This window comes from Thalia democratica, chromosome 4 (genome assembly GCF_965202585.1).
Source record: "Thalia democratica chromosome 4, ktThaDemo2.hap1.1, whole genome shotgun sequence".
Lineage (NCBI taxonomy): Eukaryota > Metazoa > Chordata > Thaliacea > Salpida > Salpidae > Thalia > Thalia democratica.
This window is the reverse complement of record NC_139168.1, coordinates 43067132-43139220: the sequence shown is the minus strand read 5'-3', so window position 1 is coordinate 43139220 and position 72089 is coordinate 43067132. Positions and strand designations below refer to the sequence as shown.

At 25.3% G+C, this 72089-nt stretch overlaps 2 protein-coding genes across 4 annotated transcripts; one reads left to right on the top strand and one right to left on the bottom strand.

Annotated features, from left to right (window-relative positions):
* Positions 1-2311: 2311 nt before the first annotated feature.
* Positions 2312-25770, bottom strand: LOC145835048 (mitochondrial enolase superfamily member 1-like). 3 transcript variants are annotated; one of them, XM_082942583.1, is made up of 14 exons: positions 25649-25770; positions 21033-21141; positions 20052-20167; positions 19318-19404; positions 16731-16798; positions 16179-16249; positions 15848-15930; positions 15712-15746; positions 15566-15653; positions 12833-12967; positions 7833-8004; positions 6998-7097; positions 4536-4617; positions 2312-2635 (listed from the first exon to the last, which is right to left on the bottom strand). In XM_082942583.1, the coding sequence occupies exons 1-14, from the start codon at positions 25739-25741 to the stop codon at positions 2525-2527; spliced, it is 1350 nt and encodes a 449-aa protein (XP_082798709.1). In that variant the 5' UTR covers positions 25742-25770; the 3' UTR covers positions 2312-2524. The 3 variants fall into 3 exon arrangements, with proteins under 3 accessions (XP_082798709.1, XP_082798710.1, XP_082798712.1); XM_082942584.1 differs by lacking the exon at positions 2312-2635 and adding an exon at positions 3029-3328; XM_082942586.1 differs by lacking the exon at positions 2312-2635 and adding an exon at positions 3220-3320.
* Positions 25771-42627: 16857 nt separating this feature from the next.
* On the top strand, positions 42628-66929 carry LOC145834593 (GATOR2 complex protein WDR24-like). Its single transcript, XM_082942062.1, has 15 exons — positions 42628-42859; positions 43196-43408; positions 44166-44309; positions 44431-44565; positions 50653-50847; positions 52488-52716; positions 53542-53687; positions 55653-55932; positions 56150-56415; positions 57232-57413; positions 58242-58329; positions 62116-62432; positions 64732-64903; positions 65135-65265; positions 66591-66929. The coding sequence occupies exons 1-15, from the start codon at positions 42674-42676 to the stop codon at positions 66748-66750; spliced, it is 2844 nt and encodes a 947-aa protein (XP_082798188.1). The 5' UTR covers positions 42628-42673; the 3' UTR covers positions 66751-66929.
* The last annotated feature ends 5160 nt before the right edge of the window (positions 66930-72089 follow it).

Genomic DNA, 72089 nt, shown 5'->3' with positions numbered 1-72089 from the left:
CCTCTTGGATACCTTTTAACGTCTTGTCAATGACTATCAGAATATTCATCATAATAAACTTTATCGCGGGCCGGATTCTATCCTTGTTGTCCACCCTATTCCAGTGGCGGTGTGTAGTATTTTTGTCAGTGGTGCCAAAAAATACTCATTTGATAACTTGAATCTTATTTACTTATATTAATTAAAAAAAGCATTTATTAATCTTTATTTTATTTTCCTTTTTTTACTTATCGTACTTTAAATTTTAATCTTTTCTTCACAAAACTCTTATATTTGTTAACTTGTTTGTAAACATAACATTTCTAAACTTGTATTTTAATAACATTTTGATTAGCTAATCATAGAAATCTACAAAATTGTAGTCTAACAAACTTTTAGGGGCCACACCTTTATAGAAAAATTAAATTAGAAAAATATGAAAAGATCTAAATCTTTAACAAATGATGATAACAATATTTATACTATATATTTATATAATTACTTAAAATATCTATACTTTTGTAAGTTTTAAAACTTTTTAAAATAATATCAGAAAAAGTAATTTATACTTTTAAATAAGAAAAGTTTATGTAGGTCTAATTTACATGGGTGCACGAAAACTCAAATTCTAAAAAAAAGTTAAAGGACACAACTTAAAAAGTAGTACATACTTGAAAAAAAATGTATGTAGGTCTTATTAATATCTGCAAGCCATATTTTTCATTTTGTAAAATATTAAATATTTTTTTTCGATATTGCTAAAATTAGTTTTATGAATACTTATTTTTATTATTTTATTAATATCTTAAAAATATTTGATATTTTACTAAATAAAAAATGGCTTGATATTTATAAAACCAACATACATATTTTTTTTTCAAGTATATAATGCTTTTTAAGTTGTGGCCCTTTAAATTCCTTTTTAGAATTTGAATTGTCTGAATTAAAATTGTCATTTAATCAATTTACATGATTATGATATTATAATTTTCAATAGAGAAAATTATCATTAACTAATTTAAACTATTTGAAACTACATATGATGAAAATTAATTGCTTGACTTTTGCATTACATTTAAAATTTAAGAAGAGAACTCTTTCCTGAATGTGTTTCATGATAAGGTTGATTTAAGTTTTGAAATTAATTAAAATAAGTCAAATTTCAATATGTTTTTTGATCTTCATAATTGTGTATTCTTATGCTTTAACACTAATGAAATATATTAAATTTTTCTAGTTTTTATTAAAGATTTTTTTACTAATTTGTTTGAACTTTTCACATAATAACCAATATAAGTAATGTTTACAGTTGTTTTGTTTTCTGTTTAAACTAGCTTGAGTTTACATTATTACATAGGTACTTAAACTTGTTCTGTTATAGGGTATTTTTAAAAGAGCATTCTAAATTTATGCTCAAATTGTATATTGGCGTTATTCATTTCTACTGAAACGCACAAAATTTTACAGAAAATGCGCTGATTTTTGAGCAAAATGGTTATACACTAATTTAAATTCTTATGCGAAGGCAACTTCAAAAACAAGGGTAAGACGTTAAAATAGTTTTTATTCTTTGTTTTTTTAGGTGGCGCAACTGCTACAATACCCCTCCCAACGTGTCGCCCCTGCCCTATCCTATTAAAAGTTTTGAAAGCAATAAAACATAAACTATTTATTCAGCTTTATTTAACTACTAGTTAAACATAATCATAGTTGAGGGATGTGCAATGTACAGCCCGCAGAGCAGACACAAGTAGCGTGCGCCCTATTTTTAGCTTTGAAAATACTTGTGCAAAAATACTTTTTTTACTTATGCTCTGAGAGTCTAGTTGTTTATTTGGCAATTAATTGTTGTTAAAATTACTTAAAAATTAGTTTTTTTTTTTTCAAACAACCATACGAATATAAAAACGAACTAGTAAACACAAAATATTTCTATCAAATTTGTAGAATAAATAGTATTTTAGTATTATAATTTTACTATAAATACATATTTTGATGTGTAAATATTTTAAAGTATCTATAGTAGTTAAACAGCAGTAGTTAATCCTAATATGTTAAATTAAGTAACTTTTATTTTTTCTGGTTTAGTATGTTTTAAGATTTTTAGTTATCGTGTAAGACAAGATTACTTCATTAGATCTAAAAATAGACAAAATTAGATATCTCAAATAAGTTATTGATTGTATAAACACTTTACAAGCCAAATATGTTGAAAGAGACGAGAAATAAAAACAAATTATACTTTTTTATTTCTAAAAATAAAATACCTTTCTAAAACTAATTAGAATAGTTTGAAAATCACAGTAAACAGTTAACATTGATTGTATGAAAATTATTGCTTATAAAGGCGTTATAGATGCATATTAATAAATAACATGAAAAGAATGATAATATATACTGTATAAAATAATCATGTACGATAATGAAAATATGCTGTTTAAATTTTATAACTAAAAATAGATATTTTTTATAAAATTTAAAAGCAAATGATTTACTTAAACTTAATTGGATAAATGATGAGGATACATAAAATAAAAACTTAAAATTATAATATGTTTACTTTCCCCGATTTAGCTAGTTGCTGCCAAACCTTACCTTCAGGATATATGTGATCAGTTACCGATTCTTTTATTATTTCAGTGCTGTACCCAGGATTCTACAAAAAATAAAACTTAAATCTATGTTTTTTTTTAATAAAAATTTTAAAAATTTTAACACTTTAAATACAAATTTATATATTTTTAAACATTCATCTAGTTAAAGATAGCATACATGCATTCATTAAAAACAATTTTTAAATGATCAAACTATATTTATTGACATATAAAAAATTATTCTATTGATAAGATTTTATGTATTACTTGGCTCTTAAAATCGCGATATTGTTTAAAATATTAATGGACTGGACACTAAGACTAGTTGTCGCATTGGTGAAACTTCAGACACTTTCTTTCGACTATATAGAAAAACTAGATATCCGAAGCTATATATCCGCACAATGTTGGCTGTGCATCCTGCCACTGTTTAAACAGTAACCGACTGTGCTGCAGCGAAACCTGACAAACGCGCATGAGAACATGACTAACAATGCTTCCACCAACAATGCTTCCGTCGTTTTCACAAAATTAAATGGCAACAAAATGTTAGCACAAAATAAATACTGGGTCTCACCACTATGTAGAACATTCCAAGTCAGCACAGGTTTGAATGGCTTAGTCACGTTCTGAGTTTGTGTGAAGAGTACATTCATAAGACTTTGCTATTCAGAACTTTTTTGTATACAAACGTAATGTTGGTCGCCAACGACTGCGTTACAAAGACTATCTACAACCAAACGCGAACTGAAAAGCTTAAATGTAGTCAAATGTAATTGTAGTTAATGAACTTGAAGGCTAACTGATGATCGCACTTATTAATATTCTCTTGTTGAAAATGCGTGAGGGAACTAAAAATAAAACTCTTAAGGAGACTTAAGAGGCCTAAGGAGTAACAGTACACTTATTTCCTTATATTTTTAATAGTAATTATTGCTATTAATAAAATATTTATTTTTATTTATTAAAAGTGTTTTATTATTTTTCACTTTTATTATTAGAAGTATTTTTATCTTAGTTATCATTTTTGCCATGTTTACTGTGTTGCTTTGTGTACTGTTTTGTTGGAAACGGAAGATTCCAACCACAAGCGGGCAACTAGTATTATTTACAATCATTTAAGTTTTAATTTTATAGTTGTTGATGTTTTTCGAAACTAATTATATAAACAAAACAAACTATCATTAAAAATATTATTATTTTAAGAATAAAACTTTGTTTTTTTTTAATTCTGCTAATTTACTATGATTAAGCAAAAAATTATAGATTTCTTAGACTATCTGTGGATTTTTAAATACAATACTATCATTTATAGTTTTTTTTAATCAATCTAATTTACAAATTTTTTTTTTTAATAATTGGTAGTATACTTTTTTGTGTATAAGATCAATTATTAAATACAACTTACTAAAACTTTTATAGAAACAAGTAGAACATTTCAATAACTTTTACTTAGTTTTTAGATAAAAACTTACGTAATTCAAAGTAATTATTACATTAATCATTTGAATTCAAAAAAAAAATGAATGAGGTTAAAATGAATTATGAATAAAAACAAATTAGTTTAAGTTACACGCAGTAACTAATTAAGAGTTTTATAGTAACTCCTTTTGATTATTTTCTTATATTTTTAATTTAATACTTCTGATAAAAATCATTTTCGTACAAGGTTACTACTAGTAGTATCAAAAATGACATGTCTTTGCTAAAAAAAATTATTAGATTAACTATACGCTAGAAAAAAGTAATCATGTTGTTTAATTATTTTATACTTGTACGATACGGATTATTGTTTAATAACTTTTATAGCGGTTTATAAGTAGTTTATTATAAAGATATTGTTTTTACTTTTATTATAGTCAAGTATATATACAAATTTGTTTGTGAGCATTTTATATACTTAATTTATAGTAAGCATAATTGATAAAAAATATGAACTTTAAACCTTCAGAAATAACTTACTTGTGGGGCTACATAACACGCATTTCTAATAACGCACGGCTCTGTAAAATGCTCATGTAAGTGATCCACAAATTCACATACCCTGAAAAACAATTTACATTAGTGTTAATCGTAACTATATTTCGAAAAAATGTTCTTATAAGTTTATGATAGTACATACTTTTGCATAATAAAATGATGTACATATAAATATAGTAACCTGCCAAATGAGTAGGCACTTTGAACACAGCGCAAAGTGCGTCCCCAACCGGCAGTGCGTATCTAGAGAATTTTGGTACTATATTACCTACATTAAGGCCATAGGGGGTCCAACATTTATTTTTACAAAAATTAACTTAGGCTTTTATATGAAAGCTTTGAGTACAAACTACAAGCTAGTTTTTATAGAATTCAAAAATATCATTTAACTTTTGAGATACTTAATTTTTTGTAAAAATTTTCCTATATAAACGTATGGACCGCAATTTTTTTGGGGTAAATTTTCTCGGAAATTTTAAAGTTCACTAAAAATCTATCTCCTCCTTCATTTTTCAAGCAATCTTCTTTAAGTTTTCAGGAAACGTTCCTTATGATAAAAAGAAAAAAACGTTACTTTAGAATTTTAGTAATTTAAAAAAATAAAAATTTTATCACAAAAATTAAAAAAAAAGTGTTTTTTTTTCAATAAAAATTTTTTAAATCTTTTTTTAAATTCCAAAGTAACGTTTTTGGTTATTGTATAAGATTAGATTGTGAAAGTTCGAAGAAGATTGCTTGAAAAATGTAGGAGGAGATAGATTTTAAATAAAATGGTCTTTTTTTGCTGTTTTAGTTTTCCTTTCCCATAAGGAACCTATCATGCGGCCCGACTTTGACTGGTCATATCTCAAAAAAAATTCGAATTTTTTAAAACGATAAAAAGCATCTTGAAGCCTAGAAAAAACTCTATAAAATAAGATCAACTTGTAAAAAACATGTATAAAAAGAATAGCATGTAATAATAGTTACTACATAAGATTATATTTTATAAAATTAACTCTAAAAACGTTTTAAAATATTTCAACTTAGATTTTTTTCAAAAGGAGTTTTTTAAACAGGTGGTTGTTTAATTATTTGCTTAGTTGAAACAGTACTGGTCAATTAAAAATACAAACTTTTAAACACATTTTTTTTCCTATTTATATTTATAGATCACGAACTGAGCTTTAAGTACATAACATTAAAAATTTGCATAGTATCAAATAGTTATAAATAGCCATTTTTTGAATATTTTTATTTCATTTGTGTTTAGGCTGTAAACCAACAAACTAATATATAAAAAAATAAAAAAAAATAATGCTTTAATAAAATACTTCAATTAGTTTTGAATAAAAAATGTAGTATGTAAAAACATTTTCAATAAAATTAAAATCTTTTAAATATAATTAAATAAGTAAGTGTTCATTAAATAGTGAATGGTGCAAACTTGTTTGCAAACGGAACAATTAGCAGCAGCTAGCAGAAATTCAACAAATAATATTTTGGCAGGTTAAGCTTAAACACAGCAAAAATATTTTTACTTTAAATTTAATAAACAATAAAAAGCAGATAAAACAACAACGAAATCAATTATCTTATTAGTTTTATAATTACGTATTTCTAAAAGTTTGTAACTTTATAACTTTATACATTTATAATGTTTACATTTATAAAGTAATATTCTTCAATCTCAAATCATTAAAAAATAAAGTATTCTGTAATTTAAGCGCAGTAAAAAAGTGTCATCATTCAAAATTAGGAACAAATATTCTGAAAAAAAAATTTTTTCAATTAGTTAATATTACTAATAAGTAAGTAATTTTTAATAGTCACAATTATTGATTGCAAGTCTGCTTTATTTTATTTATATTTAACTTTTCTAGAAACTTTTTTTTTCCTCAGTTGTTACCACTGATTTATTGTATGTATCTGTAAATCAGTTTCTTAATAATATAACTACTTAATGATAGGTAAAAATAAATTAAACCCTAGTTGGTGTCTTTTAATATTGTTACTTCATTAAATAATTAAAATAAATATACTGATAAAATTTATATTAAAAATTACATTTTGTTGGTTTTTTTTTTGCCCGGGCCAAATAGTAAATGATTACAATAATCATTAACAAAAGCTAACGCCTACGTCATAAAAAACTATGGATTAACTTATGTATGAAAACAAATAATTTTAGGTTAAACATTCAGCTTTCCCTTTTCATGATTTAAATAACAACATCTAGTTTCTTTCAGCAAACTATAACTTGCTTCATCGACTTTCAGGATGTGTTATTACACTTAAAAAAAACTTAATAACTTTAATTGTTGCTAACAAAAGAGAACCTACAAAATAAAAATCATTACTTAGTTAATTCTAAAGTATATTCTTTTTACAAAAACTCATGCACAGATAAAATAAGGCATTAAAAAAATCTACAATTAAAAGTATAATGAACTAAATAATTTTACCTGTCTTGATGGGTTGCACTTACGCATAGATAATCGAACATAATGATGTGTTGAACCATTTCACATAAACCAACACCCCCTGCGTGAGGACAAACTGCAACTGTTTAAAAAACTAAACATAATTTTGTTTTATAACGTATGTATGAAAACTTTATAATTGTAACTAATTTTGTGGCCAAAAAAAATCTTAACTTATTAAAGTTCTTTAAATGATTAATTAAGTTTAGGTAATGAAACAAACTATTCATTTTTAAATTAAAAAATTACAATGCGTTTAGTTTGTATGTTTTATTTTAAGCTTTTTTTAGTATTAAAAGTAGACAACTAAAATTTCATTGATATTTTTCAAACAAAAATTAAAAAAGCACAACTTGTGTCTTTTTCTATACTAACTTTACTTCTGATATTCCTAATAACATTAAATTCTTTTTTTTAGTTTTTTAACTGTCTATAAGTTAAAATCAGTTGTCAAAAAGCAAGTATTGCAGAAATAATGAAGTTATATACTTTAATACCCATATTTTTAACTTCTAAATCTAAATATTTAATCTGATTTCAGACCTTAGATTAAGTATTTTCAAGTTAAATCAACTACAAAGGCAAATGTATTGAAAGCAATGTATTGAATGAACAAAAAACATGTTTTGAATTTTAATTTTTCTCGAAAGTGTGTATATATTTTTTATTTTATAACTGTTTTCATACTAAAAATTATTAAACTTCCAAAGATTAGAATACCACATCACAAACTTGGTATGTTGCGTCAGCTTTACCAAACTTTTTGAAAATATATTTTACTACGTGAATTCTAAATAAATATAAAAGCTGGATATACCATTGAATTTTTTCGCAAGAAGCAAAATTGCAATATTTTCGTTAATTGAACCGACTCTCGCTGAATCAATTTGAAGAAACTTGATAGCTTTAGCTTGAAGAAGTTGTTTAAAAATCACTCTATTAGCAGCACACTCTCCTGTTGCTACCCCAATGTCAAACTCATTCATTGCCTATGAAAAACCGTTCAAACTAAAAAATAAAAAAAAATTATAGTTTAATTTTACTTAAATTTTCTATAGACATTACACTATATAGTTAGACAAAAATTAAACAAATCAACTAGATAAATCAAACAAAAAGTATATAGGATAAATCCTTTACAACCTGAAATATTTAGAACACAATTATATTCTAAAACGTTTGAATGGCTAATAAGATTTTTATTAAGTTATGGTATACATAAAATCATGAAAAATTACATAAACATTTGACCCTGATAATAGCTTAGTGAATTGAAAATATTGAATTAAATTATTAACATCTCAGACTAATGCAGGGACGGCAACTTTTCATAAGTAAGTTTTTTTAGAAAAATCTGGTTGCGTGGCGGACTGTATAGAAAAAAGTTTTTTGAGGGTCGCAGTTAAAATAGTTGAAGTGCGTAATTTAAAAAATATCTTAATAAAATAACCAATACTATAGTACTAGTAGTTTCTTATTGTCAAACTAAGAGCTAAATTGTAAGTTTCAACCAGCTTTTTAATTCTTTTTGTAAAGAATGTTTTTAGCTAAAAATACATCATTGGCCAGGATTTATAGTTTACGGGCTGCAATTGGCCCGTAAGCCGCAGTTTGCTGACCCCTTGGCTAATGTAATGTGACAGCATTAAATAAAAAAACATAATGTAACTTTGACATTAGTAAAGTTTACTGCTTTAAAATGCTAACCTTTAACCATTTATCAAATTACTATTTATTAGAATACTTTTATTTAGCTACAACTTAAAACTCGGATACGATTACATACCAGCAGATTCAATTAAAATTTTTCATTAACGTAAAATCTCGAACTAGAACTAATTAGTTTCAACCAGGCACGTAGCTTGGTACATTTGTGCGAATCTACAGAAACGTAAACATTTGTGCAAAAAAACTCGCTTTTCTTTCGATTATTCAGCTTTTAAGACCTTGTTTATTTAGCTTTAAGTATTCGTTTATACTTACTTTTGCACTCCTGATAGATAAATTTTACATTAACTGTACTCTCTAGCACTATTAGTGTCATAAAGATTGAACAAATTGAATACATCTAAATTGTATACAAATAGGTTAGTTTAGCTTTATGTTGTTAAATAGCAAACTATTGTAAAAAAATTCATTTGAAAGCTGTAGATTTGGTTTAAATGATGTGAGAAAATAAAAAAAGTAAGTGTGAGAGAGGATCTTGCACTATTGAAATGGTTGTGGTGCGTCAAAAAGAACTTAACATTTTTTGAAATTTAGAAATTTTTTGAAAGAATTTAACAATATTAATTATTTAGTGTTACAAAAGAGCAAATACAGATAGAAGATATATAACAAGATGAATTTTAAAGTAGATGAACCTCAAAATAAACTAACATGAAGAATTAACTTTTGTTTGAAATCAAATTGACTCTCTGAGTTGAATGTTTTAAGATTAAATCTCTGTGGCTGACAAATATACGAAAATGAAAAACTTTTGAAACAGTGATGACAATATCATTTCCTGAAGTTTTATCAAGAAGATTAGAATCTATTAAATCAGAAAAAATAACACAATAAGACAAATAGCTGGCAACAAGAAGACAAACTGAAAAACTCAATAGTATAATATTTTTTCAAGTATAACATAAACAAATTATAGTTTATTTTTTATATTTTAGAACTTAATTTTTTAATTAAAACTTGTTTTAAAGATTTTATAAATGCTTAGGTTAGTTAAAGTTTTTTTTCAAGATTAATATAAACAAATTATAGTTTTTTCTTGTATTTTAGATCTTAATTTTTTAATTAAAACTTGTTTTAAAGATTTTATAAATGCTTACCTTTGTTAAAGTTATTATTGCATTTTTTAGCAAAGTTGAAATATTTAAATTGTACATTGTTGCCACACAAAAAATTCAACAAAAAATCCTGGAATTGCTGTTGGTCATTGGGTAGAGCTGTTGTTAATACCTATTTTACTTGTATTTTTATATAATTTGTTTACAATGAGTTTGTTTTCTATGCATAGTGTTTTATTATATAAAGATTTTTTCAGAGTTTTTGGTTTTATTCCTAACTTTCTAGGTTTTTCATTACCTCTTTTTTTTCATTTTTATAAAAACAAGTTTTAAGTAGTTTACAAAATCACAAAAAATTAAATTAGTACATTTGTTTTTTCTACTAAGCTTTACATTTTGAAAAATAGTTTTTATGTTTTATTTGTATTACTACTGTAAACTTTGTACACTATGTGTGGATTTTAACAAATTTAGTTGTTTTACAGATTTTTAAAACTAAATTTAAAAGTTAATTTTTTTCAAGGTTAAAATTATGCAAATATAATTTGAAAGTAAAACCACCCACTTGGTACCATTGACACTCAAAGCTTTTAACAAATTCAATCAATCTGAAGTTCAGTTTGTTGCAAAAAGTTCCAGATAAGTAGTTCAAGAAAAAGCTCTTTGAATGATGTTTTTAGACAACTATGTAAAATATAAAGTTTGGTTCAACTTGTTTTTAAATATTACTCTAAATTTTATTTTTTTACAAGCATTGTTGTTTACAATATGAAGATTTATGTATTTTATCTTTTCTTTAAACGTAACAAGAATATGTATTGTATCTGTTGTTTTAAAACAAGTTTTATATATCTTTTATCTAAGATTAAAAAGAATAAGTTAATACTATTTATTTTAACAAATGTATAGTTGTATTTTTAACTGATAACAAGTGTAAAAAAAATAATACATTTATGTTTAAAAATCATTATGTTTGAATTTATTTATATGTTTTACATTGTATCTGAAAAATAACTGTTCAAAATATAGTTTTAATTGTTTGCTAATAAAAGATCCTAGTAAAGTAACTTCACTGGAATATAAATAAAAACAAATTATACAGTAATCTTCCTTTATTCTACCAACATATGTTTCTGTGTGTCAACGAATCAACACACTTCAACTGGGTTGTTAATAGGAAAGATAACTCATCTTTCCTATTAACAACCCAGTTGAAGTGTGTTGATTCGTTGACACACAGAAACATATGTTGGTAGAATAAAGGAAGATTACTGTATAATTTGTTTTATATATCTGAAAAATATTGATGTTTAATATTCAAAGTTTGTGGTTGTTTAGCTAAGTTGTTTTATTTAACAAGTTTTTTTTTGTAAAAAAAAAGTTTGATTCTTTTTTACAGCTTTTATTTAGCAATTTTTTTTAGTAAGAAAATGTTTTACAGCTTAAATCTTTATGCTACCAAAGCTAGTAATAACATTTACAAAAACGTGTACTCTTCCTTTCTTTATGGACAAAATAAAGTAATTGTACATCTGAATTTTATGTAATGTTGTGAACTTTTTTATTTTATATCTCTTTTGTTTTTATTCAACTCCTAAAATTTATGATTTTTATCTAATAAAAGCAACAATTTTTGCAAATGATTTCTGAACTGCGGAAACTGTTTTCAAAGTTATATATTTTAGGCCTCTCAGTAATACTTTTAAAGTTAAATTCTTAATTAGTATTTTTATTTTAAATGAAAGGTTTTATAGGTTCATGAAAGTTTCAACACATAAAGAATTATAGGGGGTCAAAAGAGCAGTACAAATTGCCTTATATTCAGTTATTCATTATACTTCAACATTCAATTTATTTTTAAACTTTTAACAAAACTGCACACTTTCTTATAAAATTAAAGGTAGTTAAAACTACTCTATTCCCGTTGTCCGTTTGCGGGGCCTGGCAGCCACAACGGAACAGATACTGCCTCTGAGTAACTTGAGATCATCTTAAAATACTGTTACTTACAATATGAGGCAATATTAGAATATCAGAATATCAAATATGCATATCAACATAGGGAATATAAATATATGGAATCAATAACAATAACAAATACTAATAATAATATGAACATTTAACAGGATCTAACAATTTTAAACAATTATATATAAATACAGATAACTTAAACTACCACTAATATACTAAATAAATCACTAGTATATTTTAAACAACTAATTTTTACTAAATTTTATTATTAAACAAATTAGAAATGTAAACTTCAATTAAAGATAATAAAGAGAGATAAACAGTATTTACAAGATAGCAGTTCTCTGAAGCCTTAACATGTTACTTTCAATACAGATAATGTCAACTCAAGCCCTATCATTCAAATCTGCCATATAAAAAAGTGTCTTCAAAAAACAACAAAACTTATCCATTGTTACGTAATATCTTTTAATTTTAGCGTTCTTAGAAATAAATAACTTTTTTGTACTTTTTCGAATAAGCCTAACATTACACCGTTATGACGTCATCACACGTTATTCTTGATTTTATTTTTGCAGATTCGTAACTTTTTCGAGCTAGCTACGTCCCTGGTTTCAACCAATATTAAGTTTCTAAGAATCAAAATGACATAAATTTTCATATAACTTCTAAACCTTTACTTTATTTTCAAAAAATGGTTTTGTTGTTGACCGAAATGAGTCTATTGACATAGTTTGCGAGGCAATGAAAAAAATAAAATAAATTTCATTATTTAGTTTTAATTAAGGTTTCTTAATAAATCATTACCAAAAGTATAAAAGCTTAATTTTCAATCCGGAATCGAAACTGATAAGTACAAACTAATAAATTAAATAAAATTAAAATATTTTTCTTTACATTCTAAAAAACCTTACTTAAATAAAAAAGATCACAAAATTTTAAAAAATTAATGGAGTTTTTCGAAGTGAAGAATTGTTTGAATCCTAAAAAAGTTAAGTAAGAAAATAACTTTAAACTTAATTATAATATGCTGTATATTTTTTTTTTTAGATAAACAACTAACTTTTGCAATTTTTGCATGTCCGAGCACATCATCAGGATGAGTCGGCTCCTCAATCCATGTCGGTTTGAACTGGGTAAGTTTTTTCATCCAATCAATAGCAGTATCAACATCCCATCTGCCATTAGCATCCATCATCTGATAAATATACTTTATGCTTTTTCATTTATATTTTGATTTACTATTAAAATTCACTTTTAAAACATTGTTTTAAGTTGTTGTATAACTTTAATCCTTAATTTTTTTCCAAACTGTGGTAAGCGTTTAAAATACGATATTTTTCAAATATTTTCAGAAATACATAAGTTATTGCAGTAATTTTCATGATGCGCACCTGTGCACAGTATTTTGCACGAAAAATCTTTTACTGAAAACTGTTACAGTTTCTATACTTACAACAGTTTAAGTTCAAAATTAAAACGCAACACTAGTACTTAATTCTAGTTTTATAAAATTACGCTTTCTTTCAAGTTCCATTGTGGCTAGTGTAATAGTATTATTATCAAAAAAAAAAATTAGATAAAAGTAATAACTAGAGAAGTTGAAAAATTCACAAATTTATAATCTAAATTAGTTAATTTAGAAGAAATTTTTAATTTCTTTTATAAAGTTATCTTCAACAACCTTTATTTTGAGTATGTTAAAAAACAATATATTTACTCTTAATATTAACTTTTTAAATTTTAGTTGATGCATTTTAAAAGTATTATTCTTACTGCAACCAATACAAAAACACATGGATTACCTTTATTAGAATTAATAGAATGTAATTTTCAAATCTTTTAAACGATTTTAAAATAAACTTTATTTAGTTTTTCAAGATTGCCTTTAATTTTTCTCAAATTTTTTCAGATCAAGTTATGGTTTTTAGCTTTGTGTATTATATAAACAAAAAATTTTTATAAAAAAAAATTAATTGTAGTAACAAAAAAATGCTAATTTAGCTAAAAATAAAAAATTTCAAATAAAATATTTTTTTGACATCAAAAACATTCCGCACTAACAAAAACACCGCACGTTGTTACTGATTTATAAAAGCTACCAAAAATTAAGCTTATTAAGGGCATAGGGGGGTCCACCTTGATTTTTACAAGTTGATCTTATTGTATAGAGTTTTATCTGAGCTATCAGAAATTTTTAACCGCTTGAAAATGTTCAAAGTATTTTTTGAGATATGAGCGATCAAAGTCGGTGACATCATTAGGTTCCTAATAAAAGGCACAAACTAAAAACGCGAAAAAAGACCATTTCATTAAAAATATATCTACTCATTCATTTTTTAAGCAATCTTCTTTAAATTTTTAAAGAAAATGTATTTTCAAATTTTAAAAACATTAAATGCAGCATTTTTTTAATTATGAAAAATAAGATATTTATTAAAAATAAAACCAACTATTTTTTTGTTTTTTTACTCTAAAAATTTTATTTTTTAATAATTTTAAAATTCCAACAGTCTAAGTCTTTTTAAACTATAAAAGGAACGTTTCCTGAAACATTTGAGGTCTCTAGCTCATTAAATGAAAGAGAAGATATTTTTTCAGTGATTTTTAAAATTTCTGAGAAAATTGACCCCAAAAATTTGCAGTCTATACGTTTGTATCGGAAAATTTACATAAAAATTACAATATCTCAAAAATTAAATAAGATTTTTTAATTCTATAAAAACTGGCTTGTAGTTTGTACTTTAAGCTTTAATATAAGATCCAATGTTATTTTTAGTAAAAAAAAGTGTCGAACCCCCCTATGCCCTTAATACAATCGTAATTCTACGCTTTTTGCAGAAACTTATTTTATGAAACTGTTTTCTTAATTTTATAACAAACTTAATGTATTCTTATGTATTTATACTACTAGCACAAACAAAAATATCTTTAATAAGCTCATAACAATTCAAAAACAGTCTACTGTGCATTGAAAAAATATGAAAAAATTCTGCTGTCCACAACTTTAAAAATCCTAGAAACAATTGCGTTATTCTTAACATTTCTTTGTTTCTCTTTTTCTTCTAAACAGTTTTAATCTACATTAATAAACAACCACATTTTTAAAAAGAATAAACTTAATTAGACTTATGCAAACATAAATTTTTTAGTCTAATCGAAATCCACTGTTTTTTTTTTTTTTTTTTTTTCAATTTTTTGTATACTACAATAGACTTTTTGACTTAAGGTAATTATTAAAAAGTCTAAGAATCCCATTAGAAATCTATATAAAATACTCAGGGTTGCCACTTGTTTTTTCAAAAAATTTTCCAGGTTTTCCAAATTTCTTCCATGTTTTTTAAATTACACGTTTTTGGGTCTATTTGTAGTTTAGAGTTTAGTTAAAGGTAAGAAACTGTGTTAAATAGTATAAAAACATTGAAAAGATACTGTAAAGCTACTTTAAATATATTTTTAAATAAAAAAAATTGATGATAACAAAAAATTTTTATTTATATAATAGATTTTTTGAGTCAAATCGAAATTTTACTACTAAATGTGTGAAAATTGTTAAAATTCCAGGTTTTTCCAGGTTTTTTTAGTGATTTTTGTTCGAAGTTCAAGGTTTTTTCAGGTTTTTTTTTCAAAATTTCTCAAATTCCAGGTTTTTTTGCCTAAATTGTCAAATTCCAGGTTTTTCAATGTTTTTCCAGGTTTCCAGGTAAAGTGGCAACCCTGACTACTAATCAAAAATATAAAGTCTATTTGAAAAACACATAAGATTTTAAGTCACACAAACAAAGTTTTAGCAAACCAATTTGTTCTTAAAACCAATTTCATTTCTTATAACAGTAGCACGTCTGATGTCATCTTGTAAATCGGCCCCTACTTTCATTTTGAAACTATAAAAAAGTATGTCATGAATATTAACTTATATTTATCATCAATAATGAAACATACCTAGTCCATCCTTCTTTTAAGGCTTTTCGACATTTCTGAAAATTTTTCAAACTTAATAAAAGTTTAAAAAACTAAGTTATATCCTTCTTCAACTAAAAAAAAATTTAACTATAAAATATTTCAAAAACCACTTTACTTCTACAAGTATTTGATCAGTGTAGCCAAGCCAAGCTGTAGATGTTGTGTATGCTGGATAGCCATTGGATATTAAGTTTTTTTCTATAAAATAGAGATAGTATTTTATAATTTGTATATTACTGCTTACTAATTTATTATACTTGACAAGGTCCTGAATTTTTTTTCCGGCGAAATCTGGTTTTAAATAAAATATTTAATTTGCACTAATATTATAATTTAAATAATCTTTTTACATTCCAGTATATAGAGCAATATTTTTTAGTTAAGACAAATAATCTTATTTTAAAGTTTTAAAATAAAATTTAAATTTCAGTTCTTTTAAAAACTACCTCTTTCATTTTGTGATGGTTTGTTAGCTTTAAGAATGGCAAGCGCTTCGTTTTTCGTTAATGCATCTGAACTGTTTTGTAAATTTATATAATTTTAAAGTTGCTAAACAGTTATAATTTTTGACTGGCAACTAAAAAAAGTTAAAGTCAAACTTTTATGATTTTTTTAGCAAGTTAAGTATCACATAAGTTTAAAAACTGTATAAACTAAAGTCCTCAAAACTAAAGAGCTTAAATATTGGAAATTTATTCAACGATTTTACTCAGTTGAAATTGTTTCACGTAAAAGAGTCTTCACAGCTTTAAAAAAGAAAGTTTTAACAATTTTTATTGTTAAAAAAAGAAAGTTTTAACAATTTTTATTGTTACTTAAATCTTTTAAGCTCATTTTAGGTGAAACTGTTTCAACTGAGTAACAATCGTTGAATAAACTTTTGAAAACTAGGTATTAGAAATATATACTGAGTTCCAGTAAACTATCAAACAGAACAGGGTAATAAAGCGGTTTTTTGAGTAAAATAAGGTAAAACACTTATATTTTTATTTACTTACATGTACGTAAAATCAACAAGATCAACGATTTGTTCTGGCTGCATGTCTGCAAGAAGCTTCCATACGGGCTAGAAATAGCATATATAGTTTTTAGAAAAAAAGGGTCAATTTTATTTATTTCGATCGAAACAATATCTTTTATTAGTAATATATACTACTTTACTATGATTATTGTCAATAAAACTTTATTATTTGTCTATGAAAATGTAGTGACAAATAAATTAAAACAGCTATATAGATTATAAGTTATAAAATATAAATAAAAACAAGATTAAAGTTAAGACTTTTTATGAAAACAACATAGCTTTAAAAAAACTATAAACAGACAAGTTATAATAAAAGTATATAAAATATACCTTTATTTGTGTAAAAATCTATTGCATGCATCTTTACTAAAAAATCTAAAAACTTAAATCAACTACTACTGTGCAAAGAAAGAGTTTCAAAAAGCTAAAAAGTAAAGAAAAAAGAAAACATATGATCTATTTAATGGTAACTTCCTAATTCCAATCTGCACTCATTATCCACTTGATCAATTAGAAAATGATTTTTTCTAATCAATTCAATTCCTATCTGAATTTTTGCCAATAATCATTAATTTCTGTTTAATTAGTTCCTACCCAGTTAAATTCCAACCCATATCTATTCTAAAATCAACCATTTAACATTCGATCACCTCAATCTAAGATAATTAGATTAAATAAACAAGTTTCTGTACATAGTTTTGCTTTGGTGCACATCATTTCAAATTATTATATTTTGAGTTTCTTATTTTTATTTTTAATGCCCTATTTATTATTTTTCAACTTAGTTTTAATTAACCTAGACCTATTTTGTATCAATTTAGATTTTATTTAACAAAAAGAAAATAAATATAATTGTTTGATTTCCTAAGATTTTATCGGTTTTTTTTAACTGCTTATATCTCAAAAGTTTATAAGATATTTTTTGTTCTATAATAAGTATCTTATAATATATTCTCTTGGCTTTCAAATAAGATCCAATGTTAATTTTTATAAAGAAATTGTTGGATCCTCCTTAGCCCTTAACTAGCAGCTATATGATACAGAGAGACTAAAAAAGGTACGGAGTCAGAAATAATTGTAAACAAACAGTATTGGAAGTACAAACAATTTTCTATAAAGTAACCTATTGAACAATTCTTGAATTTATGCACATTTAATAACATATAGTTAATAAAATAGTATTACTAAAAGTAAACTAATGATATTTATTTCAACTTTAATATGTATGAACTACTTATTTTCATCAAAAGTCAGTGTTTAAAACAATTGTGAATTCAAAATAACTATGAAATTTTAATACAAACTTAAATAGCATACCCCGATTCATACTTTAATGCGTTTGTAAAAAATAAATAAATAATAAACTAAATTAATTATTATCACAGTACTTCTAATAAAACGGTTGTAAAAAATCATTTAAAACAGTAAATTTGTCAACCAAACTTAAAAAAAATATTTTCACTTAACTTAAATAAATTATGTAAACATATACAACTTTGAAGCATTTACAAAAAGTTTTGTTTACATAACTTTACAAAACAAAGTATTGATTATAAACTATTGATAAAAACAAGTAAATAACTTTTAAAAATATATTTTAAATCATCAATGGCTAAGAAAAGTAGACTTAAAAGTTACGCAAGTTGAAAAAACATAACTAACTAAAATTGTAATTTAAAAAAATTAATTTGATTCGTTTATGTTGCATTAAAATTTCGAACAAAAATGAGACAGTCAACTTCCCCTTTATTAACATTCTTCAATTTTTTTAATAGTCTTAAGTGGTTTTCTTGGCTTGATAGGTTTTTATTTGTAGTATTAACTATTTTTTAAAAGATTATTTAAGGTTACAGAATTTTTATTTTATACTTCAATATAAGCATTTATTTTTTAAATCTTTAAAGATGTAGTCAGGGTTGCCACTGGATTTTGGAAAATTTTCATCAGGTTTTCAAAATTTCCTCCAGGATTATGAAAGTACACGTTTTTGGGTCTATTTTTAGTAAATTAAATTTAGGGTAAAAAACTATGTTAAATAGTATAACAATTTTGAAAAGATATCGTAAAATTACTTTTAATGTTTTCTTTGATTGAAAAAAAAAATTGATTATAACAAAAACATTTCATCTATATGATAAATTTTTTATGTCAAATCGAAATTTTTCTAGTTCATGTATAAAAATTGTTTAAATTACAAGTTTTTTTAAGTCTTTTTAGTAATAATTGTTCAATATTCCAAGTTTTTTTTTCAAAATTTATCAAATTCCAGGTTTTTCTAGGAGTGGCATTTCTGTATAGTTGTTCACAAAAGTTTTATTTAGGCATATGCATATCAACAAATCTACTTTTTCTGTGCAGAGTTATCACTAAAACTTAGTAGAACAAACTATTATTTAATTTTGCTTAAGAGAAAAAGTAATAGTAAAATATGAGCTGGAATATTAAACTATGTATAAGCAGCAATTTAAAAAAAATACTTATAAAATTATGAAACAAATTTATTATTTAAAAGAATCTACGAAAACTATAGCTATCAATAAAATTAGTCGTTATTAACTTACTTTTTGTTCAATTCTAGCCCACAAGTCCCACAAAGCATTGAAAACACTAGCAGTTGCCATATGGGATGCGCCTTTCTCTGGACCAAGCTTAAATGAAGTAATTTTAAATAACATTGATAAACTTTGAATCTTTTTAAATTTATTAGTGTTTTTCTAAATTGTACACATTAAATAGCAAAAAAACAACTTTGAAAGCATTTTTTTTCTGGTCTTGGTTATTATTTAAAAATAAAGGTATTTGTTAAACAAACAGTAAACTAAGAAAGTATTTATTTTTCTAAATAAACATCTAGTTTATAGCTTAGATTTAAATAAACAAAACTCTTTCCTAATTTAATTTTATAAAAATCAATTAACCTATATGTAACTTAGTAATTTAAACTTAGTAATTTTGTTTATAATAAATTAATCAGAACAAATAACTCCATGGTAGATGTTGAAATTTTCAATCTAAGAATAACAGCAATCTTGTATTTGTAATACTATAAATACAGTATGTAGAATTATTAAGCTTTAGCTCATTTTAGTTTATATGTCTATACTTGTTTTGTTTCAGATATTTAAATTGTTATTAAATTCACTTAACTCTACACGGAGTTAATCTTCACAGTCTACAAAAGTTTACAAATAAATGCTTTCAATTTTTTCTAGTTAAGCAGGAATGGTGATGCTAAATAAACTTTACATCAAGCTAAACTAAAAATAGTTTAAGTTAAACAAAAAACTTGACAAACCCATCGAAGTTGTCCATCTTGTACAACTTCAGTCCAAAACTCTCCAAACTTGTTGAAAATAGATGAAATATTTCTTCCCATAACAATTGGCTTAATTGCCTCTACAGCTTTAACCACTGTAAATAACAAAAAACAAAGGGTAAAAAATAATATGATATGCTTACTTTTTAATATTCTAATATTGGTAGAACTAATAAGTTGTTCTACATTTATTTTAAACAACAGTGCTTAAAACAGGGTTACCAAAGGTTTTTTAATTTTTTTCAAGGCTTTTTAATTTTTTTGTTTATTTTAAGAATATAAATAAATTTAAGTTAAAAAAAGTTTTGAATAGTATACAAATCTTGAAAAGATACTGTAACATGGTTGCCACAGATCAAGCTGAGAAAAATTTCCCGACTTTTCCTGACTTTTGTATTTTTTTTTTTTTTTTTTCTGACTTTTCCTGACCATGTGGCAACCCTGCTGTAATGCTACTATAAATTTTTTTTAATAAATAAAATTTTAAACGAAACAAATAAAATATTTTATATGATAGATTATTCGCACATGATCATTTTTTTTTTCTTTTTATATGTAGAAATTTTTTTAAATTCCAGGTTTTTTCACTTAGTTTTTGCCTAATTTATCAAATTCCAGGTCTTTTCAGGATTCCAGGTTTTTGGCAACCCTGATAAAATAAATACTTTTGTGCATGTAAATTTTCAATCAAGGGTAAGAAAAATTTCAAAGCAGTTGTTCTATAATCTATTTACTACATTACTAAGATAACTCTTATAGACCAGACTAGTTATAAATAAATATTAGTGGAATGTGCAAATTTTAAAGACATAAAAATACCATAATAATAAAATTTTATAACTTCTTAGTTTAAAAGCTCAACTTTATTTGATTTCAAAAAGTGTTTAAAAGTTTACATGCTTAAACTTAAACAACGTAACAACTTTTACGTGCTAAAAATGCTAATATAAAAAATCTTACTTATTTCACTTCCTCTTCCTAACGAAAATGCAATGCCATAACCAACAGAGTTTTTGTCTAGATTAGTTGTAATAGTAGTGTACACAGCAGAGTAATCAGGATCTTTGTGCTAAAATTTAAAGTTTTGTTTTTAAGTATATAATGTTAGTTACGCCTCAATCTTAAGCTTTGATAATTTTTAGTTAAAACCTTTTTAATAAAGTTGTGGTAAATTAAACGAAGAAATTGGACGTAAACTACTTAAATTTTAAAACTTATAAAACATTTAACATTAATTAATACCTAAAGTTCAATAACTTTTTAGTTTAAAGAGCAAAACTTAAATTGAACATTTAACTACATTTATTAGTTTCTACATTTAATCCTTACAATCAACAAAATCGGCGAAAGTCTGCAGAACAAGTCCGGACTTTCGTTTGCCGTGAGACAAGCTCAAATTTAACAAAAGGGTTGATCATGCCAATTCGATCATCAGACCACAAGTTTCGGTAGAAGTTTTTCGGTTGTGACTGACTGATGAGTCCTAATAAGGACGAAACCGGTCTCAGTCTACCGAAACTTGTGGTCTGATGATTGAATTGGCATGATCAACCCTTTTGTTAAATTTGAGCTTGTCTCACGGCAAACGAAAGTCCGGACTTGTTCTGCAGACTTTCGCCGATTTTGTTGATTGTACTAAAACGAGCGTACCAGATGTCTTGCCTAGTGGACAATGTTTTAAACGTTGCACGGCAAAGACAATGCTGACGTCACTAATCATTGCCAGCAAATGGTTGCTTCGTGCGAAAGCATGATAAACCGTTTGTAGATTGACGACTACAAGTTTTTTGGTTGTGACTGACTGATGAGTCCTAATAAGGACGAAACCGGTCTCAGTCTACCGAAACTTGTAGTCTGATGATCGAATTGGCATGTTCAACCCTTTTGTTAATCCTTACAATAAAAATTTAGCTTTTTAGTATGATATTCGTAATAAATAACTTGAAACAATTTTCAAAAATTAATATCTATTAATTAATAATTATTTTGATAACTAGTATAATTTAATTCTATAACATAAAATGTTAACAAAATAAGTTTATGATTTAATATATTTCCTTTTACTAAATTTAAGTATAATAACAGAGTTATAAAAAACGGTATTTTGTTAATATTTAGTTTGTTTATATTAAATGATTTTAGAGAGTATAAAAAGATTGGTCTTTTTTTTTACATAAATAACTCAACTACCATTCAATTATTACTGTATTTTTAATTAAAATAACTTTTAAGTTATAAGCTATCAAAGTTAGAGAGCTCTTTAGGTTTGTAAAAAAGAAAAAAAGGCTGTTTCACTAAAACTTTACTTTATTTCCTACAATTTTTGAAAATAAATTTCACAGTCTAATCTTTATAAAATCTTGTCAGAAATGAATATCTAAATCTTTAATCTTATTTTTAGACTTAGTTCTTTATTTAGCAAGGAACACTTCCTAAAAGTTTGAAGTCTATAGCTACAAAAATAATCAAGTAGGTAGTTTTTTTGTCTTAAAGGTCCTTTTAAAAATTTAAAGAAAGTTAAGTTCAAAAAAAAATCAGTCTATAGCAGGGTTCCAACTAAAATTAAAACAAATAATTTAGGACTTGAAAATAAAATCAAGAGATATGTTTTTTAAGAAACTTTATCTATTTAAAAGACCCTGGTATCGTACGAACATATTTTTAACATTAAGATAAAATTTTTGTTTTAAAATAAAGTCACAGATTACTTTAATTTACTTATACAAAATGGTTTATCAGGTTTGTATAGGATTATTTTGCTAATTGATGTAGTGCATAAAATTTAAAAGTTTTAGTATAACCAAAGACAACAATCACTGGTACAGCTAATCTATTCATATAGGTGTTACAAACGCACTTTTGCTAATTTGACCAGAGGGAAAACCGGAAGTTCAACCAACATTGAAGCTTAAATTTTAGGTCAAATGAAAGCTTTTAACATGCAGGAGCTCAGCTACTTGAGTAAGCTTTCTAAAGATTTGCAAACATTTCCAAAATATGAAAACTGTGTAGCTCAAATGATGAAATCACTAACTGCAATTAAAGATCAAGTGATTTATATTGCAGAAGATCTGACAGTCAATAAAGAAAATTCAATGTTTAATGTGTGGAATCCGAAAGTCAACAGGGAACATCCACAAATCACTGTGAATAATTTAGTAGTAAACTTAGAACATGGAGTAACATCCTATTGTTGTTAAGTCAGACCCAGAACTGAAATAAAAATACTTAATTTAGAAGTGTAATATCTAGTGGTCAATGCGGGAACTGTAATAGAGTACAAGTACCTTCTAAATAATGAAATAAGTGATGAAAGTAGCTTTTAAGAGGAATACAATTGTCCTGTAGGAAGTGGAAAATAAATTGTTTTTTACCTTGCCTTATGTTAGATATTTGTGGTAAATATTCATATGTTGTGAGTTGTTGGATTCACATCAAAATGCGCTTTAGAATTAATGGGCTGGTATAAGAAAAAAAAAACTCTAACAGTACTGATTGAAAATACCTTTGGACATAACAGACTGCAAAGAAGTCTACTCCTAATGACAGGAACTATACAAAGAGAGAAAGCAGATGTGTTCCCTGTATTACAAACTGATACTTGAGATGAAGCACAAACCATGTGATGAACTAATAAAAGCAACACAGAAAACTAAAATGTTGCATAACAGTTACAATAAAAGTATTTTCTACATAGACTGCATTTCCTATGCAAGCACAAAGGTAAACCAAAAAGCAACCTTTTAAATAAAGGATCTACGGCTATTTAAAAAAAGGACTTATTGATAGAAGGTACAAGATAAAACAGACCTAAGAAAGGCATTTGGCATTTAGACTATTATAAGTGTTGCAGCATTAAAAAAAGCTAACAAATTAAAGCATTAACCTGTATTTGGATTTACCAGAAGTGTTGAGGATTCATTAGCGGTTAGAATGGATCAAAAGTTTATTTATAACAAAAAGATGCAGACTTAATTTGCTGCTGGTGACAGCAAAACTTTTAACAAAATAAGACAAAATGAAAGGTATTAGTCATCTAGCCACCAAGGCTATAGACAACTGCGTCCCAAAACTAGAAAGACTTTAGATACTCAAAACCTTTCTGCAGAAACCAAAACTCGTCCCTTTCCAGGAACATAAGCTTATGTCCAATACATTTTATAGCAGAAACAGCAGATATTATGATCAACCTAGCATATATAAAACTGTTTATTACAGTAGAATCCAATGTCGCAATTAATATTTTAAAAACAGGTACAATAATTCTCATGTTTTGCATAGTAGTTATGGAAATATATCAAACCATGAGTTTTATGACTTCCTGCACTATGTTGGTGACCCTTCTAATTGTGCCAGGTAAGTAGAAAAAGAGGATGTTCATGATATAGTGTTTCCAAAAATAAATGATTTGTCACTTGCTTATGGACCATAAATTAATTAGAATAAATAAAAACAAAAAACGGTTTAATTTTCAAAAACTGTCCAGTTTTCAAAATTAAAAGAGGCAGACTACCTTCATTCTAACATTTTAATTTTAAAAGAATAAGGTAAATCTGTCATTGTTAGTATCTTAATCCCAGATAAAAATGAAAGTTCTGTACTATACTTATGTTGTCTGTTGTTGAAGGTTTTTTTTATGGTTCCAACATCTACATTTAAATGTTACGCTAAAAAAGTACTAACAATTTAATACAATTTGAAATAGGAAATACTTTGCAGAATCAAAACAAGAAAAGAAAATTACAAAACTTGTACAGTTTAGAGAAACATGAAGTTAAAAAATGTAAAAGAGAATAGTTGAGCAAGCAATAATCATGTTTACATTATAAAAACATTTATTAAAAACAATTCAAAATCTATAACTTAAAAGACTTGTACATGTTCAGTGAACTTTTTTAAAGTTCAGTAAACACAACTAACAAACATTTTGAAACATCATAATATTTATCTTTGTTAAGTTTTGTAATATTTTGCTCAATAATTTAACTTTTTTTGCTTTGAAGATTGGTGCTATATCATTGAAACAATTGTAAGAAATATCAAAAATATATGTTTTATATAAAAAGTATTTAGTACTGAAACAAAAGTTGAATAGAAACATTATGACAACAGTCAATCCAAAAAATATTAAATATTTATAAGCTTATAACATGCCCACTTATTTAGATGCTTATATAGATTTTTTTTTAAATCAAGTTCAGACATTTCAAATTCCAAAATTAAAAATTCTGATTACTTATTTGAAAAGTACTTTATTTATATAAACTTATGATGATTCTTTATAGTCTATGCTATTAATGGCACATATTGATTGATTTTTTATAGCAATGTCAATATGTTCCATTTTGTATATTCTCTAAAGTTGTGATATTCATAGCACAGAGATACAACTTTCGTTTTACAAATAACAAACTTTAATAGTTGTTTTTATGTATTTCAAGTTGAAAATATGTAAATTCAGTAATGATTTTTTATTTTAGAAAAAAAAAATTAACACTGATAATTTAGGAACCAGAGTTTTTCTCTAATTAAACAACTTTTTTACATAAAAAAATAACACAAGTTCAGTAGCTTACCATAGCATCAGAGCCATGCAACTCTAACGAAGTTGGAAATCTCACATCATGAACTTCAAGATTTTTGACAACTGCTTCAGAAAACTTTACCATTATTAATAAAAATTTTGTATCAAGATATAAAAATCTAAAACAAATAAGTTAGTGTTTTTTTAACTTACTCAACTTTATAACGTTATTCATACCTTTCTACTAACAAATGCTGTACTTAAAAAAATACTACAATTTTACTGTTCAACAAACTCTTGGAACAGGGTTGCCACTTGTTTTTTCAAAAATTTTTCCAGGTTTTCCAAATTTCTTCTAGGTTTTTAAAAGTACACATTTTTAGGCCGAATTTCAGTTTAAAGATAAGTTCAAGGTAAGAAAATGTGTTAAATAATACAAAAACATTGAAAAGCTACTGTAAAGCTACTGTGAATATGTTTTTTATTAAAAAAATTTTTGAAGATGACAAATTTTTTTTATTTATATGATAGATTTTTTGAGTCAAATCGAAATTTTACTACTGAACATGTGAAAATTCCAGTTTTTTCTCAAAATTTCTCAAATTACAGGTTTTTCAAGGTTTTTCCAGGTAAAGTGGCAACCCTGTTAGAAACAAGTAGACCAAGGTTTTACAAGATCACTTTCATTAGCACCCCTAAGCAGAAAATTAGAAATATCCGCCCTATCTTTTAAATGGGAACGGTCACTTTTGCACAAGCGTCACTTTTGCACAAAGATACTTTAGCACGAAGGGTCACTTTTGCACGTGGTAACACTTTTTCATGAGCGTCACTTAAGCACAAGGGGACACTTTTGCACGTTGTCACTTTTGCATGAGGTGACACTTTTGCACAGCAACTATTTTGCAGGAACGTCACTTTAGCACAAGGGGACACTTTTGCTCGGCGTCACTTTTGCACAAGGAGAGACTTTTTCACAGCCATCACTTTAGAACGGCAACATTTTTACACGTCAAAACTTTTGCACAACATTACATTTGCATGGTGACATTCTTGCAAAGCGTCACTTTCACATGGCATTATATTTTCACGGATATATTTATGATCTGCAAAAATTTTAAACCATCAGTTACTTTTGAACAGAATTCATTTTTGCACATTCTAATTTTTATTTTCTCAAATAAAAGTTTAAATAAATCATTATTTTTTATTTTCAAATTAAATAATATTTGCTTTTAAACGCAAGTTGTTTTGAATGAATAAAATGTAGTACCTTTTTAATGGAATTTTAATGTAGAGTTTTTTTAATTTATTCTTTATATAATTTATTTTACAAACTAAGTTTCGGTCAAAGCCCTCGTCAGTGCTTAAATAAAGCTCTTAAATTAAAGTTTTTATTTGAAGTTTTAGGTAGAACAATTTATTAACTTATACTTATAATCTTAATTTAAATTAACTAGATGAATACACATTTTCTAATAAAAAAACAATTTTAATATTTTAATTGAAAATAATCTGAATTTCGTTAATTTTTAAACAGAAAGATAAACTTAATTTAGTTAGGCTTTAAAGCACGAATCTTGAGTATTATTTTTTACTTATATTCTCTTGATGTTAAGATTAGCATTATATAGTTGTTAAACAAGTATTTAAACTTTATTTTGATTATAAACAATTGTTAAATAAAAAATAAAGACTTTATTAGTTTATGAAGTGTAAAGTTATTTCAGATTTTACTTGATGTTTTTTTTTAACTTAGGGTGAGAATAAAAAGAGCAATAAAATAGCGCATTTTTCATGATTTAAACTTGGATTATTTCATTACTATAATGTTGCATGATCATGATAAGCCAATGAGAGAGTAACATTTGGAAGTTTGTACTTATGTTCAAAGAAAAAATACCATATTAGTATTCAACCGCTGCAATATTTCAATAATGAGGCTTGGAAGATTCTTTTTTTTATTGGTCAGTTGAAATATGGAACAAACTTCCAAATGAATTAGTTTCTTGCAAAAATTTTAAAGAATTTCGATTAAAGTTAAAAAAGTTTTATCTGAAAAAAATTATATTTGTGTTAGTAAAATTAATAAGTAATTTTTATCAAATGTTGATTTCATTTCAAGATTTAGCTTAGTTTGTAGTTCAATTTTATTAGCAGCACTTTTACTCTATTAATAATGAGTCATTTTTCAATGTATTTAATGATTATTCATCTGGCCAGTCTATTTTTGATATCCTTAGAGCGTTAAGTTGTTATTTTTGTTGTTAGTCAATGCATTTGAATATTTGATGTTGATCGTTCTACATCAAAGTGTAAATAAGTATAAGTTTGTGGTTAAAGTTTTGCTTTTCATGTTAGGTTATAATCTTATATCAAATTATGTTTTTATCTTTGTTTTAATAAATAAACTATTTGTGTTAATTTTAATTTTATTTATGTGTCTTTCAGTTTAAGTGGTCTAGGTTTTAAGCCTAGGTCCATCATTTGGACAATAAACTTGTAACTGTATAGTAAAATATATAAAAAGGCATAGTTGTTGATCATTATATTAAAGTTCAAAAAAAACTAGAAAAATTGACTTACATTTAAAGTATTTTTTTACTGTAGTTTCTAAATAAATTAAATTTTTGTGTCCCTGGTATGAAATCTTTTATATAAAATCTTATTTTATCTTTTAGTTAGTTTGTTTCTAACATTAACTTTTACTCTTTAAGATTTTAAATCTTTCATATTTTTTGCCTTTAATATAAGTATTTTATGAAATTTTAATTTTCAGATTCTATTTTACCAAAATGCAAAATTGATGTTCCTGCAAAAAATTTATTGTCCAAAAATGTAGCTGTGCAAAAATTTCATTGTAAAAATGTGAAGTTGTGCAAAGTATCGTTGTGCATCAATGCTGCCGTGACAAAGTTTCTCCTTGTGCAAAAGTGACACCGTTCAAAAATGTCCCCTTGTGAAAAAGTGACGCTTGTGCAAAAGTGACACCCACCCCTTTTAAAAATAGTCCCTTTAATAGTTAATTACCTGTTTCTTATACTACCCAATTCAATAATTCTGATAGTAAAAATCACACCTAAAGGGCAAACTGTTGGGGAGCCCTGAAGTAGACAGTTTTTTTGTTCATGTTTTAATGCCGATTTAAAACTAAAAACTATAATTGTTAGATACTTAATTTACAAATTTATGATTTTATGCAGTAAATTAACACTTGTCTGTTCTATTGATTCGTATTATACAAGAATAAAAAGAAATCTAATTTTGTTACTTAATGACTTAAGACAAGAGCTGGCAAAAACTGATTTAGGTATTTGGGTCCCAGATTTTGTTCTATAGTCTTATGAACTTTACAAACATTAAAAAAAAACTTAAATTGTTCTTATAAAGTTTTTTTATTTAATTGCTATTATTGTACAAGTTTTGAACTTTTTTGATTGTATGTTCTTTCAATATTCTATTTTTCATAATAATGTTTTGATTTTCTACTTGTTGTGTTAACAACAGGGTTGCTACTATTTGACTGAAAAATCTTTCCTGAAGACCTTAAACTGTCCAGAGTCATCTTGATTTTTTTTCAAATCTCAAAATTAAAACTAAAATTTTAAAATTAATAAAAATCAAGTTATTCAACAAAATTGATTATAAAACAAGGAAGTACTGAAACTATGTATATTAAATCTCATTCAAAATCTAGAAAAAAATTGTCCAGAGATAAAAAATCTAAAATTATCGTGAGTTTTTCATATAAAAACAACTATCCTGAGTTCATCCTGAGTTTGAAAATAAATTCAAAATATCCTGAGTTATCCTGAGCTTTTTAAGAGTGTGGCAACCCTAAAAATATTGTTTTATAACGACATTTTTTAAACAAAAAATTTGTTATTATCTCCTTCAACCTGAATTGTGAAATCTAATAGTTACAATTAAGACCAGTAGTATACAACTTATTTCATTTTAATTAAGTATAGTTAAGAGAAGTAAAGTTAGATATATTTTTGTTTTCAAATTTGCTTAGATAGATGAAATTTTTCCAAAATAATAATTTTTTAAGGGCTAAGGCACCACCTGTAAGAACCCAAGCTAAAAAGTTGTTTTAGTTTTAGAAACAAATAAACTGAACTTAAACTTCCTTGATAAAATTTGATTGTAAAGGATAAAAAGAAACATTTACATTTTGAAATAGTTGAACTGTAGCAGATTTAATCATAGCTACAGAGCTGCCAAATGTGTTTGGCAAATTTTCTCCAGGTTTTTCAAACTACACGTTTTTAAGTCTAATTTTAGTTTAAAATTAAGTTTTAGTTAAAAAACTGTGTAAATCAGTATAACAACATCAAAAACATACTTTAAAGCTTATTTAAATGTAATTTAATAAAAAAAAATAACTATAAAATAGATTTTTTGTGTCAAATCAAAATTTTACTACTTAAAATGTATAAGTTGTTTAAAATTAATTAGTGATATCTGTTCAACATTCAAGGTTTTTTTCAAAATTTCTCAAATTCCATGGTTTTTGTTAACCATGTTAGCTACTTTACTGAGAATAATATTTAAGAACCATTTGCAATTTGTTTTCTACTATCTGCAATGCATGTTTTCTTATTAAATACCCCAAACTGGACCTGTATTAGTTTTGATTGTTTATAATTTTCTGCTTTATATCTTTATTTATACTGCATTAGGTTTAGGTATTGCAAAACTTTGCAACAGTTAAAATTTATTAGAAAATTTAATCAAAAAAATAAGAATCCAAACAAACGAAAAGATAAAATTTGTAATTTAAAAAATCATCAAAGTATATACACCAGTTTAAAGTAAAATTTAAAATTATTAGTGGAAAAGTTAAAAATATTTTTAAAAAAATCGTAACTGTATTTCTAATTTAATAATAAATTTGGAGTCATTTTGTGGAAATTCCGGAAATCCCCTACTATTATTAGTTGATTAAATTTTAATATCAGGGACAAAACAAGCTCAAAAAATTCAAATCAGTGACAGAACTTCAAATGTTTAAATAGTAAATTATAACTAAATAATCATAGACAAAAAAATAATTATTATCTATTGTAATTTTTATCAAAATATTGCAAAATATAATCTGAATACCGCTTATCGACCGAGAAAAAAATTATTTCGAAAGGTTAAATATACAAAATATTTACTATTTTTAGGGTTAAATTTTTAAATTAAGTTGAACTTAAATTTAAAATAATATATAATTATATATTATATATTAATATATAAAAAACAAAATTATATATTAATATATAAAAAACAAAATTATATATTAATAGTTTGATCAGATAATAAGGATGAGTAACAATTATATATTAGTTTTAAAGTAAAATTGCAATTGACAAACAAATTTTAATTCAACGATATTTTTTTAAAGCAAATGTTATGACATAGACTTAACATTTTTATCAAAGATATAAACTGACGTTTAGAAATTAAAATTTCGGTTATAGTACAAAATTTAGAAAAAAACCATTGGTCGAAATCGATTTTAATCAATAAAAACTTTTTTATAGTAAGAACTTAAGAATTAAGATTAAATTTAGTTTTAATTATAGAGCTAATTAAATCAAGTTTGTATTAATTTAAACAAAAATCTTAAAATTAAATATACAGTCTAAAATTTACTAAAATTAAGACTTTTATTATTATTTTACTTATTTTCTATAACTAAAACTGTATAGTTTATGAATCAAATAGCCTAGTCAACTTAAGCATATAAAAATTCAAGCCAGGCTAACTATTGAACATATAAATTATCATAAAAATACAAATTTTTATTATTTTTTTTATAGAATTTGTAAATTTTGTTTTAATTGTTTTTTAAATCATTATAATTTTTGAACTATACTTAACATTTACACTTTTTACACTATATTTTATATTTTTTACATAAACAACTTTATATAAAGTTAATTTTAATATATTAATAAAAAGAAAAATTTAGGTTTCATTTTTGCCGTAATAATTGTATAATGATTAAAATTTTTAATTTATAGCTTGCAGCTTGATAGAAAGAAAAACATTTTATTTTTAAATAGTCCTAACCGGTTTTTTTTTTGGAATTTTGACACCAAGATCAATAATTATCGAACGATTTACATTGTAAAAGGTTAAAATTTTGTCTTCCTTTTTTCAAAAGCTAGTTTTTTGTTAACATGAAAAATTTATAACATTAATTTTGAAAGAAGTAACTAAAGAAAAATATAAATTATTAAATTTTTTAAATGTTAACGGCATAAGGGGTTCTAACATTTTAAATAAATAAATAAATAAGCCTTACATTTCAAAGCTTAAGTTATATACTATAAAATAGTTTTTACAAAACTAACAACTAATTACTTTTGAGATATAACAATTTTTGTAAAATAATTCGGTTACAACCATATAAAATTTAAATGCCATTTTTTTTTAATAACCAAATTTTTCTCTAAAATAAAACAAATTCATTGAAAACCTATCTCGTCCTTCATTTTAAAAACAATATAATTTAAAATATCATGAAATGTATTTTAGAACAAACTTGTTTAAAATTTGATTAATAATTTTTTTTGGTTTAATGACCTGGATAGCAAAAATACCTCTCGGTCATCGAGTTGCATACTCAAACTTGATACAAATTATAATGAGCTAAAAATGAAAAAAAAATTTAAACTCTAAAACGAAGAGCTCTATGAAAAATGAGACTATTAAACTTTACAACCAACATTTAATATTTTTCTCTAAAAAAAAAAAATAAATAAAAATGTTTGATGTTTTTAATTCTTTTAATGTGTGTTTAAGAATTTCGACTCTACTACCAACTTATTTTAAATTATCCAAAAATAATTAACAGTAAAATTAAGCTATAACATTGAAAACAAAAAAATATAAAAAATAAAGCTGCAGTACTTAAAAAAAACTAAAATAAAGCTGTTTTCATAAAACAAATGCTTAAACTAGAAAATAGTATAAAACAAATATATCATCTGAATCTTTTTTTTTTACAAACGTGAATAAATGTCTAAATATATGAGTTTAACTATACCAAATTAATAATGAAAACAACCATAAAAAAAACACAAAAAATAGTAAATAACTTTTTCCTTTTTGAAATGAAAATTAATAAATAGTAAAAATATATAAATAACAATATCATTAACATTAAAAACACAAATAATCATAAAATAAGTCCACCTATTACTAGTTTAAAATTTTATAAGTGATTTTAGCTCATAATCTAAATTTTTAACTTTCTTTGTTTAAAACAACATGGCAATAAAAATTTTATGATAGAAATTATAAAAAAATATAAAATATTTATTATAAAAAAAAAAATTATAAGTCTGTCTCTAACAAGTTGTTCAAAATTATAAACTACTACTCTGAATCTAACTTTGGTCCCTTATATCTTCTTAGCTATTTTTAATCTAACAAGCGGTAAAGTGCAACAAGTATATTATCTGTTTATAAACAAAATAAGACAAAATTTGAAAAAAAATGTAGTCCCCCTATGCCCTTAAATTAGTTTATTGGAAATTTTATAAAATATTTGATAATATTTTTTAATTCTATGAGTCTATTATACAATTCGGTTTTGTTTAACATAAAAATGTAACAACGTTGAAAAGTACTCGATTAAAAATATGAATCATATTTTTTAAATTAAAACAGTAGGGGTGGGGGATCCACCAATAGTTTATCAAATTATAAGAGTTTCAACTTGGCTACAAGAATTTTTTTAAAACTTAAGAAAATTCAAAGTAACTTTTGAGTTATGAGCGATCAAAGTTAGTGAACTCAATAGGTTCTAATAGAGTTAATACAAATCTACTAAGTGTGGGAAAATCATTAAGCCCAAAACTAAAAGTCAAAATAGAATTTTGGTAGAAAAACATCAGTCTCATTGTTCCTTCTACAACGATAAACGTATTTTGAAGTGAGTTGTCATTACCTGTAATTCTACCTTCCCCTTAAAAATTAACATTAAACTAACCAAAAAAAAACTATCTATTTAACTGAAATAAAAATCCCTTGGTGACACGTCATTTGGCAAACACTCACAAGGTTATAAACTCAAAATTAAAACCACAAAGTGTGGGAAAATCATGAAGATTAAATTCCCAAGCAAGTATATGCCGACGCTGAAACAAAAAATACATCAACAATCCAATTGTGTGGTCACTGCCACCAATGTGAACTCACAATCAGCTGTTGCAACTTTAAACCAACAAATATCTAACTAAAACTATTAGAAACTCTACAAAAATATTTTTTAATTCTAAAATACTAACAAAAATCAACATTTGTTTTTATTTTAAACAAATAAATATAAGAAATAAAAAACTCTTATAAAAAAGTCACAGGAGAATTTGTCTTAAACTATTTTAAAAAGGGTAATCTGTAAATTTATGTTAAATAATCTAAAAAAGAAATAAAATAAAGTTGACTAATATAAAACCTTGCTATTTCAATAAAGATTTTAACTGTATGTCTTGAAAAAAAAAACACTTTTAAACAAAATATTACTTAAACAACTTTTATTTTTTTTTTGTTTTACTATTTTTTTTTTACTTGCTTATGTATGCAAGAATTTTTTTTTAATTAAATTTTTTTTAAATTACTTCTCTGGTTTTTCAACATAAGAGAATTTCCAGGTTTTATAGTGATATAGTTTGAAAATTCCAGTATTCCAGGTTTTTTAGCAACTCAAATTATTTAAAATAGCATTTTTGAGTGCAGCAAATACAGGTCACATTCTATTTGAATCAGATTTAAAAATAAGGACTCAACAAATAGCTTGTACCTACTTAATTTGGACCTGAGACTTTTATTTTAAATGGACCTAGACCGCTCCTACCTAAATCATTCAGTGGCTCAAAGACATTAGAAAAGTTGACTAAATTTGGTACCAACCCTTTCTTAACCGAAATTGGCCCTGGGACATTTATTTGACTATTTGATGTACCTAGAACCCTCTTACCCAGAATATTCAGTGGTTCAAAAACTTTATAAGAGGTTGGAAAATTTGGTACCATCCCTTTTTTAACCAATTTTAATGGACCTGTAACATGACCACCATGTGTACTAGGTAAACTATTTGTTGAGTCCTGGTGAGGGAAAAATGAATAATCTTTAGTAAAATCTAAATGAAGTGTATTTTCAAGATTTTTAACTATTTTTTTTATAAAAAGAAAAGATTCATTATTTTTTAACAATAATTTTTCAAAATCATTATTTGAAATACCTTCTGGAAATTTTTCTTTAATTTCAATAATAAATTTAATTAAGTTGTTGGCCATTTTTAATTCTAAACAAAATCTTAAAATAAACAAAGCTATGATAAAATTTTCTATTTAATCATAGCTTAAAAATATAAATGTATAATCTTGTATAGAAGATAAATAGTATGAGGGTCAATCTCACATTTATATTTGTTTGATTAGTGTTTATTTTTTTATTTTTCATTATACAACCCTGTGGTTACTAGGATAACTAGTTAATACTTCTTGTTTTTTATTTTTGTTTATATTATTTTGTTGTTACTAAGAACAATTTGTTGAAAGTTTTAAAGTTGAAAGTCGAAAGTCAGTAAAAAACTGGGAATTCCGGAACATGTACAATCGGACCCATAAATTTGTGCTACATTAATGCACCATTAACATTTCCTTTATTTTAATAACTCTAATCTGATTTCACAGATTTTTCGTATCAAGTTTTGCAAAGAAAAAATATAAGAAAGTAAAACAAATGTTTTGGACAAGACGTTAAAAGGTATCTAAGAGGTGTGCGACTCGATAACCGAAAGATTCTTCGTGCACCAGATCATTAGACTAAATATTTTGAGCGCCTTTATTTTTATTTACTTTGTTACTGTATAATTCCTTGTGCCTATTTAGACAAAAGTTAAATCATTTTCATTTCACCACAAAACTTGATTTTAAATAACTTTTATATCTAAAAAAAGTTAACTAGCTAATATCAAACACTGAAGACTTGTAATTTTGTCTCCTAGTTGTATAATAATTTTAAAAAATTTGTTGTTATTGTTTTATTTTAATATTTTATATATTTATTTTATGTTTAATGACATTGTAAAGTTTTACCTTGTTTTTATTTTATTATAGTGTTAAAAGTTTAAATACAAAAAGTTTTACTGTGCAAAAAAACAGACTCTGGTAAAATATTTTTTTACGTGTTAACTTGTTTCAAAAATATAGTTTTTTATAGTTGTTAACAAAAATTAATTTAAAACATACTGAGCAATTATAATATTAGTTTATATAGTAACTAAGAATAACTTAGTTATCTAAATTTCAATGAGTTCGTTACATAATTTATTGTGCATAACTTTTTTAACGCTTAAAAAACTATTAATGGAAAAAATAGTATTTCTTTTCATACAATATTTACTTTTTAGGTGAGTTTGTTTATTTAATTAAAGGTTTAACTTTCTGTATAACTTTTTATCACAATATTAAGTTCCTCTACAATAAACTAAAATAGTTTTCAATATTTTTTGTATAAAAATTTAAACCACAGTTTATAAAAACAATTACTATTATACATTTTATCTTACTACCTCAATTATTTTCTATGAAATGTTCGTAGTTAAAATGAAATGATTAGTTTTTAATAAGTTACAGAGTTAAAAGTTTATTAAAAGTATTAAGCTAATATTAAATAATTATAAATACTTTTTAAAGTTTTTCTCTAAGCATCGAAGATTTATAACTTAAATAAACTTGATTAATAATTTAAAAAATTTTCATAAGGACTTAATCGTTTTTATATTCTAATAATTTTATTACAAAACTTTAAACACATACTTAACTTTAAACGTATTTTATTTATAGTTATTAAAAGCTTTATGAAAACAATTAAAGCCTGTTACCTGTGCAACACATCTTTAAAAGTCTAATTCAACTCTTTATTTCACATTAGTGGTTATTAAATAACTAATTTATTAACTGTTCTTTCAAAAATAAGTTTTCTTTTATTGATAATTTTTTTTTAAATACTCACCCTTAGTCTAATAAGAAAACCTAAGTTACTTTTGATTTTTAGATGTCTAAAATATGTACTCATCTTACATATATTCTAAACCGTTTTAACTATGTATTTTTATGTATGATATTTTAACTTTTTTACGAATCCTTTAATTACATATTATTAACAAAAAACGAGACGGATCATAAACTTAATTATAAATGTTAACAACTATATTATGTAGATATTTTAAACTAGTTTGCAATGTTTTAAACAAAATATTAAAATGTTTAATTTTATTGTTGTAAACATATTTTACAATTTAGTTTATTTATATTTGGTAAACTAAAAGTTTAAGTCTTTTTATGATATTAAAACATAATTTTTTGATAGCTTTGTTCAGAACTTTGCAAATTAAATTATAAACAAAGTATCTAGGAACCATTTTAAATATTTTCAATAAACAAATGTAACTTTCTTACAATTATAAAAGGATAAGTATAAAACTGAAAGTTGTTTTGTATTTTAGCAAAGTTTGTAATCATCCCCGAAAAAACATATTTTATGCAAAATTTCTGATTTTTTAATTTAGTAATATTTAAGTAGAAAAAGCAATAATACACTAGATTTTAAAGTAGTGCTTTAAACTATTATTGTTTATTCAACGACAAAAAAAGTGCTAAAAATATTTCTTTTTAAACCTAGTGAACGAAAGAACTTTTCGCTTTTGAATAACACTAGACTTAGATACCTTATAAAGTTTTGTCCTGGACTGTAAACTATACTAAAATTGACATATATAAAAATTAAAAAGTCAAGAAAATTATTTTTTTCTTAGACGAGAGTTAAGTATTACTTTTGTGCTTTTAACAGTTTATTTAAATGTATAACTATATAAAAACTAAGTATTGGAATCGAAACAAATTATCAAATAGCTTAATAACTTACTTGGCTTTTTTGTTAGTGTATTATTCGTTTAGGTATTGCATTACTTAAAATTGCTAAACCGAAATAATTGTATTAATAATCATTACTCTGTTAATTTTTTTTTATGGTATTGTTTCAATCTAAATTGTTATTTTACTAATAAGTTAGCAATTTATATTTTTATTTTACAAATATTATGGGCAAACGAACTAGAAAAGGCAAATATACTCTTATTTTATGCTTAATTTTTCTTTGCCTAGGCCCATTAAAGGTAAATCTATTTTAATAAAAAAGTTAGTAGTCGTATATAGAGTTTTTAAGTTGTATATAGAGATTTTAGATAATGTTTATTCCTGACGCTATTTTTATTTTTTAAGGTTAGGTTACAAAAATTTAAGTATTCAATAGTTTGTATGTGATTTGAAAATTTTTTAGATTGTTTTATTGTTTTGACCTGTCTTTTTTAAACTCGATTCTAAAGTAATCCATTAAACTTATCAGTCAACTTTCTATATTTAGTAGTTTTAATACAGCATTTAAGATTTTAGATTTTGACAAAAAAGTTTTGTTTATGTTATAATACTAAAAGTAAAAAATATTAATAATAATAATTAGTCTTTTGTCTTTTAGAAAGAATAAAAAAATATGATTCAAATCGATTTTTAGTCTATAAGTTTTAAATATATAAGATTTAAAAGATAAAATCTACCATAAAAGTATAAAATATTTACTTTGGTACTTTTGTATTATAAAACAGGGGCGAGTTTTGACTGGTTTCCTGTTTCCTTGCGACCCCTTAAATTAAATGGAATAAAAGTGATAAAAAAAAATTGATTACGATTTTTATTTAGAATATTTCACTTAAAGCTCATATGTATACATAAATAATGCAACAATAAAAATACAAGTATATTTGGTTCGTATTTTTGGTGTACAGCTCAGTTCCAACCCGCACAAAATTCCCACCCGATTAAATCCAACCCAAACCTATTCCCACCCGGATCAATTCTTATCCGATCAGTTCCACCGAATCAATTCCCACCAAATAAATTTCACACGTCACTTTTATACAGCATAACTTTTGCACAAAGAGTTATTTTTGCATAGTGTCTAATTTTTATAGGTGTCACTTATGCAAAATTTATTTTTCATGACTGCACTTTGCACAAAGCGTTCTGTTTGCATGGCATCAGTTTTTTACTGTTAAATTGCGCCAGTCGTCACTTTCGCACGGCTGACTTTTTGTATATTTTGATACAACTAAGTTGACGAAATCTATTTAAATACAATTTTATAAAAAAATAAACTAAAATTGCATCAAATGCAAATTTTACTTATTTAAACATTAATTACGTATTAAAGTAAAACTAAACTTAAATATAAAATAAAATAAAAATAGTATAAAATAAAAATATAACTAAATATTACTAGAAGTTAATTAAAACTTTTTCAAGTACAGTAAAAATATAAGTCAAAATTATTACTATAAAAATACGGACGATTCAGGGAACGAATTAATTAATTTAATTTTTTTTTTGACTAACTTTTCTATTTTTACTTTGATATTCATTGTTTATATTATACTAGGTCCGAACATCCACATTAAATTATACGCTGTTAAAGCAACAACTTTTTACAAAGACATTTACAAAGATAGTCTGATAACATTATAACTTTTCAACATAAATTAACTGCTGACAATAAAAGCTATATATATGTTTTATATTTCACTTAAAATCTAACCTACAGAATTTATACAACATTTAAAACTTATTTAGAATTTAAATTTTTAAGATTACTACTTGCTGATACAGTTCAAAAACGAATATAAACAAGTTTAAATAGTTTTAGCCTATCAATTTTAATGATTTTTTTAAGTATGTTTAAGTATAAATAATTTAAAACTTAAATCAACTTTCTTGTAAAAAAAAAACTAAAATACACACTAGAACAAGAATCAGTACATACATTTTACAACATATAACTTCTTAGTTGTACGATAGATTGAGCTTGTAAGACATAAAATTGTTATAATAAAAAAATTATAACAGTATTTAAACACGAATCTTGGTAAAAATTATGTAACACAGTAGTAACTTATTTAAATTAATACTTAAAAACTGCACTTACTTTGATACGGGGCAAACAATTATAAACTAAAATACTTTAAACTATTTTTTACACTGAACTTACTTTTATTTTAAAATACAATCATGCACTAAAAGTTTTAGACTAAGTCTGAAAAACTGTAAAGTGCATACGAGCTCAAGCAAATTTTTAAACTGTAATGATAAGTGAAACTTTTTTTTTAATAAAGAGTACATAAACTGTTATACTGTTAAACTATCATTCAACATCATTGTCAAACACCCTGGTTCGTACTTCTTCTTTTTTATCTATATATTTTATGTTGTATTTTTGAATTTAAACCAAGTCAAAGTCATCTTTAAGTTTGTTTTTACTAAAGAGAAAATAAAAAATAATCAAAAAAATATTTAATGATTTTTTCTTTAAGTATTAAATATAAAAATAAATTTTAATTAACAATAAAAATTTTTTAAAGTTTAGTTTTATGTTGAGTTCATTTTTATTTTAATATATTTTATATTAAATAATTTAAAGTTTTTGTATAATAGAAACTAAAATATAGTTTAAGGTTTATTTGAAAATTTGTGAAATTTAAACTCAACTTAGTTTAGTTTATTTTAATTTTAGTTTTATGTTGATAAAGTTTTAAACTGTGCAAAAATGTCATCTGTGCAAAAGTGATGACTCGTTTAAAAGTGATGTCTGCAAAAGTGGATACTCGTCCAAAAGTGACGCTTTGTGCAAAAATGAAATCGTATGAAAATGACGCCGTTTAATAAAAAAAGATCCTTGCAAAAGTCACGAACAACTTAGGTGAGAAACGATCGGGTGGGATTAGACTTGGGTGGGATTTGATTCGAATGGGAATTAATTCAGGTGGGAATTGATCTAGGTGGAAATTAATCGGGTTGGATTTGATTCAGGTGGGAAAAAAATCGGTATGGGAATTGATCGGGTTGGAATCGTGCAGTAGGGAATTGAGCGCGGTTGGAAGTGTTAGTAATTAGTATACCGTGTTTTTGGCAAAACTTCGTCATAAATTACGTAGAGTTATAAGTTTTTTTTAAACATTTTTTTATAAACAACTAGGAAATTTTATAACTATAAATTTTGCATCATTGAAAACTTAAACTTTTTATTCAAATTAAGCCAATAAAAAACTTTAAAAAAACTATTTTTCAATCATTTTACAGCTCAGGACTCAGGGGTATCATTTCTAACTTTGAAAACTGTTGTCCAAATCACTTTTTGCTTTTATTTTTACAGCACTATAAATACCAAAGTTTTAGAATTTATTAATTTTTTCATCAAATTTAAAATAGTTGACGTCTGCTTTTAGTTTATTTTGATAGCATATTTTTTGTTTTTCGTTTAAATTTTATTTATAGCCATTTTTTTAAACTGGAACTGTTTAGAACGTAATTTATATACATATCATTAAGCATGTTTTTCTATTATTAGAAAAGTAATTTACTAATTTTGATTTGTACTTTGTCTTAAGCTTTTTAAGCATAAAAAATACGCTAAAAATATTCGGCCGTAGGACCTGGTGCATGTAGGTCCTTTCGGTTGTCGAGTCGCACACCATGGATACCTTTTAACGTCTTGTCCAGGACATATAAAATATTTCGTTGTTCATGTTAGCTCCACAATGTAAGGCAAAAAGTTTTAAATGTCATTAATAACAGGACTTAGGTTTATATTTTAGTTTTTTACTAAAAAAATAACAAACGGACTACTTATTAAGCTTTTGCGTTCTGTTTTACTGGTACTTTCAAATTGTTTAACATTTTAACACTTTTATGTGCCTGAGAAATTTTAGACAGTTAGGTAGTAGAAACTTTTGTAATTTTCTAAAGTGTTTTATTAAAAGGTGCTCCAGAAATACTCTATTATTTAACAACAAAAATTGTACAACTCTAATAAAAAAAGTTTAGACTTGCCCCTGTTCAAAATGTGTTCGTTTTTGTAATTACCTGAGCCGAGGTGACTGTAATTCTTTATGGCAACTTTGATTATGATTTAAACGAGGTGCCTTTAAAAAGGGAATTCACCTAATGCAATACTATTAAGCTCACTTTTATGCAATATGAAAAATTTAGCACTAAGTATAAACAATAAATTAGATTATTTTAAAACAAAAATGAATAAGTTTTAAATTCATTAATGATTTGAAGTTTAATTTTGTTCAATATTATTTGATTTTGTATTTTATTCTATTCGGATATGATATCTATAAGGTTGCACATATACAAAATAAATCTTTTTAAGTAAAGAGCCTTGATTTCCTTTTTTTCAAGAATGCAATGACTATTTACAAGCATCATTTAATGAAGTATTTATTCTTGTTATGCTTATAGTTTATTTTTACAATCATGAAGTTGCATGCAAGTAAAGTGTTAAACAATTCTTGGTTATTTTAAAGTTTTTGTCTTTCAAGCAATGTTGACATTTTCACTTTTATTTCTATAGTTTATTGAACAACCAAAAAACACGCTCAAAATATTTGGTCCAAAGACCTGGTGCACCAAGAACCTTCTGGTTATCGAGTTGCACACCTATTAGATACCTGTTAACATTTTGTCCAGGAAATACATTTTATACTATGCTTTAGTTCAAAAATAGTGTATTTTGTCATAAAATTTAAAATAGTTTTCCTTTTTGGTTAAAAATTTCAGATTTTTAAATAAATAGTAATGAATAAAATAGAAACTTTGTAAGATTCCAAATCTAAAGATTAAACTATTTTTATGTCTCATATAACATCAGAAAATGTTTTTATCATAAACTGCTTATAAATTGGAGATTAAGGATTTATTAAATTTTAATTGTAATAAGTAAGTTTTAAATAAATGAACACTGAACTTGTATATAATTTATTTTGACCTAATATTTTACTGTTTTATAAAACAAAGTGTCAATTTAAAACAATAAATTTGGAGATACTATTAGAATGTTATTTTTTATAAAACTAAAAATCCATTAATCTTTTTTTTAGTTTAAAATTTTTTTTTATTATAGCTGTAGAGTTTGATATTTTCTTAAATTGGAAGAAAGTTATCATACATAAACAAACATGGAAAACAAAAAAATATATACAACTGTCATGGGAACTAATTACCTTGGTGTGAGTTCATTAAGCTTGTGTAATGACTACAATCGTGTTGTTGTAGCTGGTAGATCTCTGTTGAAAGTATTTAGCTTTAATGAAAAAAATAAAACCTTTGTGGAGCAGCTTAACTTGCAAGGGGGCAGAAGAGACGTCAGTTTAAATTTTTATTTCATTTCAGTTGTTTTTATTTTTTTTTTTGCAAGTATTTTTTTATATTTTTATAACAAACTTTATAAAAAACTATAAAATGTTTGAACTTTTTCAAAAAAGTATTTTTATAGTTTTATAAAGTGTAATAATTATTTTGCAATAACAAGCACAAATACTAAGTGTTCACTTAATTAATTAGTCTAAAACTTCAAATAGCTATAATTGTAACAATAAAAAAAGCTTTATTTAAGTTAAAATTTATTTTTGTTCATAAAAACCTAATTGTAGTAATTTTTAATTGACTCTTACTGCTACTTTAAAACTTAACATCAACAGCAAGGAATGAATATGAGCAGTGCAGCTGTGTCTTGGAATAAGCAAGACAGCAGTTTGATAGCAACCGGGGCAACAAATGGAGCTGTGTTAGCTTGGGACTTAAACATAGCTGGTAGAAACAAGCAGTTAAGTGTATTTAATGAGCATTCAAGATCAATCAATACTATTTGCTTTCATCCCTTGCAGTCAAATTTATTGCTTAGTGGTTCAGCTGTAAGTTAGAAAAAATCGTTTTTTATGAATGAATAACTACAGTAAGCCTTAAGATTAGAATACTAAAATATTATTTATAACTTATAGTGTTTGTTAACTTTGTCCTTGAAAAAATTTGGCTCATATGTGTTATATAGGGTATTATAGAAGTAATTGATTTTTTAAGTTAATATTTCGATATTTTTGTGAAAAAAGGTTTATTTTGTTTTTAAAAATAAAGTTTAAAATGTACAAGTACAACAAAAATTTTTGAATATTATTTACTTTTTTGTTTTTTGGGCTAAGATTAAAGGTTTATTTTTAAATTTCATTGATTGGAAAGCTGAGTTGAAAACTGAGATTCAGTTGCTGTTTAGATAAACTGAAATTAAAGTAACAAGTTGATATATAATTTTGATTTATTTACAACTTATAGTTTTAAAAAATCGACGCAATTTGTTTAATATACAAAAAATCTTTTTTTTGCAAAAAATTGAATATTTTTAAGAAATTGATGAAATAACTTTTGAAATATAATAATATTTAGTAAATTATAAAATTCTCCTTCAATAATTTTTTTTACCTTTTTCATTAATTTAGACTTAATAAATAGACTTAAAGTATTTTTTAAATTTTATATTACTTTTTGAGTTATAGCCATTTAAAAATTTTTGTAAGAACTTGAATTGTCGTGTAACCAGTAAAAATATGGGCGTTAAATTTGTTGAAGTTTTTTGATAACTTAAGTTGGCTGAAAAATTGATTGATTTTACTCAAGGAACCGAATATAAAAATGGTTGATGTGCGAAAGAAGTTGTGTTCATCAGTGTTTGAAACAAAGTCTGATGGTGTCAGGGACATCAGATGTAGTCCACACGACAGCACTAAATTTGCTGTTGGTACTGAATGTGGATTAATGCAGGTTTGACTGGTTAGATAAATTCTGATTGCTAACTGAACAATGTTAGTCTATTCTAAATTTGATAAAAGATATATAATAGGTTTAAAGATAGTTGTAATTTTTTTATACTAATTTTATACAGTTATGGGATATGAGGAACCCATCTAAGTTTTTGAATTCTATCATAGCACACAAAGGACCTATATTTTGCATGGATTGGCATCCAGATCCTATGAGATCAACAATAGTTACTGGAGGAAGAGACAAAACATTAAAAGTGAGTAAACTCATTATTTTTTGGTTTTGTTCTTTTTAAGAATATTATTAAGAATGTGCTACAATTTTATTTTTATACTTTTCTTAGATTCATAAGTATTTTTTAACTACTAGCAAAAAAAAAGCTTAAGTATGTTTTTAAATCAGGGTTTCCCAAACTCGTTTACTATATCGCCCCCTTTCAGAAAAAAAAAAAATTGCACCCCATGATTTTAAAATGTAATTTTTCTCTTAAGTACACACTTTTTAGCCAAAAAAATTATGTTCGAAATGTAATTTAGTCTGGTACTTCTTATGCACGCACTTTTTGGCTGTGTTCAAAGTAATTTACAGGGCTTGAGAAAGAAATTACAGTTATTTTCTTACAAGCCCTGTAAAGTGTATTGAAATACTTATTTAAATAGCCTTGTGTAATATGTAATCAATTCTGTTTAAGTATGAATTGAAACTAATGAAACCTTTAGGTCAGTGGTGGACAACTTTTGTAGTCAGCAAGCAATATTTACTAAAAACTTGACTTGAATTGGAATAACCTTTAAAAAACTAAACCTTAATTCTAACAATAATTTTTAAATTCAACAAAAATAAAACTTAAAGGTTTTACAGTTAATTGTGTGAACAGAAACTAATCAATTAAAACAACTTTTAATTAGGTTAAAATTTTGTTTTGTAACTGTAGAATTTTTTTTGATGGCTTATTTAATTCTGTTCAAAATGATTTTTTTTTCTACTATCAGCCTATAATAATTTAACAGAGAAAAATAATGAAAAATTAAGAGCTAGGGTTAAACTATTAAAATATCAACAAATTTTAATTGTCAAAATATTTTGAAGTAAGATAAAACAAAAAACAGTTGTACTAATAGTTTAAAATTCCTTAATATATAGATGTTTTAACAAAAAAAATAATCAAGTTAGAAAATAGAATTGACTTTAAGAGTCTTTTAAGTGAAACATTTGAAGTCAAATAAAATCTCAAATCTATACTCTTTTAAAGCCAAAAAATATATTTTTTGAAAAAAAAAACAAAATTTTCATCAAGATTTAAGTTATACAGATTAAACAAGTAATAACAAAAATCTGTCAAATAAATATTTTTCAAACAAATATTTTAAACACTATGATATAAAAACTTTTAGTGTAATGTAAAACAACAAATATAAACTACAAAATTAACCAGGTCAAAACAAAACTATTAACAACTTTAAAACATAAAGCCCTTAATAAATACAGTAGAACTCTGCTTGAGTTCGCACTTTGAACGAAATAACAAAGTGCGAACTCAAAAAATCATTACCATTTTTTTACAAAATGGCAAGATTTGATATGATATAATGCAATAATGTTATGAATAAACATAAAATAAACTAAATCATAAAATAAACATTCATTAAAAAAAAGAGATCTATATAAGCTATTAAATATCATAACATTTTTTGTTTTATTAATACTGAATTAGAAATAGACTTTATTTAAGTAAAATTTAAGAAAATATAAATTTGCACGTTTTTTTGGGTAAAAAGTGCAAACTCAAGAAGGATGAGCTTCATGACTGCTTACAAGTTTTTCTATATCTGGTTCTAAATCAGTCAAATAAAGCCTCAAGTCACCTCTTTTAAAAATGTCTAGATTATATTTTTTGCTCAAGACGTTGATAACTGAACTGATAGTTTTCTTAACAACATAGCTAAAAGTTCATCAAAGCTATAAACAACAATCTAACTTCCTCCCAAATAATTGGATACTTCTGATTTAGTATTTGTTGAGTCCAAAAGCTTTCATATCGTTTTTTTGAAAAAAAAAACTTTAAGTTTCAAGGTCAGTTTGTGAGTCTAAGAAGGTTTCCTGTAAAGCAACGTTTACTTCAAAAAGATCTGCTTTGAAGAAATCATAATCCACTTCGGGACGTTTTATTGAAAAACGTTAGTAAAATGTATATCAATATCACCTGTAAGCTGTTCCAGATGAGATGAAAATACTTCTATTTCACCTTTACTTACTTGAAGTTTTAAGTTTTCCAAACTTGCAAACTGTGAAAACTGATTATTTTTTAAATTTCTTCCATACAGTTCAAGTTAGTTTCTGAAACTGGTTATCTTACTTTTGTATTTCACAAGGTTCAAGTTTTTACCTTGTAAAGTTTTTTCAAATTGATGGTCATATCCTTTTTAGAAAAAAAAATCAATATATGAATTAAAAACAGCCTAAAACCTTTCTAGACAGTTTTCTTTTGATATCCATCGCGCTTCTGTATGTAATATCAAATTATCAAAAACATCATCATTGTCATTGCACAGCTGTTTAAACAGACAACTTTGTAAATCATGCCTTTTTGTTTGTTGATAGCTTTTATCACTAAGTTTAATGAGTCGTTTAAACGGACGCTCAAATTTTTGCAACTAAATGTTGGCGATGTATAACGCAATCAATAGTAAATATTTCAGGGTTTAACTCTTTAAAACATGTGATTAATTCACAATACTTTCCTATCCTAGATGGAGCATCACCTGTTGCAATTCCTATAAGATGTTTTGAAGTTATTTTATTTACTTCAAAATATTTTTATATTTTTTCGAACACAGCCTTTCTGTGCTATGTGTTTCCATTAGTTGGGAGAACGCTAGTATGTTGTATCATCAACTATTAAATGCACTCAAACAAAAAGAAGACATTTATTCCCCTGAAAATTTGACTCGTCAACGTTATCGAAAAAAAAACTTTGCACATCATTCGAACTAACACGTTCTGACATTTCATCTATACCTCTTTTCTCAATTGTTGCTTAGAGGAATAGAAGGTAAAACATTACTAGTGTTTTTATAATGATTGACTTTTCCACATCTGTTTTTAAGACAGGAATAAACGTTTTTTCCCCAATGGTGTGAGAAAGTCCTTGTATAGCAACTATGAGAGACAGATAGTAAGAAACTAATTGTCCATCTTCAATACTTTGTGTAGATATCTTGAACATGTTTGTGATTTTACACTGTTTTGTTTTCTAATCTTGACGTTTTCTGAAAAACTTGACATTTTTATTTACATGTTCTGAATGAAATCTTTTAAGATGATCTTTAATCCTAAATTTTCGAATTCTAGGTTTTTTCAGGTTTCCAGGTAAAGTGGCAACCCTGTACAGCTTTTTTTTAGTCTTACTAAGTGACTTTTCAAAAAACAATTAGAAATATCAATAAGTGAAAGTTAATAATAGATAAAATAGATTTTAACTAACTATTTATTATCCCAAATAGCATATATGTCAGGTTATGAAATGGTGAGAGGGGTTCCGATTGTTTATGTCCAATGTAGTTGTTAAATAAAAAAAGATATGAATAGAAATATGGAATTTACTCAAAAATAGGATTCACAAGCATTTTTTTTTTCTATATTTTACGTAAACAAAATGTACTTGTTTTGTTTAAGTTTTACTTCAGGGTCAAATGTTTTATACCAAGCTAAAATTAGTGAAATAGCAAGAAAAAAAGTAAAATTTTATAACCTAAAAATTTTAAAATTGCCCCCTTTCGCCCCCTTACTAGTTATCGCCCCCCTACTTACTAAAATTGCCCCCAGTGGGGCGATATCGCTCACTTTGGGAAATCCTGATTTAAATCAACATTTCTGAAACTTTTTTTCAAAAGACCCCCTTTAAAGAAACTAAAAAAGCTACTGCCCCTTTCAACAAAATTTCTTAAAAAACTATTATCAAAACCGCCTAAGTTTCATTTTGCTCCTCATCATTAACTCCAGAATATCTAGTGTAATTTTCAAATTATGGCCTTGTGGCTCCCCTTTTTATGGCTTGTGCTGTGACCCCCTAAATTTTCTTTTTTTTTTCTATAATATCTAGTTTAAGTTTCAAAACTACTATTAAAAGTGCCTAAGACTTTTTTTGCTCTTCATCCTCAAACCCAGATGATGAAGAGCAAAAATTAGTGTAAGTTTTAAATTATGATCTCATGGCCCCTTAAATTTCTGTAATAACCCCCAAAGGGGCTACTTGGCCAAGTTTGAGAAAAGCTGATTTAAATAGTTTGTATAAAAAACCTTGAAAATAAATATCTGATGTGCTGAACAAATTATTAATTAATCTTTAAAAAAAATATTGAAAAAGTTGCCATTAAATAAAAAGTACATTAAAAGTGTTTAATTTAATTATCCTTACAAGAATATTTAATATGTAGAAATAACTTAATTGGAAACAAATTTGTTTTAAAGAGAGAAATCAATTCCCAGCTGGGAATTTTGAACTATAATTAAAGCTTATTAAAACTTAATTGTGTACAAGTTTATATTATATTTTTCATTCTTACAAGTACGTGTATAATTGTATATATGTCTGTAATATAGTTATGGTTTAGTGTTAAACTTAGTTTTGTACAATTTTGAATAACTATAATACAGAAATATATACATATACTTAAAACTAAGAAAATCATGAAAACTTACAAGTTAAGTACCTTATTAGTGAGCTTTAGATTTTAAAACTTTTATATAACCTTGACAGTAAAGATTTTTGTGGGTAAATTCAAAATTGACTTTATCAAATCATCACATCTCAGCATTTAAGACATTGTCAGTTTTAAAATGAGACTATAATTAAATGCTCATAAAATGAATCACCTTTCTAGTAAATACTATCTTCTGTTTGATCAGAATGGTTCTGTAGATCCTTATAAAAATGAATGCTTGATAAATTCAAATTAGAAAGAAACCAATTGTTGATTGTCGCAAAATCTTTTGTAGGTAGAGTATAATGCTATTTTTATAATACTTTAATTTAAGTTTTTTTATGGAAAAGTTTAACTTTAAGCATACTTTTAAGTTAATTTTTAAATACAAAAGGTAACCATTCTAAAACAAATCTAAACTGTTATTAAGGCCATAGGGGGGGGGGAGGGGGGTAAACCACATTTTATTACAAAATTTAACTTTGGTTTTTATATGAAAGCTTTAAAAAAAACTACAAGCCAATTTTTATAGAATTAAAAAATATGATTAACTTTTGTAATATTTTATTTTTTGTAAAAAGTTTCCGATACAAACGTATGGACTACAAATTTTTGGGGTCAATTTTCTCAGAAATTTTAAAATTCACTAAAAATCTATCTCCTCCTTTATTTTTCAAGCAATCCTCTTCAAATTTTCAGGAAGTGTTCCTTATTTAATAGAAAAAAAAATTATTTATGAATTTTAATGATTTCTAAAAATAAAATTTTTCAAACAAAACAAAATACAAAAACTTTTTAAAGTCCAAAGTAACGTTTTTTGTTATTGTATAAAGATTACACTGTGAAAGTTGAAGAAGATTGCTTGAAAAATGTAGGAGGAGATAGATTTGAAATAAAATAGTCTTTTTTCGCTGTTTTAGTTTTCCCTCCCTATAAGGAACCTCTTATGCGGCCTGACTTTGACTGGTCATATCTCAAAAAATAATTCGAATTTTTTAAAACGATAAAAAGCATCTTAAAGCTTAGAAAATCTCTATAAAATAAGATCAATTTATAAAAAACATGGTTTACCCCCACCCCCCTATGGCCTTAATCTTTTATTAAGATGATAACATTACTAAATGTATAACTGCTCGTCTACATTCAACTTTATTCCTCACTCTATTTTTTATTAAATTCAGTAACTTAAAAGTTCTTTCAATAAACACAAAGTAGAACAGTATGAATAAAGTGTTATTTTAAAGCTTATAGTTTTGTTGGTATTTTTTATTGTTTATTTTTTTAAATAAAACAATGTGTCATTATATGAAATATTTTTATTCTGTTTATTTATCTACTAAAAGTTCGATTGATAAGTTAAGGTCTTGTTAATGTTTAAGTTATAAATTATTTAGTCAAAATGATTTAGTTATTAAAATCTTAAAATTTTATGTACATTTTAAAGATTATTTTGTTTAGAGCAATAAACTTTAATTTATAAAAGTTAACTTGTTTTACGTTGAACAATAACGTTAAAGGTTATAAAAAATAAAGTACTCTTTTCCTAAATAAGCAAGTTTAGTTAAACTTCAGACTCTTTATAGTTTATTCTCCATTTTAACCTAACATATTTCAATTGAAAAGTGTTTATAAAATCACAGGTATGGAACGTGAGTCACGGCAGTAGTGAGCGCTTGTGCGAAATAAGGAGCATGTACCCGTGCGGTCATGTCAAGTGGAGGCCAGGTCATCCCAACCAGATGGCTGAGTCTTCGTTCAATCTTGGATTCAATATAAGGATATGGGACGTTCAAAGGTGTCACGTGCCTTACGCCGAGTTTGACTTGAGCTCTTTAGTTCGTTTATATATGATTGACACTTAATTTAACTACTTAATTTAGAATTAATTATGTTTGAAAGTAAATTACTAGAATTGAATATTTTGACAAAAGCAAGGAATGTTGTTATCTCAATAATATTTAAACATAATTTTCTTAAATTTCAAAATATAAGCGTCTAATAAAATAAATTCTGGCATATTTTCGTTTCTTTTTTCTAACTACTATGTCTATATAAGAGCAAAAAAAAAAAGAGTCTTTGGTACTTTTAATGGTAGTTTTGAAACTTATACTAGATATTATAACAAAAAAAAAAGGAAATTTAGGGGGTCACAAAGCCATAATTTGAAACTTACACTAAATATTCTGGAGTTGATGATGAGGAGCAAAATGAAAAAAAAAACTTAGGCGGTTTTAATAATAGTTTTTTAAGAAATTTAGTATACTAAAATTGATAATTTTTTTATGCTTTACTTATTTCGTTTGTACTAATTTTTTTTTTGTTTTTAAAAACTAAATGATAAAGTTGAACAAATCTATTTTTCAGGTGTTTGGTTTAGTATTTGTTATTTATCTTTTTTTCTAGAAAATTTTAAAATCAGATTTAGTAGTGACTTAAGTAAATAAATAACAGCCATGAACATTTTTTAAGAAAATTTTAATCAATCAATGTTGTTACTAAGTTTTTATGCGAGTTTTTACAACAGACAGTCCAATGAAATTATCAGCTAAACGATTATAGATAAAAAATATAATTATTTGATTAAAAGGTGCCATTAAGGCCATAGGGGGGGGGGGGGGGGTCCGACTTTTTTTTTTACAAAAAATAACTTTGGATTTTATATGAAAGCTTTAAATACAAACTACAAGCCTGTTTTTATAGAATTCAAAAATATAATTTAACTTTTGAGGTATTTTATTTTTTGTAAAAAGTTTCCGATACAAACGTATGGACCGCAAATTTTTCGGGGTCAATTTTCTCGGAAATTTAAAAATTCACTAAAAACCTATCTCCTCCTTCATTTTTTGACCTAGAGACTTCAAATTTTCAGGATATGTTCCTTTTAATATTTTGAAGAATCTGAATGTTGGAATTTTTGAAATTTTGAAAAATAAAAATTTTATCCACAAAAAACTAAAAAAAAGGGTAGTTTTTTGACAATAATTTTTTTTTTACTCAAAATTAAAAAAAATCCTACAATATATCTCTTTAAAGCTTAATGATAAACATTCTGTAAAAATTTAAGAAAGATTTCTCAAAAAATGAAGGAGGAGATAGATTTTTAGTGAAATAGTCTTTTTTCGCATTTTTAGTTTTCGCCTTCCATAAGGAACCTATTGAACGCCCTTTCTTTGATAGCTTATATCTCAAAAGGTACTTTGAGTTTTTTCAAGCGGTTAAAAGTGTCTGATAGCTCAGATTAAATTCTACAAAATAAGATCAAGTTGTAAAAAACAAAGTGGACCCCCCCCCCCCCCTATGGCCTTAAAATTAGTAAAGCGCCAGTTAAATAAATAAATCAGTAACTACCATTTTAGTTTTTTTAATAAACAGTTTCAAACTTCGCAAGTATTTACGCTTTTCAAAGATAGATTCAGATTATCCAAAAACATTTAAAAATAGTTCACATATATAATGTAATTAATAAAATAAACAGTGGAAACCATCAAACACTACGGGAATGGGCTGGTCACAGTCTGACTCTTCCATACTGTACAGCGTTTCAAAGAACGGCTTGCTTGCTTTAAACCACATAAGCGAGGCAGACTTTGGGGTGGACCAGTTCAAAGCTTCAGGTTTGGCCATAAACAACAGGGGCTGGGTTGTGTCTGCCGGTCAAAACCTTCGAACTGAAAATGAATTGGAGAAAAATGCATCATTTAAAGGTTTATTTGAGTTGATGATTTTTTTTTAATGCTTTATTTATTTCTTAAAGGTAAAGTTTAGAATTGAAATTAGTTAAATTGATTTACTTATGATTATTGTAAACTTGTATAACTCAATTAGCCAATATAATTTAGATTATTACTATTCCACACTTTAATTTTTTCCTAAATATCATATGCATCTTTTTATCATGGTTTAACGAGTTGAAGTGATCTGCTTTATTCGTTTCAAAAATTTTTTTTTTTAATGCTTTATTTATTTCTTAAAGGTAAAGTTTAGAATTGAAATTAGTTAAATTGATTTACTTATGATTTTTGTAAATTTGTATTACTCAATTAGCCAATATAATTTACATTATTACTATTCCACACTTTAATTTTTTCCTAAATATCATATGCATCTTTTTATCATGGTTTAACGAGTTGAAGTTATCTGCTTTATTCGTTTCAAAAAAAAAACTTTTAGAGTTTTCCAATGGACATACATATATACTTAAGAGTTATTTTTAGTTGTGTTATATATCTAACAAATAAGTTACAAAATATATCAAAAATATTTTATAATGGTTTATATGTAAATTATAAACTTTTGTTAAGTAGATATACAAGTAGAGATGTTGCAGCAAAGCATTTAGCTTAATGGCTGTCTAAATATTTAACTAAAAAATGCCTGAAACTTTTATTGAATTTAGTTCTGCTCATAGATATCTTAGCACAACTAAAAATTTCAATAACAAGTTGATTCTGTTTGATTTAGTATATAAACATATTTTTTTCATATCTATATATTCATTCATTAGATTTAATTGTGTAAGTTAAAAAAAGGGCTTAATGAAAGCTATGGTATTTCTTCGCTTCATCAGCAAACAAGCAAAATGTATCAGTTGTTTAGTAAAAGCAATCTCCAAGGATCAAAATCAAGTGATGATGAGTTATCTATAATGTCCTCATCTCCAAGCACTTTTAATCAGGTTTCTTAAAATATATTTTGTTATAAAAATATTTAAGTAAAAAATATTGTTTTACCTATAAGAGTTTTGTGTTTTACGCTTTTAAGTGCATTTCCTTAATTTACTATTTTTTAATCAAACATTTTTTACTTTATTATATTTAAGGTATATAACACATATTTATAACTTGATATAATTTTAATTGTGACGACAGGTCTCTGTATTTCTTGTTTTTTCTATCCTAACTTTAAAAGCTTGGAAAATCTAGGTTTTTTTGTTGGATTTGCAAAATATCTCAAAATATTAGAAATATTTATATTTTTATTTTAACTGTTCAAAAATATTGGTTAAATCGTTTGCTAATAAAAGATCCTAGTGAAGTATCTTCACTGGAATATAAATAAAAACAAATTATACAGTAATCTTCCTTTATTCTACCAACATATGTTTCTGTGTGTCAACGAGTCAACACACTTCAACTGGGTTCTGTAAAAAAATAATTACTGTAATGAGAGAATAGAAGCATAGAATAAAGTAGGTGTATATATGTTTTCATTAAAATAAGGTATATTCTACAGATAATAGTTATTAATAGGTGAAATACTTAACATTAAATCCGACTGTTATAAAACTATATGATATTTGTAATTATTAAGTCTAAAATAAATAAGTAAGCTAAATTACACAACAAAATATAATATAAACAAACAACTTACGTTAATAGGAAAGATAACTAAATCAAAATTTGCCGTTGTTAATAATAGTTATTAAATTCAAATCACAGATAAACCGTGCCTTTTTACCTACTACGCCCAAGAGAGCTGGTAGGTTTTTTACTGCAGGTTTATACTTAGCATATGACTACCTTGTTGTTTTACATTTTAACTTTCACATATAACACAATTTACTTATTAAATATATAAAATATCTGTAAGGGATATTTAAATTAAACAGCCGACTCCAACTTTACCAATTAATTATTTTATTAATTATAAAATACAATATATATTTAATCCAGGTCACTATGATTTTATGTATGTCGCTGTAAATTAATTATCGGTCAGTACATTGTAAGCCTAGTAATAATTATGTTTTTTGTGTTTTGTTTTTCCTTAAAGTTTAATTTTTTTCCTTAAAGTTTAATTTTTTCATTTTTTCACTTTTGATTTTCACATTTGAACTAAATCTGCTTCCTAATTCTATATAACTTTGATTCAATCATTACTAGCATTCAATATATAATATACATGTTACACCGAGTTTCTGTGACTTTTATTGCCTTCAGCGTCGTTAAGTTTTATTAAATTTTATGGATTTACTAACTGATGGTTAATGTTTTATTTTTGTTCAAAATAGATTACATAAAAACAAAATTAATGTTCTTGCAGTACAAATTGAATAGTTTAGGTGGCCTCATTTACATTGTGACGTAATTATTAGTTGTAACAAATGTATTTTTTTCGTTAGTTAAAACGGCAAATTTTGATTTAGTTATCTTTCCTATTAACGTAAGTTGTTTATTTATATTATATTTTGTTGTGTAATTTAGCTTACTTATTTATTTTAGACTTAATAATTACAAATATCATATAGTTTTATAACAGTCGGATTTAATGTTAAGTATTTCACCTATTAATAACTATTATCTGTAGAATATACCTTATTTTAATGAAAACATATATACACCTACTTTATTCTATGCTTCTATTCTCTCATTACAGTAATTATTTTTTTACAGAACCCAGTTGAAGTGTGTTGATTCGTTGACACACAGAAACATATGTTGGTAGAATAAAGGAAGATTACTGTATAGTTTGTTTTTATTTTTATTTTAGTGCTTTTAATTTATTTTATTTCGTACTTTTTAATTAAATCAATTTTATTTTATATTTGTGTTTTTTAGTTTACTTTTCTTCTATACTTATTAAAATATTTAAATACCTACATAGTGTTTAAAAGTTTAGATTTGTTTATTATGACTTTTAGTTGTACCAGCAATCATTGTCCAAACATAGTAGCATGCCTGCTCATTGGGTAAGAAGGTTGGGAAAAGATAGCAAGGATAATCAAGTCAGGTTTGCCAGTTGGAACTCAAACCTTCTCATTCATCAAGTTAACAATAAGTTGAACAAGTGTTTTGAAAATATGGACGAATGTCTTGATGTTGAAAGCGTTATTAAAAACCAGCTGACTTTAAACGGCTTCGACATAATGGCTCAGAATTACTTGCTAGATGGCCCCGAGTTGAAGCTTACCTTTGAAGATGGTGATTTTGATATATTATTATTTTATAACTATGTAAGCTTAATTTTCTATTCGTTATTTTTATTTTCTTAAGACACAGAAACTTTATAAGTTAATAAAATATTGTAAAACCTTTAATGTACATTTAGAGCTATCTTAAAGCCTGATTTACTTTTAAAAAAAGCGAATAAGAGCAAAAAGCTTCAAAGATAAAAAAATAAGTTAAAAATAAACAACAGCATGCAGACGGAACTGTTCAGTTGCCATGGAGGCTGGTGAAGTTTTGGTTGCGCGAACTTGGCTACTGCTAACAGAACTGTATGGTGACGATTTGTCGGTGCAGAGCGGTAACGAACGTGAATCGGTGAGCAAGCAGGGCTCAACTGTTGTGTTGGGTCCGTTGTCAAGGACAACTTCAGATGCAGCGTACATTGAACGGGCAAAAAGAGGTAGCGGAGACAAGGAAAGCAAAAGAAGCTCGCTTGTCAGCCAAAACCTCAACAAGGTAAATTTTAGGTTTAGTGGTTTTTTTTATATATTTAATTTCATATTGTAAAACAAAAAAAAAATAAATTTACTGTATAAATAAAAACAGCTAACAGTTTATTTTATTGCTAATATATAGCCTTTTTATAAACGACAGTTGAAGTCAACATTTTGTGAGTCTTATGTTTGTAAACAAGTTATACATCACAAACATCAGCCATGTTTTTTTAAGGATTCTTTAATTTTCTTTTACTTAATTAGTTTAAAAATCGTAATAAATTAATTTTTTAAACAGTTTCCAGAAATAATTAAACTGTAAATTTGTAGATTATTTTTAAATGTACAACAGTTTAAAAACATACTGTTATGTTAGTTTTTATCTTATTTAATAACAAAGGTTATTTTCTATAAAGTTTTTATAGAGAACAAAATTAGTTTAATTATATTCAAACACTAACTCTACTAATAAATTATTATGTTAATAGTAGTTTTTTTACAAGACCTGTATTGTTATATTTTGTTCCCAAAAGTATCATTTTACTTTTATCTAACTTATAGAATCTAACTTAATCTTTCACTTATTATAACAGTTTGCATCGAATTAAAATATAAAAATAAGCTTTCAACATTTTTTATTTAAAGTTAATTTGTTTCTAAATTATATACAAACATTTTTTTTTACTTTACAATTAAAAAGCTGAATTTTTACTAAGATTACCAGAATAACATAAATCTATAGAAATAAGCAAATAGCAAAAGTTTTTAAATATTCAAATTCGTTTAAAAAACATAAAATGAAAGCAAATTACAATTTTTATTTATTAAATTTACTAAGGACGACATTTTACCGATCAGTGCTTTGGGTTCATGTAACAACATAATAGAAGGAGAAGATTGGGATCAGTTTATTAATGGAGAGTTTCCAGACTTTATGAGTGGAGACTCAAAAAACACTCTCCTGAAAGATTTGTCCGCCTCGCTTGATGATATCTATCCCACTCAAGCTAGTTTCACAAAGTTAGTTTTATGTTTTAACTACCCTGTTGGGATAAGCCTCGGTTAAAAAAAAATATTTACAAAGGATATAGAATTTTAATTGTTATAACAAAAACTTTATACAACATATCTAGTTTAGTATTATAGAAAAAACTTTTTAAAAGTTTTGTTTTCATGTATTAGCACTTATGCAACAGACTACAATTTTATCTAAATTTAACGAAAGTTAATTGTATATCAGTACAAAAACTAATCAAAATCTCTTCTACTTATTTACTTTTTTGCAATATATTAGTAATTTATATGTAGCTATACATTTCTGCATTGTTTTTGTTAATTTTAATACAAATAGTTTATCTTTAATCTAAAATAAATATTTGATGACATATATTTTTAATATATTTTGTGCATTTACTAGTAATTTAATAGCTTACTGTACTGGTTTAAAATTTTAAACTTAGAAAAATTACAAAGTTTAATAAAAAAGTTTTTAAATAAAACAAAGTTTTGCTTATGTTTTTATTAGTTAAGTCGTAAACAAAAATGTTTATAAAGTTTTAAACAAGTTTACAATCTTGAATTTAATTTTTATTTATTTCACAATAAGAAACTTATTTGTTTTACAAGCAAAAGTAGCCGTAAATAATAGAACTAGTATAAAAATATACTTTATTAGGTTTTTTTCAGTAATCTTTAGTGTTATGTTTCTAATGAAAACTTATAATACAAATCATCAAATAAGCGAGTATATAAAGTTGGAATAGTAAATTTTATAAAACACTGGTATAGAGCTGTGTATTTTTACTAGTTTTCAAGTTAGCGTAATCGAATAAACTACTTTTTATACAGAAGTTATTCCACTTTAGAAAATATTGAAAATTTAGATGACTCTAACAATTTTTCTGTTATTCCGACCGAGGCTTTTGAAACAAGACAAGTGAGTCCTTTTCTTTGAATCGTAATCTAGTAAAATAAATGAAGATTTATTATGAATATTCACTTTAAACAAAACTAGTTTGATCATCAGCAAGAATAAGTGACATAAATTAAATATATTGTTTGTTAACAATACAAGATATGGTTTTGTAAACTAAAAGTTATCAAAATTTTTATATGTTATATTTTCTTTTATATAAAAAAGAATGATATTACAAGTTGATATCTCGATCATCAGACCACAAGTTCTCGGTAGTTCCGAGTTTCATTCTCATTAAAACTTGTTAGTCAGTCGTAACAAGCATTTATCATTTTTTACTACGAAGCTACCGTTTGTTGGTATGAATATGGTTTTATATTATCTTATCCATAAGCGATTTAGCTGTCATGCTAGAAGATTTGTCCCGAGAATATCTAGAGTTAGTTTTATATCTATAGTCAATTATGCCTGAGATATTTTTTTTACTCTTCATTACAACCCCAGAACATCTAGTGAAAGTTTCAATGATTTCTATTTTAGTGGACAAAATTTACAGCCGCGGTTTGCCGACTCCGACCATACGTTAATGTAATGTATGAAAAATGTACTAAAGTGGTCAAGTGTGTACTTAAATGGTTGATAAATGATAAATAAAATAAACTACCAGGTTCAACCTTTAACTATGTCGCTTGAAGTTGAAAGCTTTTTTTTGCGAACCCTATAAGTTTTGTAAACCCTTTACACATTAAAAACTTCGTGCACACCGTTAAGACCACTGGTGTATACATATACTTTGCTATAAATCATAGATTTCTTCTTCAGATAATTTAAAACATGTATACGTAATGAAAAAATAAAGATATTGTACGAAATATTGTGTTCAATTTTAAATAATAGAATTACTTTTGTTAAAAAAGACGGATAAGCAGGCCACAAGTTTAGGAATGTCAAGAAAATCAGGAAAAGTCAGGAAAAAATTGGTCTTTTTGAAAAAAGTCAGGAAACGAAAAGTCAAGAAATTGACGAAATTTGAAAAAAACGTCAGATTTTTCCTGTTTAAATTTACAAAATTCCTTATTTTCCAAAGCTTTAAAATGGTAAAAAATTAATAAAAAATTCTTTTAAAGTCAGACTAAAATTGCAAAATTTTCCTAGAAATTTACAACATTACTTAATTTCAAAATCCTTTATCTGGTAAAAATTAGTAAAATATCCTTTATATAACGGCAAAGTTTTTTTATTTATATATTTAATAACCACCCTACTTGAACAAGCAGTTTTTGTATGCTTTTATTATTGATGATCTGTGGTAAGGACGCTTCAATAGTGAAATATATACACACAAGTGATATACACACAAGAATTTTATCTTGCAGAATTTAGAAAAAAGTGTTTTTTTTTTAAGTAATTAGTTAAGTTTTTTATAATTAAGCACAAAGTTTAGTATTTCATGTAAGAAGTTTATGTGTATACTTTACCTCTTTCAAATTTTTTCAAAGTTCTTTAAATTTGAAAAATAAGTTATAGAAAGGTGTATGCCATGATTAAGCTTACTTATTAGTATTTTTTTGTAGAATAACTGAAGTTTTTAAAATAAATAAGATTAGATATATTTTTACAAATTTTATACTAAATGATAAGAGGAAATATAAGATTGAAAGCTTTATATAGTTTCAAGAGTTTGAATATGCATTTTAAAATAAGTTTAAATTAAGAATTTGATTTAGCAAAGTCAGGAAAATTTTAATAAAAAGTAAGAAAATTTTTCTCAGCTTAATCTGTGGCAACCCTGGATAAGGTATGTGTTTAATTTATTTTATTTTATTCTATACTGTTATCTTACATATAGTATAAACAGTAATCTAGATAAAATGTTATAGTAGTTATTGACAATATTCATACTGAAAATTTTTAAGTTTAGAATTTTATGTTAAACAAATCAATTTTTATCAGTCTACTTATGACTTATAAAAAACATTTAAGGATTATATTTAAGAACTGTAAAGCTAAGATAAACTTTTTACTAAGATAAATTAAAGACATTTGTTTTGGAATTTTAAGTTTGTCTGAAAAATGATTTATTTAAAATATTAATAAAACTTTTATTTACGACTAAGATAAATGTTTAGTTATTTAACATTTGTTAGTTTAAGTTATTCCAATTCCCTAGTTTTTAATCTTATAATATAATTTCATAGCTTGTTTCACTGTTTTAGCCAGTTTTTCTAACACAAGCACACGTTTTTTGACTTGAAAGAATTTAAACCAATAAAAAAATAGCTTTTGTTTAGTACATGACTCAGATACGTGTTTTTTAGATTTTGATTAATATAAACTCCCAGAAAAATGTCTGTTGTGATCACTTTAAGGGCATAGGGGGTCAGACACTTTTTTTTACTAAAAATAACATTGGATCTTAAATGAAAGCTTGAATTACAAACTACAAGATAGTTTTTATAGAATTAAAAAATCTTATTTAACTTTTGAGATATTGTAATTTTTATAAAAAATTTCAGATGCAAACGTATAGACTGCAAATTTTTAAGGTCAATTTTCTCAGAAATTTTAAAAATCACTAAAAATCTACATTCTTCTTCATTTTTTAGCTAGGGACCTCAAACTTTTAAGAAAAGTTCCTTTTATAGTTTAATAGAATTTGAATGTTGGAATTTCAAAAATATAATAAAATAAAAATTTGAGATTAAAAACAAAGAAAAAAGGTGGTTTTTTTTTGATAATTTTTTTTTCAAAATTTAAAAAAATCTTGCATTTAACCTTTTTAAAATTTAATATTACACTTTCTGTCAAATTTTAAAGAAGATTGCTAAAAAAATGAAGTAGGAAATAGATTTTTAGTGAAATGGTCTTTTTTTGCGTTTATAGTTTGCGCCTTCCATTAGGAACCTATTGAGGTCACCGACTTTGATCGCTCATATCTCAAAAATTACTTTGAATATTTTTAAGCGGTTAAAAATGTCTGATAGTTCAGATAAAACTCTATACAATAAGATCAACTTGTAAAAATCAAAGTGGACCCCCCTTGCCCTTTATTGTGGGTAGCTGTATAAATTGCACGAGGAGACAAAATAGCACGACTTCATAAAATTGCATCAAGATACTTTTGCACAAGGGGATAAAGTTGCACAAAGATAATTTTACACAATGGGTCACTTTTGCGCGAAAACACTTTTGCACAAGCAGACAATTTTGCACGGGTTTCTATTTCATTTTTTATTTTTTCATTATTTTCTAATTAAGTTTTTTTTTTTATCACTGTTACCTCTAACCCTTACCCTCGGTCAGTAAGTTTATTTTTATTTTTTAGGTTTTTAATTTTTGTCATTTTTTTTTACTAAAACTGTTACCCATAACCCTTGACCCTCAGTCCGTAGCTTTTTTTTTTATATAATTAAAAAATTTTTTTTTTTAATCATTTTTTTTTGTTAAATTATTTTTTAGTTTCTTTTTTACTATTTATTTTTCTTTATGTTTTTACTCACATGCAAAATTGACCTTTGGTGCAAATTCGTTTTCGTGCAGTTTTGTTCCCTCCTGCGATTTCGTCTTTGTGCAAATTGGCTTCATGCAATTATGTGCACTCGTGCACTTTAGTAACCCCGTGCAGTTTTGTCTTCATGCAATTTAGAGCCGTACCCCTTAATTGTAATACCTTCAAAATGAGTAAAGCATCTTATATTTACTTAATCAAAACTGTTTTAATTGGTTTAAATATATTTAGACTTTAATATAGTATAAAACTGCACAATTAATATTCGCGTACTAAATGATTAGATTCTTTTTCGGCAGGAAATCGGAGATGACGCGATGACGAAATCCATGAACTACGAGTTCAGAGCTTTGGCCAACTCTACTGACGACATAAAAGACGAAGTCCTAATAAAAGAAATGCAATGCAGCAGTGATGGAACCAGTGAAGTCATAAAATCTTGTCACGTAACAGAAGCAGATGGCAGCAGTGACGAAAGTGTGACGTCACAATTGAGTGATCAGAGTTTCGACGAAGGTGAATGGGTAATTCATGACGTTGCCAAGTATGATTACAACAAAAGTGATTTTGACGTCATAATGAACTTGCGAGATGAGGTTATCTGTGAGCAATTAAAGTTTGTTTTAGTGTGATTAAGTTTAATATTATTAATATCGATTATGTTATTTTTTTTATCAATAAAAATGAAACAAAGTTTTTGTATAAAAACTAACTACAACTATTTAATAACACATTTGTCCTCGCAAATAATATAAACTTCTTAACATAAACCAAAACTCTCAAACGTTTGAACAAATATATATCATCTGATTTACATCAGAAATGTTTTATAGCCAAAGTTAAATAAAAATACATAGTTTACAAAATATCAGGAAGTATTTAAACCACGAGTAATTGTTGAGAGGAATACTGAAACAAAAACCAACAAAGTAGTAACATATTTTAAAAAATACACATTAATTTATAAAATAGCATTTAAATTAAATAAATAAACTTTGTAATTAGATAATCTTTGTTTTCACAATCCAAGCTTGTTTATATACATATATAAAGCTCAAAACTAAATCAATGGAAAAACACTGACAGCGTTATAAACTGGTTCAATAAACTAAAAACAACCCCTAAAACCCAATTCATAAAATTCGATATCACTAATTTTTACCCATCCATAACAAAAACAACTTTAGTTAACTCATTAAAATTTGTTGAAAAAAGCACGAATCACAGACAACGATCATAAGTTAATACTTTATTCCTGCAAGTCTACAATCTTTCACGAAAATAAAACATGGGAAAAATAAATACATCTGACCTCTTTAACGTTAGCATGGGATCCTACAATGGAGCCGAAGTGTGCGACATGGTAGGACTTTTCATGCTAAGCGAGATAAAAAAACTAATATATTCAATGAAGAAGAATTCGGTATATATAGAAAAAATGGCCTTGCGGTTATCCAATCTAAATCGCCGAGAACCACAGAAAACACAACAAAAGAATTACACTAAATTTTTAACAAATGGGGTTTTAAAATAACCGTAGATGCAGGCCTAATCAAAACAGACTTTTTAGATATCGAATTAAACTTACCCAACAAAACATACATCCCATTCAGAAAAAAAAATTCGAGCAATAAATCAAACCACCCTAATCAGATATTAAAACACTTACCTATAACTATTAACGAAAGACTAAACAATTTATCAAGTAACGAAGAATCATTTGACCGTATAAAACATAATTATCAATCAGCACTAAAATCCGCCAACTACAAATTCAACCTTAAATACCAAAAGGCAAATGAAAAAAAAACAAAGAAAAATTATATATTTCAACCCACCTTTTTCCTTTACTGTAGCAACTAAAATAGACAAAGAATTCTTAAACTTGGTAAATAAAAACATTGACACAAACCACCCATACCACAAAACTTTTAACAGGAAAACACTCAAAATTTCCTATAGCTGTATGGAAAATTAAAAACAAAAATTTCTAAACACAAAAACAAAGTAATAAACAACCTTAACTTCAAACAACAAGAAAAAACCTGCAACTGCAGGAAAGAAAAATGCCCTTTAAACAATAACTACCTATCAAAAAATATAATCTACCGAGCTACTATAAAAACAACGATATAAAAAAAATTTACGTGGGTTACACTATTACAACATTTAAAAACAGATATAAAGTTGTTTTTGAAATAGGCTAAATAAAATTAATTAATTTTGTTTGAAACGTCACAATGTGTATTTTGTGTGGTTCTTTAAAAATTTTCCTATGTACTTTATTTCGTTCTTAAGATATGTGTTAAACATTGAAACTGAGTAAACGATTCGAAAATTAGTTGTCTTTTTATATTTAAAAAAAAAATATTTTTTTTTTTGCATTTTCAATAGCTTTTTATTTAATTAAATCATTCATATTAAAACATTGATGTAATGCATTGATTTTTTCATTTTGTAGTTTTTTTCACTATCCAAGTTATTTAGTAATTGTTAAGAGATAGAAGATATTTTACCTGTAGTTTTTAAGGTTTTTGTTTTGGTTCCTCTTTTTTTCTATAAAATTCAAAAATAATTTTGGTGTATGTTTATTACTTATTCTAGTTTATAAATGTCTAGATTTCTGACAGATATAACTCTTGTAAAATGAGCGTTGGAATTAGTAAAAATAGTATTTGATGAAAGTTAGTTAAAACATATTGGATTAATAACAAAAAGTGTTTTTTTTTATGTTAACGAGTTTTGATAACTTTTTAATCAAAATTAAACTCTTTGAACAACTTTTTTAACTTAAACAAAAAAATAAACAAAGTACAGAGCTGTTTTAATCTCTACCGTGCTAAATACAAACAATATTTAATACACGTAATAAACATTTTTTGTTCAACTTGGATGACTACAGATCAAATTTTCAGGTGGTTAGTGGATAAAGGGCACGTCCAATCGGTCGTTTCAATGATGTTGCTCATTCAATCTTATTCTACTGGATCACCAAAGTTTGCCATCAGCACAAAGACTCAAGAGCACTGGCAAACTTGCTACATCAATTCCCTTTTTCTCAGAAAGTACTACGTTCAACGGGCACAAGTTAGTGTGACAAAACTAGTGTTATAATCATTGTTTAAGTTATATTTATTAAAGCTACTTTATGGTGACCTTATACTGCTTTTTTATTGCCTTCTGAAAATTACAAGTCAGTTCATTGTTCATATGGTATAAAACTTACTTTACTGCTTTGTCAAAAAGGTATTGTAGAAATTGAAATTTTATCTAAAAGTTATTTAGTAAATTTGATATTAGTTTTCAACAAATATTTAGGTGATAAAAATGAGTCAGATTGAGTCAGTAAACACTTTATCACATGCTTCAACCACGCAAGTTGTATACAAACATTCCGTTGTTGCCAATGGTCTATATACCATAAAGAGTTTCAAAAAAGAAAAGAAAAGGTTTTATGCTTTATAATTCTAAATGATATATAAAACAAGAAAGTTTTCTATTCAATTTGTAAAAAAATATTTAAATTTTATTTTAATTGTATTTAACTATATCTGCAGGTTTTACTATAAGTAGTTTGTAATTTGTAGTTTAAATTATTTATAATTTATTTAAATATTTATTTTCTGTACAATTATGATTTTAAGAAGTCATGGTATAAACTAAAAATGTTTTTAACATTTAAAAAAGGTATTAAATTATAAAACGCTAGTAAAAGTACAAAATAAATTATAACAACTGAACAACAATTACCATGTTTTAATCTCTGTGATTGTTGTAAAGATTGTTATTTTCTTTAGTTTGAGATGAATAAAATAAGTACGATTTTGCAACTCATTTTCTGCTCGTTAATATTTTTAGAAAAGTCCAGCTAAATCAACTGATTTTAAAATTGTATTGAAATAAATATTTAAACATTTAATTAACCTTTTGACATACTTATTTAGTTTATACTGTACAAAAAACTAAATAACTATATTAAAAGGTTTATTAACAACTCTTAATTTGTTTAGTAAAGTAGTATGTCATAAGAGTACTTTCTATTAAGAAGAACTATGAGATTAATTTTGTTTTCAGATAACCTAAAAAAGTTTACGTTAGATCATTGGTTTTAAAATTCAATTTAAAAAAATATTTAAACATTCAATTAACCTTTTAACGTAGTTATTTAGTTTATACTGTACAAAAAACTAAATAACTATATTAAAAGGTTTATTAACAACTCTTAATTTGTTTTATAAAGTAGGATGTCATAAAGAGTGTTTTCTATTTAGAAGAACTATGAGATTAATTCAGTTTTCAAATAACCTGTTAAATTCACATTAGATCATTGGTTTTAAAGTTTAACATGACTAAAAACCTGTTTACTAAAAATAGTGAAAACACTTGTAGTTTTTATATACATAGTGTCTATTAAAAAAATTTACCTACTTACAAACGCATGTATTTAAAGTTCTTAAGTTTTTGTTTATTTGAAAACGTGAAGTTTCTGACCTTTAGTTTAACCTGCTTTTAAAGTATAGTCTGTTTTGGTTTTATTCATTACAAAATCTGTATTTTAATTTAGCTTAAGTTTTGAAAAAAAATTCCTTGTATTTGTAAGTTTCGACAGCTTACGTTTTTTGTTAGTGTAAACCCCATGCTAACGATACAAAAAACTATACTTATAAACAAATACACAATTATTTAAAAACTTTAGAACGTAAGCGTAAGACTACAATACAAAAACAATTATAAACCTTAGGAATAAACCTACAACTATTACTAATTTTTTTAGGTTTGTGTTGTGTCAAGTGTGCAGCTTACCAATGCGAGCTTCAATGCTCTTCTGCATATCTTGCGGACTGAGCGGGCATCAAGAGTGCATCAACAAGTGGCGAAAATACGTTCAAATGGAAGGGGCTACTGACGACTGCTGCAACCACCGGCTATCTTGATCGTGATTAAAAAGTGATTACGTAATTTTCGGATAAAAAGCATTTAAAGTAGGGAAGAGTAAGTTTGTGTAAGAAAACTTCTATAGGGGTTGAAAGATATTTTATTTTTTTATTATGTTTTCAATGGCATATTTTTAGTTTCTTATCATTGTTAAACAATCATTTTTGTTTTAAAATGTCTAAACTGTAACATAATAATCTGAAAATACTAAAACAAGTTTTTGGATAATAGAAAAAATAAAACGTTTAAAAAAAAAACTTTATTTGTGTTCGATCATATTTTTTTGTTTAAATTTTTTCGTTTTTGTAAAATATATGTAATTATAGTAAACAAATTTCTGTGAGAGAATTAAATTCTCAAAGTTTTATTAGCTGTTTATTCCAAACTAAATTTTTTAACTAACTTCACGCCCTTATTATTTTGGTGCATATTTTTCATTACATTCAAGTAATTTTTGAATATTTTTAAAGGTAAATAATATAAGTGTCAAGTATTACTAATAAGTTATATAATATAAACTTAAACTGTATTTTATTGTTTAGAAAATCTAAATAAAGTTATCTTAAATATTTTATATTCTAGTCTCATTTAATTTAACCTTGTTTATTTTATGACGTAAGAATTGTTAAGAGATCAATGAGTGTCAAAACATCTTAATAAGTATACAAAAACACCAGGATTTTTATTAGTTTATTCTATCTAAATGAACCGAACAATGCACATTTGAATTCAAAAAAAAAATAAAAAAATATTAGTTTTTAAATTATGTATGTTTTTGTAAGACAGGTACAAAAACAAAATATTATTAAAAATGAATATTAAGGTTTTACGTATTTTATGAAATTAAACGAAGAACTGAAAGTAAAATTGTTAGATACAAAAAGAAATGCAGTAAAATTAAAAAAAAAAGTAACGAAACTAAATAAATATGCAGTCCAAAACTACAAATCCTATGATTAAAAAAATGTAAAACGCCAATAAAATTTAATTTACATTAGCATCATTTAAATAGGAATATCGGTATAAAAATTGTCCTAAAGACAACATTTGGAAACAAATTTTAAAACTAAATAACAAACAGTTAAATTCACTTTAACGTGGATGCTTTAGATAACATGCATGTAATAGTAGCTTACTTTTTAGGTCTAGCAGATAGTTTTTGTTTCTGATATTAAAAAAAAACATTTTTAAAGTTATCAAAAGCTAGTTTTATTTATTCTTACCAAGGTCAGACTTCATTTGTATATGTCTTAAAGGTTTTTAACTATCTTCATATAATTATTTACTTTTATCATATTAAAACAAGCCTTTATATAAAAAAAAACTATAAGGATTTCTTGAGTTTACAACTTTGTTTTTTTTTCAAAGTGCGAGGTCAAAAGGAAGACTTATATTTACGTATCTTATACTTAAATAAAAGCTCAATTTTATCTCCTTATCAAATAAATAGTGTGCGCTGTAAAAAAATGTTTATTTCCAGTTTTAAATTAATGTTTTTTTAAAATTAAGTATTACTTAAAAATAAAACTCCGTATTCTCACTATAATTAATAAACATTTTCTAAATTAAAATAGTGTAAATGTTAGATATAACAACCTTAAACATTTAAAAAGTGAATAGATGGTGTATTAAGTTCTTGAAAACAGTGACAATACTACTAAAGGTAAACCACTATAACATATATAATATAATTAAATGTTATTTAGGTTTTAGTCGTATGAATTTGTTAAAACAGTTTGATAGCTGTAGTTCCTGATAAAATTAGAATGGAAGATATTTTAGTCTATTTATGTTATTATTTTTTATAAATAACTAAACAAAGATTTTTTATGTCTGTATTAATGATTTTTTCGCTATAAGATATTAAATTACAGTTGTAAAATTTACAGTTTAGAAAAAATCGTTAACATTTTTATTTATCAATTGTTATTACTTTTTTTACTTGAGTACATAGTTTTTAACTGTTGCATTCTATATTTTAAAAGTTTTTTATCAGAAACTATTAAAATTTAAAATAATATAGTTTCTACTTTTCTATTAATTTTAAGTTGGAATTGTATTACTTATGTGAATTTATTAATAATTTAAATATCGCATTTAGTTTTGTTTTTGTAACTTCTTTTTTTGACTGTGTTCAATAAACCTACTAACTTACTAGGGGCGTGTTTTGACTCGTTTACTGTTTTCTAAGCGACCGGTGAAAAAAAAACTGGAATAAACGTAATAAAAATAGCGATTGAATATGGTTTTATTTTAAAATACTTAACTAAATATTGAAACACTAAATAAACTTCGGCAAACTTCAGGCCGAATGCAACCATTAAAGCCATAGAGAAAAAGTTTTTGTAGTGAAAACGTACAATTATGCTCTAATTTAACTAGTTACTCTTTGCTAGAGCTCTTTTATAGCATGATTTATAAATTTTTTTGCTTAAAATAGTATTTTTGTATTGATTATTACAATTTTTTCACAAAAACTGCGGCCCGTGAAAATATTTTTCTATATAGTGCGGCCCGCGAGCAATTTTTTTAAAGAAAATTTTGCTCGCGACTTATCAGTGGCTGCCGACCCTAGCTATGTATTAATTTTTTTATATAAAATAAAGTTTGGATTATACTTTCTAAGGATGAAAATTTCAAAAATTATTTAGATTTATAAGTTTGTTTATAGAAAAAATTATATAAATACTACATAATTATAAAAGTTTCACATTTGAAAACGAAACTTTTCATTCAAAATTAACCTATTAAAAGTGTTTTAAAAAACTTTTTTGAATGATTTTACAACTCGAAGGGTTTAGTTTTTTACTTAAAAAAACTTTTGACCAAATCACATATTGATTTTTTAACAACATTAGAAAAACCATACTTTTACATTTTCTTTTTTTCATCAAACTGTAAAATAATTGATCACGTCTGCTACTAGTTTGTTTTAAAAAGTATATTTAGTTTTTGATTTAAATTTGTTTTTTAGCTAGATAATTTTAACAAGAACTGCTTGACTAAGTAGTTTGTTTACATATCATTGAATACGTTTTTTTTATTAAAACAAGTTGATTACCAATTTTGATTAGTACTTTGTTTTTAGTTTTTATGTGTTTAATATTTCGTTATTGACTTTAGCTTAACAACGTAATGCAAAATTTTCACATTGTTAATAAAAACAGGGCTTAGGTTTATGTTCAACATATTTTACTAAAAATTAAAGAACTGGATTACTTATTGAGATTTTGCATTATGTTTTACTTGTATTTTAAAATAGTTCGAAGTTTAAACATTTTTATGTACCTGAGAAGTTTTAGTCAGTTATGTATTATATTGTTTATTGAACGATAAAAAAAGCGTTTAAAAAGTTTGGTCTAAGGATCTGGTGTACAAACGGACCTTTCGGTTATAGAGTCGTACATCACATGCTTATAAAGTTTCTTACGAGCTATTACACATAGTTTTTTTTATTATTTAATATTTAAATTTTTACTAAAAAAACAATAAGTTAAACAAAATAAAAGAAAATAAAACTGAACGAAAATTAACTAAATTTTGTGTTTAATAATGTACTATGAATTTTGTTTAGTAACATAAGAACAAAAAAAAAAAATCTTTGAATTAACTTTTAAAAGGAGAAAAACAACACTAATAGCAAACGTGTGGATATTTGAATTATAAGTTACAACCTCTTTAAAGAAAGTAAAATTTAATACGCTGAAAAATTTTTACGATTTTTTTTTAAGTATTTTGCGCTAAAAGGGTAATTTTTATTTTATTTAATAATTTAATTTGTAAAATAAAAATATTTTAATTTGAATAGTTAAATAAACTATTGTAAATTTTTTTAATAATTTTAAAGAAGGATCAAATGTCTTAAAATGGACAAAGGAAATGGAATAGTTTCATCAAATACTACTGAATATATTAAAAAGATGAGTGTTATTCTTGATAAAACAAAAAAGTTTAAAAAACTTGATTTTAACTTAAATGGAAATAATCACAGTTATGAAAAAGCACCTTGGTATAAAAAAGAAAAAAGTATATATAGTTATATCAATAAATACATTAAACCAATAGTGGATAAAAAAGTTTACTTCAGTCTAATTCCTAAAGGTAGTCAGCCAGGAAAAATGTATGGAATGGCCAAACATCATAAAACTGACTGTCCACTTCGACCAGTCTTATCAGCTATAGATACACCTGAATATGGTTTGTGCAAATGGTTAGAAATACAACTCAAACCTTTACTGAAAAGTAAATGGATATTAAACTCAAATATTGAGTTTATGAAATCTTTAAAAACCTTAAAGCAAAAAGAAAGTGATGTTTGTAGAACCTCTGACATAAAAAGTCTATATACATGTGTTCCATTAGAGGAAACGATAAACATGGTAGCAGACGATGTATACTCAAATGAAAATCTTTCAGTATTCACGAAATCAAAAATAACAAAAAAAAGTATACAAGAACATACTGAAAACTTGCTCACAGAGCATCTTCTGTTTTAATAATCAAGTATTCAAACAAATAGATGGACTATCTATGGGATAGCCATTGGCCCCCCTTTTGGCCAATTGGTTCGTTAGCAAATTAGAAACAAGTCTTCTAAATGAAATTCAACCTAAAATGTACACGAGATATGTGGACGAAATTTTTACTATTTTCTCAAATGAAAAAATGGCAAATGAGTTCAATCAAAAATTAAATACTCTACATCAAGATCTTGTTTTCACAATGGAATCAAGTACATCAAATAAACTTCCTTTTCTTGACATAAGTGTTAAGCTGGAAGATAACAGATTTACTACCTCAATTTACAAGAAACCATCAAACACAGATGTTCTATTAAATTATCACTCTTGTACCCCGCAATCATGGAAGAAAAACTTGATTAGACAATTGCTCATCAGAAACAAAAGATTAGTGTCAGAAGAATTACAGAACCTAGAAACAAATAGAATAAAGAATCTTCTTTTGAGAAACGGTTATCCGATTAATTTCATAAACAATGAAATAGAAAAACTTCAAAAATTAGAAGATAAGCCACAAATTCCTAAACAACAGTATTTAACAGTTCCTTATATAAAAATAATTTCAAAAAAATTCAGCAGAAATATAATAAAAAATTTGGAAACAATTAGAATTAATATCAAAGTAGCTTTTAGAACATTTAAAGTTGGAAACTGTTTTTCATTCTAAGGAAAGATCAATAAATTCTACAGAAATTGCATCGTTTATAAGTTTCAATGTCCAGGAGACCTGGATACCCAATATATTGGAGAAACGGAGCGACAACTGTTCATCAGAATTAAAGAACATAAAAAACCTACAAATATTGCAGTTTTTTCAC

Bases quoted from the DNA above. Each gene is read 5' to 3' on its own strand.
- LOC145835048 (XM_082942583.1), bottom strand. From the start codon at position 25,741: ATGGTAAAGTTTTCTGAAGCAGTTGTCAAAAATCTTGAAGTTCATGAT. The intron at 4,618-6,997 runs GTAAAATTATTT...ATTGTTTTTCAG, and splicing joins AGTGCAACCCATCAAGACAG to GGTATGTGAATTTGTGGATC. The intron at 2,636-4,535 runs GTAAGTTATTTC...TATTTTTTGTAG, and splicing joins CGTGTTATGTAGCCCCACAA to AATCCTGGGTACAGCACTGA.
- LOC145834593 (XM_082942062.1), top strand. From the start codon at position 42,674: ATGGAAAACAAAAAAATATATACAACTGTCATGGGAACTAATTACCTT. The intron at 43,409-44,165 runs GTAAGTTAGAAA...ATTTTACTCAAG, and splicing joins TATTGCTTAGTGGTTCAGCT to GAACCGAATATAAAAATGGT. The intron at 53,688-55,652 runs GTTTCTTAAAAT...TATGACTTTTAG, and splicing joins CTCCAAGCACTTTTAATCAG to TTGTACCAGCAATCATTGTC.